The sequence below is a fragment of the Pleurodeles waltl genome, chromosome 6 (assembly GCF_031143425.1).
Source record: "Pleurodeles waltl isolate 20211129_DDA chromosome 6, aPleWal1.hap1.20221129, whole genome shotgun sequence".
Taxonomy (NCBI): Eukaryota; Metazoa; Chordata; class Amphibia; order Caudata; family Salamandridae; genus Pleurodeles; species Pleurodeles waltl.
In genome coordinates, this window is record NC_090445.1 from 405,345,214 (window position 1) to 405,417,302 (window position 72,089).

The window sequence follows — 72,089 nt, forward strand, 5'->3', positions numbered from 1 at the left end:
AAACATTAGCTAGGAGTACCGTATATGGTGTAGTCTCCAATGGTAGAGTTAAAATTTGTGTAACTTTGGCCTTTGTGTATCACCCGTACTCTCGGTGTTGTGTCACATGCCTGACTATCACCCAAATAATTTTTTTTGTTCTTCCTATAGATTTTTTCTTTTGTTACTTCCCCTGACCAATGTCGCATCATGCTTAGTTATTGAGATTTTAGCTATGTCCTAGTCCCATTTCTCTTTTTCGAATTCCTTTCACCAGTCAGCCCTTTTATTATTATTGATGTATTGTTCAGGTTCACATTTCCAGACTGCAGTGATGTACCAGGGACCCCCATGTTATGTATAATTCCCTTTGGTATGACCAGACTGGTTTTCAAGAATTTGCCTTAGGCCTGCTTCAATGTTTTCCAGCCTGACTGTCAGGGTAGCGATAGACTGGTTAACTGACTCAATATTATAGTAAGACAAGTTTTCCATTTCAATAGGAGATATCTTATGTTTACCTTTTTGAACATGACGAATTTTCAATGTCTATTTTAATTTGGTTTTCGGTTCCCTTCTGTTCCTGCTACTTTAATTTTTGGTGGGATCAGATGTGTCCTAATCATGCAAATATCAGGACCCTCTAGTTCTTGTCTTTTTGTTTGCACATTTGACTATTAGCCTGTGTATTGCATAGTGCACCTGATGCACAGTTTTTAAAGGAAGGTTTCTACATGTCCCTGATAATCGGTATCATGTGATTTCTCTATTGAGATGTTCTAAGGTAAGGAGGAACACCTAGACTTAATCATTGAGGAAAATATGTGTTTACCCCATTAGACAATGCCACTGTGTGAGGAAATCCATTCAGATAGAATTCTCATGTAGCTATAGATGGCAGAGAATAATGGAGAAAACCCAATTAAAGATGCTAGAGACCCTGTTTTGCCCTTCTGCCTTTGTCTTTGTATTTTATGCCCATGGTGTATGGCTACTCCTTTGAAGATTGCAGACCACCTGCTTGCAGTCCCCTTGCTAAAAACCATGAACTTTTTTTTACTAAATTGAAGGAAACTAACAACTGTGGCACATTTCCTACGTCACTAGATTCTGCGGGTATCAAGTCATAATAACCTGCAGGACATTGATTTAAGCCTAATTCCCATCAGTGACAGCTACAGATGAAAGACAGACGTCTTGGCCCTACAGTCTCAGCACCCAGAAAGTAGCAAAGCTGGACAGCGATCGCCAGCGCATGGTATCGTACTTGCTCCATCAGACGGCGTTGGACATCACAAAACCAAAGTTTCAGTGTAAAAGAGCTAAAGAGAAGGATTCCTGTTGTTGATAGCAGAGCTGTTTTGAGGTTTCATTTCTCTACCTGTCATGTGCTGGTAACCTCTGACAGTGTGCAATCCCTTGAGCCCCTTGGCCTGAGTATTGGCCACACACCCCCTTTTCTTTGCTCCAACGGAAGAAGGGCAGTGCACCGGAGATTTCAAGTTTGGAAAAAGGCACTATATTGTGGTGCCCATGAAAGAGCAGCTTGAGCGTCCTCTGACACTAAATAATGAGTGTTGGAGTCTGAAAGTGCTGCTGAGCTTGAGCTATTTCCCAATGAATGGTGCTTGGGTCTGCACGAGATGATTTGTGCCCTTGATCAATGAAGAGCACATTGTTTGTAGTGTCTGCCACAGAGGAGAGACACTGGTGCATTGCTTTAAGACATTGAGACTTTCGAGTGAGCTGTGGGTGTTTGCCAGGACGGCACTCCAACTAAGCAGTACTTTTCTCACGAAGAGGCCTGAATTGAGAGACCCATGCGAAAGAAAACAACAAAAGAAAATTTGATGGACAATAGAAGCCTGCCAGAGAGGCTTTTTGAACGGACTCTGGGCATAGGTGGTTTCACAAGAGGTTTCCGTGTGATTGTATAGACTAGGTGTTAGGAGACTGATTGTTTTGCTGGCATTGTTTTAAAGTACTATTCTGTTTAGTAAAAGCAGAATAAAGTCCATTTTCTGTGGAAAGAGTACCCCTTTTTTACCTTAGAGCATTGATGAGAGTCACCACTGTTCCACCTGAACATACAAAAATTACTGAAATGCAGAGGAGCCCTAAAAATGTTACTAGATAATTTTAGGATTTGCTTTTTGGTTAGGGTTGTGGAAAATTATTATTTCATTTGTAATAGTGGTCACTACTTTCTCCCGTTGTCTATATGTTCTTAATAACGTGTTGTCTAGTGTCTTTTAAACATGACGTTGTCATTTATGGGTGGGATTGTTTTTCTCTACTCAATTGACTTCTGCACCCACTGATATTTTAGTATCAAAAGACCAATAATGACTAGTACACTAAGCATGAGCATTTTCGCTCAATTCCAGCAGCGTTTTCACCTCGAAATCGCCATTTTCGTCCTGCACTCGTGGCTCCCATTTTATACACGGCAGCCATTTTTAAAAGTTGCCCTCACATAGGCTTATAGTACAGTCAGATTTGATTCCAAGGACACGTACACCTTGATTGACTTTTCTCTGACCTGGGCAAGCTGGAACCATTGCCTCAGGCCAAACCTGTTTGGTCAGTCCCTCTCCCAGTGGCCGAATCAGATAGCATCAAGGCACACCATGCCATAAAACCCTTATTATCGCTCACACACCCTGCCTAATCTTGGTCACACCTGCACCTGCTCTTTTCTTTTTCTTACTTTACGAGGGGGAGGTGCCCGTTTTTATTGGGGGTCCACACTTATCTGATGTAAAATACTAGGCCTTGCCGGGTAATTTATTATGGGTTGGATGACATGAAATATGAGGTTTCATCATGACACTGTTTTTTCCTTTGTAGTGAAAACATGTGAATGACCAACCAAAATGTCAAGAATGTTTGCCTGAAGCTTAAAAAACTGTATAGAAGGAAACCTGACTTTGCATTGAAACACAGTCTCCTGAGAACATACAAACCGTGCTGTTGTACTTCTAGGACGCTTGTCACTTGGTTGCAGCCAATAAATTCGATCTTTGACTTCACCTAGAAGACTCTGAGTTTCTGTGGTCTGAATCAGGAAAGTACCCGAGGTCTTTGGGTGTACCCTGGCACCGCTGGGTTACCGGATCAGTACCGGTTCTGAAAAACCCAGTACCTCAAACCTAAAGGCCGACGTCGTGCACAACCCTCCAAGATGTCCACCATTCCACCAATAGAGCCTTTCATGGTGGAAGGAGCCCCGTCTGCACAGGCACTCAGCTGGAGAGACTGGGTGGATAGAGTCCTGCTCTTCATCAAAGCCACAAAAATAGAGAACGCCCAGATAAGAGCCATGCTCCTACATCGAGGGAGAGAAGACATCTATAGGATTTCCAAAACACATGCTGAAGCCACCCCTAAGACGCACATTATCCTCATTGCTGCACTCAACATGCATTTCGAACTTATGACGAACATCGACTATGAACGTTTTGTGTTCTGACAAGCCAGGTGTTAGAAATGGGGTCTCTAGTTGTCAGCCGGTTTTAACCCTGTCCAAGTAGGGACCCTCACTCTAGTCAGGATAGGGGAGTTGCCCACTCATGTAACCCCTGGTCACACCCTTGGAAGCTTGCCACTAGCAGTCAGGCTTATCTCAGAAGCAATGTGTAAGGCATTTGCACATAACACACAGTAATGAATGAAAACACTACAAAAGGACACCACATCAGTTTTAGAAAAATAGCCAATATTTATCTATATAAGACGAGACCAAATACGATAGAAATCCACCATACAGTAATAGATATATGAATTCTGCAAGATTTACTCAAAAATACAGTTCCTTGAAATCGATAGCTCCACCTGGTGCTATCACGGCGTCGTGATCAGCAAAACTGACAGTTCAGGCTGACCGCGGCATCGCGGGCAAGCTACAGTGATGGGAAGACCGGCAAACAGTACCTTGGATTTGTCAGGTGTCGTGATCCTCTCGGTGAGCTCCAGAGAGCAAAACTGACAGTTCAGGCTGACCGCAGCATCGTGGGCAAGCTACAGTGATGGGAAGACCGGCAAACAGTACCTTGGATTTGTCAGGCGTCGTGATACTCTCGGTGAGCTCCAGAGAGCGGCATCGCTGGTGTCGCAGTGTCAGTTCCGGAGTCTGTGCCGGAGTGGTAAGGCCCTTGAGGTCACACGCATTGCAGATTGAACTCAGTGCTGATGAAGTCAGGAATGCTGGTATGGATGGTGTCGGGGCTGCGGTGCAAAGCAGGTCGGTGCGACGTGCGGTGTCCACAGGTCATGGTGCAGGCAGCGTCATCGTCGTTTCCGAAGTGCTGTCGCCAGGCTGCTCAAGCCAGCCATGTGGGAAGGGACGGTGCTTTGTGATCCTCACGAGCGGTGTCCACAGGCCACAGTGCAGGCAGGGATGCCTTGTGTCGACACTGGTGTTGATGGTGCTGGCATTGGTGGACCGGGGCTGCGGTGCGGGACGGTGCTTTGTACTCCTCACAAGCGGTGTCCAGGCCACGTTGCTGGCAGCGGCGCTGCTGGCAGCAGGAGTGTCATTGTCGGGGATGCCCAGGCTGCGGTGTGAGCAGGCGATGCCGGAGTGCGGGGTCCACAGGTCACAGTGCGTGAAGTCGTCCGATGATGGCGTCGGTGAGACTAGGGTCGAGGTGCAAAGCGGGGCAGTGTGGCTCCGGTCACAGTGCAGGTCAGCGGCATTGTTGGCAGCGTCGCAGTGGTTTCTTCTCTTGAGCAGCACAAAACACACAGGGGGTCATTCCAACCCTGGCGGTCGGTGTTAAAGCGGCAGCAAAACCGCTAACAGGCTGGCAGTAAAAAAAATGGAATTCCGACCCTGGCGGAAACCGCCAACATGGACCACCACTTCAACACACCGCCCGCCACGGCGGAACAAACAAACCGTGCGGTGGTCACCGCCAACAGACAGGCGGGAGACAATGTACCGCCCACCCTATCACAACCCACCAATCCGCCACCTTTTCCGGGGCGGTAGCCCTGCCGATAAAAACACGGCGGAAACAGCCATTGCAAACGGAAAACGCTCACCTCCATACACCCCACGAGGAATCTGGACAGCATGGAACCCGAACTCCACATCCTCCCAGCGATTGTCTTCCTGCTCCTCTACCAGGAGCACGAACGCCGGCGCAGAAGACAACGGTGAGTACTGCACCTACGACACAGGGGAGGGGGAGGCAAAAAATTACGGGGACACACATATGCGACACACGCACTACAACACACACATCAATGCATAGCAAGACATCACTGTTCCCCCCCAAACCCCTTGGAAGAATGCAAAGACAAAAGGAAATGATTATAAAAATTGGAATATATTGTATGACTGGCTTTAAAATATATCACACATCTAAAACTTTTATATACATAAATTGTCCAGTCCGATATTTGTATCAGGCATTGTTCTTGGACCACTGGGCCCAAATCACATGGGCAAAGCCCACACAGGATACCTGACTCCAACGGAGAGAACACTGCAGGGGCATCAGATAACAAAACTACAGGCACCTCAGGGGGAAGGGAAGGGGGGGCACCTCAGCCAGATGAGTCCACGACGCCAGATCCACGAGGGGCCTCCATGGCCACTGTTCCATCCTGGGGAGTGCAAAGCCACAGTCTCTCAAGTCTCTACAGTGGGTGGCTTGCCCACTGTTCCATCCTGGGGAGTGCAAAGCCACAGTCTCTCAAGTCTCTACAGTGGGTGGCTTGCCCACTGTTCCATCCTGGGGAGTGCAAAGCCACAGTCTCTCAAGTCTCTACAGTGGGTGGCTTGCCCACTGTTCCATCCTGGGGAGTGCAAAGCCACAGTCTCTCAAGTCTCTACAGTTGGTGGCTTGCCCACTGTTCCATCCTGCGGAGTGCAAAGCCACAGTATCTCAAGTCAATATCAGTCTCCACTGGTACTGGAGGGGGACTAGTGCCCAGAGTGCTTCGTGCAGCCCTGCCCGACACAGATGCGGGCCTGCCCCTTCCGCCAATGGGCCAGCGGTGCTTGAGACGGCGGTGCCCAGCGCAGCGGTGCTTGAGACGGCGGTGCCCAGTTCAGCGGTGCTTGAGATGAAGGGCCCAGTTCAGCGGTGCTTGAGACGGCGGTGCCCAGTGCAGCGGTGCTTGAGACGGCGGTGCCCAGTTCAGCGGTGCTTGAGACGGCGGTGCCCAGTTCAGCGGTGCTTGAGACGGCGGTGCCCAGCGCAGCGGTGCTTGAGACGGCGGTGCCCAGTTCAGCGGTGCTTGAGACGGCGGTGCCCAGCGCAGCGGTGCTTGAGACGGCGGTGCCCAGTTCAGCGGTGCTTGAGACGGCGGTGCCGAGTTCAGCGGTGCTTGAGACGGCGGTGCCCAGCGCAGCGGTGCTTGAGATGAAGGGCCCAGTTCAGCGGTGCTTGAGATGAAGGGCCCAGTTCAGCGGTGCTTGAGACGGCGGTGCCCAGCGCAGCGGTGCTTGAGATGAAGGGCCCAGTTCAGCGGTGCTTGAGATGAAGGGCCCAGTTCAGCGGTGCTTGAGATGAAGGGCCCAGTTCAGCGGTGCTTGAGACGGCGGTGCCCAGCGCAGCGGTGCTTGAGACGGCGGTGCCCAGTTCAGCGGTGCTTGAGACGGCGGTGCCCAGCGCAGCGGTGCTTGAGATGAAGGGCCCAGTTCAGCGGTGCTTGAGATGAAGGGCCCAGTTCAGCGGTGCTTGAGACGGCGGTGCCCAGCGCAGCGGTGCTTGAGATGACTGCCCAGTTCATCGGATCCGCCCATGGCGTGGAGGTCATTCGCCACCTGACCTGTGGCTGGCTGCACCTTCCTGCCCACCTGGGATGGGGCTGGTGGGGCCCTCCTGGGCTGCAGTACCGGGCCTGTTGGTGCCCTGCTGCCCACCTGGGATGGGGCATGCGGGGCCCTCCTGTACAGCTGGGCTGCTGGCGGTCTTGTCGGGCGTGCTGCCCTTCCCAGCCTTCCCTGTTCGCCTGTGGCCCTTCCCCACCTTTGGCGGTGTGTCAACTGGCACCACACTCCCTGCCGGAGCCATGGTAGGGATTTTGGTCCCAGGTGTTTTAGGCCTCTCGCGCCGGCCACTGACAATCTTCGCATGTTTTTGCGGGGGTGGGCTGGACGTGCCTTGGCTCCCTACTGAACTGGCTGACCTTGAGGGTGGGGGACTCCACAGTCCATGGCAGACTGTCTTCACAGGGCCCGCTTTTGTGGTGGCTGAGGTGCTGACTGGAGTCCTATTAGATGGACGGGGTGGGGGAGTTGTTGGAAAGAGGTCAAGTTTTGATAGGAAAATAAGTTTAGGAAGAGAGGGACGGGTAGGTGTAGTAGGAATGGGAGTGGAGGAAGAGGTTGTGGTTGTAGGAATTTGAGGTCTGCTGTCTTTGGGTGCAGGTGCTTGGGCTGGAGGCTGTGGTGAGGTGGATGGCTGTTGGGTGGGTGGCTGCCTGCGTTTGTGTAGCTTGGAAGAGGGAGTGACAGACACACTGGGAGAGGACACAGGGGACGTGGGAATGGTAGTGGGGGTGGTGACTGCACGTGTGCGGGGGGTTCTGGTGCGTGTGCTGGTGATGGACGTAGTGGCTGAAGATGTTGTGCATGCAGGTGTGAGTGGAGACGTGACAGGGAGGGAGGAGGGAGACGAGGAGGAGGGGGACACAGTGGAGGCAGTGGGTGTTGGTATGTCTGCATGTGGATGTTGCTTGTGTGAATGCTTGTGTGATGTGTGGTGCTTATGTCTGTCTGAGCTTCCCTTGGGTGTTGAGGTGTGTGCAGGCTGGTCTGATGGTGTGTCTGGGATAGGCAGAGGTACAGGGGATTGGGTATGGGTGGAGGAAGTTGGAGGGGGGAGGCTAGAGACAGGGACAATTGCTGCCATCAGTGCTGAGGCCAGAGTGTTGAACGATCGCTGATGGGCAGCCTGACCAGAATGAATGCCCTCCAGGTATGCATTACTCTGGTGCACCTCCCTTTCTACACCCTGGGTGGCATTCAAAAGGGTAGACTGCCCAACAATGAGCGTCCTCAGGAGGTCAATGACCTCCTCACTGAGGGCAGCAGGGGTGACTGGGGCAGGGCCTGAGGTGCCTGGGGCGAAGGAGATGCCCACCTTCCTCGGTGAGCGGGCACGGGGCAAACGCTGAGGGGCTGCTGGGAGGGCGGTGCTGGTGCGCTGGGTGTCGGCTGTACCTGTTGGTTCGGGGGGCACGGATGTTGCCGCCACCACAAGGGAGCTCCCTTCAGAGGACGAGTCGCTGTCACTGACATCCGCACGAGTCCCCGCTGTGGAGCTCCCCTCGCCCTCCGTCTCACTGGTGAATTCCGATTCTGTTGCTTGGCCCGTCATGGCCATGTGAGATGCAGCTCCCTCGTGCTCCGATGCCACTTCTCCTCACACCGTTGGCGGACAGGACAGACACAGAAGCCCCCTGCACTACGCTGCGCACTTGGGGTTGACTACGCAATCCGTGGGACATGGCCTACAAGCCTATGGGCGACCTCTGCTCACATACATGACACAGGGCAATGAATAGCTGTACTTGGCACCCTACAGATGTGGGGGGCGGGGCACAGGGCCATGCCTTATGGAGGGGCCTAGCCTACAGATATCGCCCTGGCCTAGGGATACCCACAGCCCTCCTCCCCCACCCAGACACCTCCACTGCGCACCAAGTCACCAGGATTTGAGTGTACTCACCCCCTTGTGTCTGCTGTGATGTCCTCACGCGCCCATCCAAATCGGGGTAGGCCACCGCCAGGATCTGGGACAGGGGGGTCAAAGAACGACTGGCACCCCTCCCACGTTGGGAGGCCATCCCCAGCTGAGCCTCCGCCGTCTTCCTGCTCCAGCGTCGGATGTCCTCCCATCTCTTCCGGCAGTGGGTGCCCCGTCTCTGGTGGACCCCCAGGGTCCGAACGTCCTTGGCGATGGCACGCCAAATATCGATTTTCTGGTGGGCGCTGACCTATGTGACATGTACAGGGAGAGAAGAATAATCATCACCTTCTGCATGCTCGATGTGAGTGGCCCCCCCATCCCCACCCTTGCCATGTGGCACATGCTGTCATCTGTCGTTTGATGCATGCCTCAATCGCTCCCCTCACCACCATCTTTCATCCACCCCACTCAACACAGGCAGTGGCCACAAAGCATGGTCCCAGTGTACTTACCTGTTGGTCTGGAGGACCGTAGAGTAGCGCATACTGGGGGAGGACCCCATCCACGAGTTTCTCCAACTCCTGAGCAGTGAAGGCAGGGGCCCTTTCCCCAGTCGCATGAGCCATTGTCTCTTCCAGACCGGGGTCACAGCAGCACTTGCAGTGTAGGTCCTCTCCTGTCGAAGATACGGTATCGAGTGATTAAGCAGATAGAAAATGGTGGTCACGCCCGCGGCGGTGCGTACCGCAGCCGTGCGTACCGTGACCGCCGGCGCACATCGTCATTGGCTCCTGAGACCCATAGGGTTCAATGTTAACCAATGCTGCTTTGCGCCGCGGTCTTCGACCGCCTACCGCCACAGTGTGCCACACCAACGCATTGACCTCACATCCCATTGTCGCACTTCACAGGTCAGGCAGCCGCCATTTCAAGGGCCCACATGCCTTATTTTCTACTGCGTCACACATACCTAGGCCTTGCATCGACACTCATACAAGCCATTCAATGAATTGGGAATCGTGTTATGTGCAAGCTGTGGTTACATACCTGTGGGTTGATTGACTCTGTGCTCGCTGTTGTCCTTCATAGGCACCGTCCGCTGGGACATGCGAGGAGATGGAGAAATCTTCCTGTGTACAGACCGCTGGTGGACCTGTCGACAATGGAGGAAAGACATGTCCTACTGACATACAGGCTTGACCGAGACACTATACAGGAACTGTGTGCCCAGCTGGAGCCAGACCTGATGTCACCAATCCGCCAACCCACAGGGATCCCCCCTCTAGTGCAGGTGCTGTCAGTACTCCATTTCCTAGCAAGTGGGTCATTTCAAACAACAGTGGCCATATCATCAGGGATGTCCCAGCCCATGTTTTCCAAGGTGTTGTCCAGAGTGTTGTCTGCCCTGCTCAAACACATGCGGAGCTACATCGTCTTCCTGAGGTGTGGTATTTGGCTACAGTGAAGGCTGATTTCTATGCCCTTGGACATATACCCAACATCATTGGTGCCATTGATGGGACACATGTTGCTTTGGTCCCCCCCAGCAGGAGTGAACAGGTGTACAGGAACAGGAAGAGTTATCATTCGATGAATGTACAGATGGTGTGTTTGGCTGACCAGTACATCTCCCATGTTAATGCCAAGTTCCCTGGGTCAGTGCATGACGCCTACATCATGCGGAATAGCAGCATCCCTTACGTGATGGGTCAACTCCAGAGGCACTGTGTGTGGCTATTAGGAGACTCTGGTTACCCCAACCTGTCATGGCTACTGACCCCAGTGAGGAATCCCAGGACAAGGGCAGAGGAACGGTACAATGAGGCCCATGGGAGAACTAGGAGGGTGATCGAGCGGACCTTCGGCCTCCTGAAGGCCAGGTTTAGGTGCCCCCATATGACTGGTGGATCCCTAATGTACTCACCAAAGAAGGTGTGCCAGATCATCGTGGCCTGCTGTATGCTTCACAACCTGGCTTTGCGACGCCAGGTGCCTTTTCTGCAGGAGGATGGTCCAGATGGTGGTGTTGTAGCAGCTGTGGAGCCTGTGGAGAGTGAAGAGGAGGAAGGCGAAGAGGACGACATAGAGAACAGGAACACAGTAATACAGCAGTATTTTCAATGACACACAGGTAAGAATCCACACCAGCATATTACATATACTTAACCTCTACTACCTCTCTACTGTCTGACCTTTTCCCCCAGTGTATGGTAACTGAGTTGTGACTTTCCCTTCCGATTTCAGAGATGTGGGCCCCACTGCGTGACATCTGCTTTAATTCCCCATGGACTACAGCTGTGTGACATTGGTATGTTGGCATCACAATGTGAATATGCCATTTGGCACGGTTATGTCTAATACATTTGTACAAAATCACAGCCAGACTCCAGATTGTTTTATGCAATAAGTGTGTTTATTACAGTGCTCAAAATTGGTGGGTGGTTGCAAATCGTTGAGGTGTGATGGTGGAGGATTGTCCATGGCAGAGTCCAGACTATCAGTATCACAGGTGCATTGTCCAGATGCCTGTGGAAAGTGGAGCAGGGGCAGTGTAAGGTTGGACAGGGTGTCAATGTGGGACAGTGGGATGACAATCAGGGAGGTATCCTTTCCTGGCTGGGGTCTTGGCATCTTACTCTGTCTTCTTCCTGGATCTCAGGGCCCGCTTGCTGGGTGGTTCTCCTTCTGCAGGGGGTGGGGTTCTGGTGGCCTGTTGGTCTTGTGTCGGGGCCTCCTGTCCACTAGCGCCGGCGGAGGTGGTAGGCAGTTCTTGGTCCATGCTAGTGTCAGGGGCCCTTTGTGGTGCAACAGTGTCCCGCAATGTGGTGACTACCTGATTCAGAGCCACTACGATGGTGCCCATAGTGGAACTGATGTTTCTTAGTTCTTCCCTGAACCCCATATACTGTTGCTCCTGCAGAAGCTGGATCTCCTGAAACCTGGCCAGGATCGTGGCCATCGTCTCCTGGGAGTGGTGGTATGCTCCCATGATGGAGGAGAGGGCCTCGTGGAGAGTGGGTTCCCTGGGCCTGTCCCCCCCCCGTCGCACAGCAGCCCTCCCAGTTCCCCTGTTTCCCTGGGCCTCTGTCCCCTGGACCGTGTGCCCACTACCACTGCCCCCAGGTCCCTGTTGTTGTTGGGGTGGTGGGTTATCCTGGGTTCCCTGTAGTGGTGGACACACCGCTGATTGACGTGTCCTGGGGACAGAGATATGGGCCCGCTGTGTGGGTGCTGTGCTGGTGTTCCCAGAGGGGGGAAGGTCTGCTGTGGCCTGTGGCTGTCTGAGGGGAACCGACTGTCGAGAGGTCCCCGATGGGCCGGGCTGGTCATCTAGATCCAGGGAGACAGAGCTGCTGTCATCACTGTGGGCCTCTTCTGGGGGTGAAGTGGACATTTGTGGACCCTCTTGCGCGGTGACGTGGCGTTCGGGTCCTGCAGGGGTATAAAAGTATGATTATTGCTTCTGTGTGTGCCATAGCGTGCAATGGGTGGGTGCCTGTGTACCCCTGTGCTTGCATTCCTGTGTGGGGGCTTTTGTGACGGTGGTTTGGCGGGGGATGGGTATGTGCAGTGGGCATGCTTAGGTGATGGGTGTCCATGCTTTGTGGTCGCATGCAGGGCTTGGGGTTGGGATGGGTGGGTTGTGAGGGTGAGACATTTGCAAGGAGTTGGTGTGATGGGGGTGGGGGTGAGGGTGGGGGTATGAGTTGGCATGCTGGTGGGGTGGGGGGGATGAAGTAGTTAAGATTTGACTTACCAGAGTCCATTCCTCCGCCTACTCCTGCGAGGCCCTCAGGATGCAGGATCGCCAAGACCTGCTCCTCCCATGTTGTAAATTCTGGGGGAGGAGGTGGGGGTCCGCCGCCAGTCCGCTGCACCGCGATGTTGTGCCTGGATACCATGGAATGCACCTTCCCCCGTAGGTCGTTCCACCGCTTCCTGATGTCGTCCCCATTTCTTGGGTGCTGTCCCACAGCCTTGACCCTGTCCACTATTCTGCTCCATAGCTCCATCTTCCTGGCAATGGTGGTGTGCTGCACCTGTGTCCCGAAGAGCTGTGGCTCTACCCGTACAATTTCCTCCACCATGACCCTGAGTTCAGCCTCAGAAAACCTGGGGTGTCTTTGCGGTGCCATGGGGTGGTTTGGGTGATGTGTGGGGTGGATTGTGTGGTGCTAAGTGTGGTGATGTGTATTGGTGTGTAGTTTGAAGTGCGTGGTAATATTGCTGGGTGACAGTGAATTGCGCGTCAGGGTGCTCCGGTCTCTTATCTCTGTGCGTGTTCACGATTCTCTAGGAGTGGGGGTTTGTGGGTGTGTGTTTTATATTGTGTTGGGTGTGTGGGAGTGTTGTTTGTATGTGAATCAGGTGTGTGTATTTCGAATTATCCAATGTGGCTGTGTTTTGGAGATGTGTGTGTATTTTGAGCGCGGCAGTGTGTACCGCCAATGGAATACCGCGGTTGAAAGACCGCTGCGTGGATTCGTGTGTCGTGATAGTGTGGGCGTATTTCTGTTGGCGTGACGGTGGAGGTCTGGTCATCGCCAGTTTCTCGCTGGCCTTTGGTGTAGAGGACTTTTGTGGATGTCTGTATTTTGGCGGTTTGCCTGTTGTGGGTCAGAATAACCGTGGCGGTTTATCGCGGCGGTGTTATGGCGGTCTTCTGCACGGCGGTAAGCGCCTTTTACCGCTGAGGTTGGAATGACCCCCACAGTTTCCAGTGCTGCGGGTCGAGGAAACAGAAGTCTTTGTTGTCCCTGAGATTTCCAACATGAGGTAAGCTCTACTGCAAGCCCTTGGAGAACTTTCTCAAGCAGAACACACAGCAAAGTTCACCCTTTGCACTCCTTTCAGGCAGAAGCAGCAACTGCAGGCCAGTCCAGCAAAACAACACAGCAAAGGGACAATACTCCTCCTCCAGCTCTTCTCCATGGCAGAGGTTCCTCTTGATTCCCGAAAGATTCTAAAAGTCTGTGGTTTTGGGTCTTCTTCTTATACCCCGTTCTGCCTTTGAAGTTGGCAAACTTCAACGCAAAGTCTCAAGTACTTGCAACATCCTAGCTTGTCCAGGCCGTGCCCCAGACACACACCAGGGGGTTGGAGACTGCACTGTGTGAGGGCAGACACAGTCCTTTCAGGTGCAAGTGACCGTTCCTCCCTCCACTCTAGCTCAGATGGATCATCAAGATATGCAGGCTACACCCCAGTTCCCTTTGTGTCACTGTCTAGAGGAGAGACGTGAACAGCCCAACTGTCAAACTGACCCAGACGGGGAATACACAAACAGGCAAAGTCACAGAATGGTTTAAGCAAGAAAATGCCTACTTTCTAAAAGTGGCATTTTCAAAATCGCAATCTAAAAACCTACTTCACTAAAAGATGTATTTTTAAATTGAGAGTTCAGAGACCCCAAACTCCATATTTCTATATGCCCTCAAAAGGAATCTGCGCTTTAAACTTATTTAAAGGCAGCCCCCATGTTAACCTATGAGTGAGATAGGCCTTGCAACAGTGAAACCCAATGTTGGCAGTATTTCACTGTTAGGACATGTAAAACACACCAGTACATGTCCTACCTTTTAAATACACTGCACCCTGCCCATGGGGCTACCTAGGACCTATGTTAGGGGTGCCTTACATGTACCAAAAGGGAAGGTTTGGGCCTGGCAAGTGGGTACACTTGCCAGGTTGAATTGGCAGTATAAAACTGCACACACAGACACTGCAGTGCCAGGGTTGAGCCATGTTTACAGGGCTTCTTATGTGGGTGGCACAATCAGTGCTGCAGGCCCACTAGTAGCATTTGATTTACAGGTCCTGGGCACCTCTGGTGCACTTTACTAGGGACTTAGCAGTAAATCAAATATGCGAATCATGGATAAACCAACCCACAGCACAATTTATGTAGGGAGCAAATGCACTTTAGCACTGATTAGCAATGGTAGAGTGCACAGAGACAACAAACCAGCAAAAACAGACCTGAAAATATAGGAGGAAGAAGGTAAACATTTTGGGGATAACCCTGCAAAAAGAGCCATTTCCAACACCAGCAACAAGCAGAATAATCGATTGACTGATTTCACATGAGGCTTAAAGAACTGGCTAGCATGTGTAGGTTCACAGACGAAGCAGAGGAGATTAGAGGTCAAATAATACGATAGTGCGAGAGGATCCTGGAAAAGTCTGGGAAGTCCCTAGCTGACATCCTCATGATTGAGCGCACAAAAGAAATTTACCAAAATAGGGCATCACACATGGAAGCAGCACTACAAGGACCCGTGAAAAAGGAGCATACAATTCATTCACTATTTGCAGTAGGAGTGGCAGTTCAGTCATCAAGACACATACAGGTGGAGGGTCACCCAACCCTTGCAGTTGTGGACACCAGAGTGTCTATTAATATCTTGGCATCTGAAATATACCACCAGATAACTCTCAACCAAGATCTCAGAGCGGCCAAGGTGAAAATCTATGCCTATGGGCAAAACACACCACTCTGCCTAAAGGGCTGGCTCAAGACCTCATCACATATGGACCACGATCCATGGAAACTCAAGTGTATGTGTAGGAACAAGCCTACGGGATGCTGTTGGATGCAGGACAGCTGAAGCTCTTGGGATCATCACGTTTGCATTTGGAGTGCACCAAGAGTCGATAGCCGCCATCCTCGATCATTTTCATGAAGTGTTCCATGGCATCGGTTGTTTAAATCACAAGGAGATATGACTACACATAGACACGTCCGTACAACCTATAGCGCTCCGACACCAACGTATTGCATTCCAACTCAGTCCACAAGTAGAAAAGGAGCTAGAGAAACTGGAGTTAGCAGACATCATTAAGAACGTTTCTGGACCCACGCCATGGGTCTCTACAATTGTAGGCTGGTCATCCCCTCATCCCTCACGGACCGCATAGTCCAGTTGGTGTACAACGGACACCAGGGAATGGTGAAGACAAAGAATAGGCTGTGGACAAAGGTGTGGTTCCCTCTTATGGATGAGAAGGTCGAAGGACTAGTACGCTCTTGTGAGTGGTGACAGTCTCCGGAGAGCCCAGGAGACCTGCTCCCATCAAGACTGAAACTGGCCCCTGCCAACCCTGGGTTTTGGCCAGTTTGGGTTTTGGCAGCCTCCCTGAAGGAAGACATACCATGGTAGTAATTGATGATTACTCCCAGTATCCAGAAGTGGGAATCATCTCTACCTTAACGGCAGATGCAGTAATTCCTAAGGTTGAAAAAATACTAGCAGCCCATGGTTTAGAGTCAGAGTTGAAGACCGACAATGGTTCTCTGTTTCAAAGTCATGAACTTGCATCATATTTCGAGTCAGCCGAAATTCGGCAACGGAAGATCACCCCCTGATGGCCCCAGGCAAATGGAGAGGAGGAGCGGTTCATGCAAACTTTAAACAAGGTCATGAGGATTGCCTCATCCTGTGGGCAGGCTCCTCAGTATGCTATCTACTCCTTTCTGCAAAGCTACCACCAGATTCCCCACTCTATCACTGGACATGTTCCCGGTCATGTCTCCATGGTAGGCAGGTGGTGGAAGACTTTATTCCTCATCACCGACATTGGAAGTCTGACACCATAGATGGTGGCCAATAGGAGGACCAGTTACCGGAGAAGAGCCAGGACCTCGAACTTGCAAGTTGGGTACCATGTGCTGCTCAAGGATCATTCCCCAGGGAACGAGTACCGCCTACTGTTTGAGAGGAGCCCGTGGACAATTGTACATCGACAGTGGACTATGATCGTGGCCAAAAGAGGAACGTCGACCATTAATCAAAACATTCCCATATTCAAAAGGTTCTATCCCAGCTCTCCCATGGGAGCCATCGAGCAGAGTTATCAATTCTGTGACAATAATCAAGCCTTGCTACCTGATACTAGTAACGTTCCACCTGTGCCTGTGTCACACCCTATTGAAAGGGATGCTGGAAGTCTAGTATCACTGAGTAACCAACCAGCAGATGGTGCCACATAGTGGTCCACTCGTATGAAGTATATACTGAGAGGAAACCCAGCTCCGTCTAAGACACTCCAAGATCATCTTGTGTAAAGACAATGGGGGTCATTCTGACCCCGGCGGGCGGCGGGCGCCGCCCGCTTGGAGGGAACCGCCATTCAGCCGCCCTGCGGTCAAAAGACCGCTGGGGCCATTCCAACTTTTCCGTTGGGCCGGCGGGCGCTCCCTAAGGTAGCGCCCGCCGGCCCAGCGGGAAAGGGGCCTGCAACACAGAAGCCGGCTCCGAATGGAGCCGGCGGTGTTGCAGGTGTGCGACGGGTGCAGTTGCACCCGTCGCGCTTTTCACTGTCTGCTAGGCAGACAGTGAAAACCAGGCTGGGGCCCTGTTAGGGGGCCTCTGCACTGCCCATGCCATTGGCCATTGGCATGGGCAGTGCAGGGGCCCCCAGGGGCCCCAGGACACCCGTTCCCGCCATCCTGTTCCTGGCGGTAAAAACCGCCAGAAACAGGCTGGCGGGAAGGGGGTCGGAATCCCCATGGCGGTGCTGCTTGCAGCGCCGCCATGGAGGATTAGCCCAGCCGGGGGTAAACCTGCGGGAAACCGACGGCCCCGGTTTTCTGACCGCGGTTTTACCGCCGCGGTCAGAATGGGCAAGGAAGCACCGCCAGCCTGTTGGCGGTGCTTCCGTCACCCGCGGCCCTGGCGGTCTATGACCGCCAGGGTCGGAATGAGGGCCAATGTGTTCATAATTGTCGTGGTCCCTACTATCTCTTGCATATTTTGTTTTTGCACGTTATTAAATTTTAGGAGGAATGTAGTGTCAGGCCAGTGGCCCAACTGGTCGCAGACACTACCAGTGTAATAGAATTGCAATGGAGTGAAGTTAGTTTGTGTTCCACCCCTGTACAAGGTGTTAACTGAGGTTTACCTCGAGGTCACATGGAGCGAGTGTATATAATAAACAGGGGTTAGCAGGAGTGGTCAGTGATAAAGATCAGCGAGAGTGAGAGGTGTGCCTGCTGCCGAACCCGAGCATAATACCACTTGATGGCGTCAGCGTGATTTATTGGCCGAACGCATACTGCCAATGTCAGCCGTGCCTCTCGGGAAACGGACGACACAACAGACCCCCCACTGATGAACAGATGGGGGGATAACCTTATTGAATGGGATGGGCTGGAGCTGAGGAATCCCACATGCGCCGCAGTAGGTGTAACCATAAATTGCTGGGCATCCTACTCGCCTGGGGAGGGATGACCCACACCCTAACAACAGTATTCGGCGACGTAGTGAGCCCTCTGCACAGTGACCCGCCTACTGGGACCTACTTGGACTGTCATCCAGATTGATCATTTTGATGCCACACACTGTTAGATGTGTCTTGATCTACGCAGTTCAGTCATTTTTCCTTATGGTCCTCATACTGTGCTCTTTTCTGTGAAGCACTGGGAGGGAGAGAGGGGCGGGGGGAGTTGCACTATGTTGGGGAACTACAAAGCACTAACCTCAGGAGCCTCTATTTTTTGGACGTTTGGCTCTCCTTGTGCACGACTAACATTGTGAGTGGAGAGGCCTGCTGTTCCGTCGGCTGAACCAGCGATTGATGGAAGAGTGCTATGATACTTGCGACTTTCTTTCTTCATTGTTGATTATGTACTTAGCTCATGCTCGTTTTTGTGAGATCCTGATTGTTATTGCTAAAATGTTAAAAAAATGTTTTAAACAAATTGTGTAAATAGGATAAATAATGGACAACTGTGGATTATGTTTCTATATAATGATGTGCAGCGTAGCAACCCTCAGCACTTTGCATATTTTTGCAATCGCCTTTAATCTTCAGGATGCAAACGTTAACAGAATTAACAGGAGTTTAAAGTGGCCCTCTGTAGTAGTGGTGACGTTTCTGCCACCGTGCATGTCCAGAAGCATGCTCTGTGACAGCCATTTCTTATCATTTTCAACCAGCAATGTACCTCCTCTTCTTCATATGCTTTTATTCACAGGGCAGGACCTTTGGTTATTGGGAAGGCGAACTCTACATCGTGTTGGGCGGTGCCTGTTGTGTATACTCTGCTCAGCCCTCAGTGCCAGCAGGGTATACAGTTTCCCGCAGCCAGATTTGTAGTGGAATAGTAAAGTTTGCAATTTGAGCACCACTATTTTTATTATGCCAGTGAGGGGTGTTCTGTGATAATCAACCATGAGGCACAGTGGTTTGAAAATGTCAGCCGAAATTTATTAATATGTTATCGGCTAACTATTTTTATATTCCTATATTTAAAATAGCACATACTACTAATGTATGCTGTAGCATGCTTTAATACCGTATAGTCTTATTAAAATCTGTAATTCAAATTATGGAAAATAAGTAACTCATGGGTTTGGCTTAATTTCTGTCAACTATGTGTTTTGAAACTGCCACCAAAAGGGCAAGGTAATTGTGATTCAAAACTTCTAAAACATTGATTTTCATAATTTATGGTTAGGTGTGGTGCAATAGCACCTTATAATTCACAGGTCTCACACTGCATTAACAGTGGGACATGGCTATTCCTCGTGGACGCAAATAATTGCTAGATTTTAGATCTTTTGCTCAGTACTCTGCATCCAGTATCCTCTGGACATGGCCTGCAACTGCATCCATGCTTTGTTGAAAACACTCCTCTTGGCTAACCGTCATATACTTGAGACCCAACATTACAAAGACACCTATCTTTCCAGGGGCTTAGCTTAAGAGAGGGTGTTTTGGGTGTTACACACCCATAAAAGGTTTGTTATGTAGTTTATGTAGTAAATAATTGGGTACAAGTGTTTTTAGTCGATATGGTGAAGTCTGTCAGATTTCATCTGGAAGTTTTACATGTCCAAACTGACAAGAACACACACACTTTCGTATAAGTTCTGAAGTCCTTAAAAATGTTGATTAGTTTTAAAAATCTTGTGTTTAGATGCCCCTAACAACCTTTCCTCCTCTAACTTTTCACTGTCTCTTAACCCCACCTAATGTTGTGCTTCTCATATAATGTGTTTTTACAAGATATCCTAGCGTGTTTGTTGGGAAATCGCAAGTTCACCCCCCATAATCTTATTGACCAAGCTACGCCCCTGTAACTTTCTAGACTTGCCAAATTTAGACATATGCTAGTCCCTAAAACCCCTTTTTTATTTTTGCCTGTTCCCCCATGCACCTGCATGGCTTTTGCAAGTCAAAAATTCTTGAGCCAGGACTGTCTATGTTTATTTGTTTTATAGAGTTCATCTATCGCCCCACTGAGGTATTATAGTGCTAAAACAAGTCATAAACCAGCTCACAGTGCTGCAAATATTTACCCAGATTACACACAGAGAAAGAGCCTAAACCTTAAAAGATCTGGTTAATTTTAAAGTATATCTGTAAGCATATTCCATTATTTTGGCTGCAATCTCCAAAAGGCCCTACCACCAGTTGTCTTATGTATAACTTTAGGGACTATACAGTTCAGCTGAGATGCTGATCTCGAGGTGCATGTTGGGCAAAGCGAAGGTTGAGCGGAGAAAGGCGTGGTTGAGGAATCACTTTATGTACCAAGCATAGGGATTTAAACAATATTCTCTCCTTCACTGGCTGGCAGTGCAATCTTGTTAACACTGGAGATATTTAGAAAGTGTATTGCACACCTATAGCTATCCATGCAGTAACATTCTGTACCAGCTGTAGTTTCTTAGTGAGAGAGGCTAGTAATACCAAATACATGGAATTACAATAATCCAGGCAAATGGATACAAAGGCATTTAAGATTGGGATCTTTTGGGATGGAGTGAATAAATACGGCCCTCATGTTTGGGAGTGTAATGGGAACAAGTTGGCCTTTTCCAAAGCCAGCATGCCATCTGTTAGAATTAGTGCGGCATCAATTTCAGTTTTAATGCCTGTATTTTGTTTTACTATTGGGAATAATGAGGGGGAAGCCCTAAACTAGGTGGGCATAAGTTGGTGGAAGTGGTGCTGCCATAGGTTTAGAAAGATCCAAACTGTCAGTTTTGGAATTATTAAATTTCAGATCGTCGGAATTCATCCAAAACAGCATCTTCTCCCAATAATCCAGTTAGTTAGATGTTGCTTTGAGTCGCCCTCTTTAAAAATGGCAATATTTGGGTGCGCCTGCATTTACAAAGAATTTTAAGTCAAAAAACTCAATCAAACGGGCCAGAGGAGTTAAATAAAGTTTTAAGAGCAGGGGCAACAACACAGAGCGTTGGGGAACGCATATGAGCACTACCTTAATGAGGATTCAGTGGATGCTACTCTGACTGGAACAATTCTGTGTAGGAGTATCTGCATATGCCAAGTACCTCAGCTCGTTCAGGACTGAGACAACGGCCAACTCAGTACTGTATTCAGGAAAGCCCATTAGTGCCGAGCGGAAAAGATTCTTTTCATATACAAATCTGTGCAGTTGCCAAAAAGTTGCTCTTGTCAAGATTTTACTTGTAATGATTGAAAGACCGGTCTGTAGTTTGAGAATCTCATGCGATCCAAGACTGTTTTTTCAGTAAAATGGAGAACGAGACCAATGCTATTTTAAGCAATTTAGGAACACGACCGTCACCCAATGAACAATTCACAATTGCTGCGGCCCAACTTGGATCAGCTAAGAAATATTTTGTATACCGCTTAGCTGGAAGTAAATCATGCCTGGGAACTCGAGGCCGTGCATTGTCTCATTGATAGCAAAAGGCCCTCCTTTATAACGTAATCAAACTCAGAGATCGTAGCATTGCCTGCCCTATTCATACAAGCAACTATGGCTTGAGTAGTACTAGGTACTAAGGAGGCCTAGATGACTTCTATCATCTGGCAGAAGTAATTGGCAATCTGATTACATGTTTAATTGGAATACGAATCTAGTTCTTGTACAAGGATTTCGTAGTTCCTTGATGGCTAAGGACAGTGCCTTCGAAAGCCAGTGAGCCTTTAAAATGTTATCTAAATAAAAACGTTTTTGGGCTAACTAACTACTAACTTGACTACTAACAATTGGTAAATTGTGGCTTAAATCTTTGGAAGAAATGTTACTCCACGTTCGAATCATGATGTCTAATACTGAGGAAGGAATCTTCATTTTATGACAACCCCTTCACAAATGAAGGGGACTCCATAGTGATCTGTCCAAGGGAGTGGAAGAGGATCACAAGGATGATAGTCGGGAGAGGTGGAACCAACTATATCAAGACAAAAGCCATTGATATGGGTGCCCAATGGAAGGCCTATTTTAAGATAATATATATTTAATAGGTCAAGGTATTTTAGCTACCCCAGGTGTTGCTGACTTATTAAGATGTATGTTCAGACACCCAGTAACATCAACTGAGTATTTGTGCCTGTTTGTTAATTTAGGTGAAAGGCACAAAGACTAGCAACTCCATAGAGGCGGTAAACAACTACCCAGTCCGGACAGTCCCTGATGGGTCTGTGAATCTTACAATTAGAAGTGCCAATTGTGGGTCACAGCAGGACAACATTTCCTTTGCTTTCCTATCATTCCTAAGAATTACAGCCAACCTCCTCCTCTTTTAGCAATGCTGTTGCCTTCAAAGATGGAGTTAACTATTGGTGTTATGTCTCTTAACATATTAGACAAAGTATCAAACAGCTAGGTTCTGTTACTACTAATAGGTTTAAATCCCAGTTTACAGTCAAATATTGCACCAATTATCCCACTGTTACAACCTTTCGGTTAAACTTTACAGTAGGCGGAAATGGAGTAAACCTTGAAAGTTACAATCTTAACTCTTTTGTACTCCCCTAATATATATGATGGGAATAGACATTTACATTTTCTGAATAAAGATGTAGGTAAGCATTTGACTCAACTTGTCTCATGGTTGCGATCCAGGATAACACGTGGTAAATAACACCCTATTACAAATACAAGTACATTAAAATACCTCCAGCCAAAAGCAGATGGTAAGAATTTTGGAAAGTGTAGGGAATATAATCAAAGCTGTAAAACTATACAAAATACGAAGACCAACAAAATGCAAAAAATAGTACATGCACTGCTTGAACTAAAAATAAATACATTCACACACACATACCTGCACAAAGAGTCAGAACCACATAAACACCAATGGATAGGTGAAGCTCTCACTGGTTGATTACTTCAGTTTGCATTTCCATTCCGCAGTACACCACCATGGATGCAGCACTGCTAGGCCACTATATCATGCTATTCCAAATCCATGTTCTGCTACAATAAGCCAAGTAGCACAAGGATGAAAACCAGGCCACCAATCAATCACCTCAGGAGGCACAGCAACACAGGAGAGCCAGAATTGACACAATAAGGCTGTAAACGATACACAGCAGTCAGCTTGCGGAAATACAGGCTTGATATGGACAACATAAAAAACATATTTTAAAAAATATGGATTCACTGAAGCCCTACATAGGGATCCACTGCCACCCACCTTTATCGAAAATGCTAGCAATGGTAGAATTCTTTGCAACAGGCACCTCTCAGAAAACAGTAGAATTGATGCACTGAATTTTTCAGTCAGCCTAGAGCAAGATACTCTGCTAAGTGATGAATGCTTTGCATATAGTGATTGGGCAACAAATCCTGTTCCCCTTTGACACCCACACAGCCAATGCCAGCAAAGCAAACATCTATGCTACAGGAGGAGTTCCAGACATTCTAGTTTCAATTAACCCTATGACCATCTGGTGGCCTCACATAGACAAGAACAAGTGTGTTTCAGCTGTAAAATGAAGCACACTATTAATGTGCAAATGCTGTGCTATGTGGACCCTCTGTATAGTGAACGGATGCATTTGGTGCCCTGGATCAAACCCCAATGCATTGATCGTGTTGTGAACCTGTGTAATCATACTGTGATTACACATCTTTCGCAAACTACTAGGCAGATAAATCAATACTTCATCATCAAGATTAAAGTGCCTTACCATTGCTGTAGTCCAACAATTCTCAACAATTCTTTACGATTAAAGAGCTGTTAGCTCTTATGGCAGTACGTAAATGGATCAATGAATGTATGTAACTGATTACATTGGTCACTCTTCACAATGATGATTATTGGCAACAAGCACATGTATTTCCATTACAACTCTTATGCCACTTACCTTGGAATCTTCTGACCTCGAGACCTTCTTTCACCTCTTGCACTCCAGACCTTCTGAGGATATTCAGTATTTATTCATGTTCATCACATATGATAGCTTAAAAAAGGCCACAAGGTCTTTCCAATACTGTCAAGGGGAAGTTAGGGAAATATAAAATATGTCTTCCCACCATTAATAATCACTACCATCAGTAACGTATTGATATTCAAGACAAACCTAATCACAAAGCCACACTTTTTTATTTTTTTAAGAAGACCCTCACATACCATATTTGTGTCAGGCTTCATCACTGAGTCTCATCCTGGTCCCTAAAAATCAGGATGGACTCACTCTACCATATTCTAGGAAGCACTTAGGAATATTTTCCTGCTGGGGACTTCATAATAAGCATACCTCAAAACATCTAATGTCAAATTGGTTAGGACAATACTTGATACAACATAAAAAGCATACACAGGGCTGACTTGCCATATCTCACAAAGATCTTGTATTAGGTCCTGTAAAAGCAAAACACATATATGGTGTGCTTGTGTTGAGTTAGGGAGTCCAGTGCTATATCAATCAATCACTCGATCAATGTAATTTGTACAGAGTTTGGCTGCTTCAGAAGAAACTTCCCAGCGTGCAAAGCAAAGACTGAGAACAAGACCAAACAGTGTAATCTAATTTAGATAAAAAAGGCAGGTTTTTTTTTTTCTTTCCGGAAGAAGTGTTCAGACTTGGCTATGCATAAGGAGGGTTTCCAAAGCTTCACAGTCAATACTGACCTTCCACCCTGATGGACTTTGATAAATCTGGGAAAGTGCATAAGTCGCATGTGGCTTGATCTCAGCAATCTCTTCTGTTGGTACCGGCCAAGTCTATTTGTCAGGTATAAAGGACCCTTGTCAAGGGTCATCACCCCAATCGGTGAGCCAGTGACAATAAAAAACTCAGACATATATGATCTAAACCGATGAACTCCATTGTAGGTTTGATATAAATGAGGAATGTTAGCTTATGACTTCTCTTTATCTTCAAGTATCTTATAAAAGGGTTGTAAAGTTGTTGGATATCATTACAGATAAACAGACAAGACAATAAACAAACACAAAATATATATTATCTTCTCATCTGTATGCTTTAACCTGTGGATAAACACATATGATCAGCAGTATGTACTCATCTTTCATGAATTCACCTAGCCAGAACTTTCAGGATTTCATGCTACATAGGAGGAGATGGAGACATGCACCTGTGATCACACTGCTGGGTAAAATTAAGATACATGGAGCAGGAAGGCACAATAAAAAGAAAACAAAATCAAGTTACCCAAAGTCTCTACCTTCCGTCGTTCTGATAAGTTATGGCTTTTCGCATTACTTACTTCATCAAGGGTGTCATACCAACCTGTGGCACCTATTGTTTGCCCATTCTCCTCCCCAACAATAACAAGGTGAGGAGACTGTCTTTTTATTGTGTTCTGCTGTAGGCATACACACTTCACTTTACCTCATCCAGGCATGTACCTGAATGAGTCAATGAGTATTCCTGAGGTACTGTAGCTCATTCCCATTAAACCTAGAGCATGTACCCAGAGACATTTCTCCATACCGTGTTATCTTCCATGGTAGTTCTGCTCTTAGTATATAGACTCTTGAAGTGGTTTAGACTCAAATCTCGTACAATATTTCCTAACTGAGTGTTTCTGGAATATTTGCCGGTAATATTAACCGACTACAGGAAAAATATGTCTTTGCGTTAACCTCAATAACAGATACAATGGGTGATCTATTTACACTAGTGTTATGCCAAAACACACCATCGAAATATGTCTCTAAGTAATCCTAACAGAATGCGGCACTATTATAAGTCAGGTTTACATTTTTAAACCATATCTTCCAAGATTAGTTCAATATTTTAAAAGAGAGCATCTCACTGGATGGAATTCAAGTGAAAAAGATAGCAAATTGAGGAGTAGATAGACCACAAATATAGCAAATGGAGGAGTAGAGAGACCACTAATTCAAATAATGATTGCAGAGTTGCATCTCTGATTCTCATGTAATGAATACCTGGTTTAAATGAGATAATTTTGACATTTATAGAGAATTAAGCTGCACCCATGGTAAATCATTCTTAGCTTCCATCAGATGAGTGCCTAGTCTATAGACACAACATTGTTTTCTTTCTAAAAGGGATTTACTCATGTTAAATCTACTTTCCACTTTTTCAATGACTGTCCACTTCAGATAATTTTCAAAATTGTTCATATCAATGAAATGTGATGTAAGACATGTGGCAGTACACTGGCAACGGATATTACTGAAGTGTTCACATATACAAGTTCTTAAGTTCTTACTTTTCTGGATGTCAGCCCAAAATACATTTTGTTGCATGGACATTTAATTAAAAATACTATATTAGCTGTACTGCAGTTGGTATGGTTCCTTTGTTCCCTACATCAATTTCTTTAGTAGTTGTGATAAATCTGCAAACAAAGCAATTTCCACAAGTATAGTGCACCGTTATCCTTGGGTAGCCCCAAAGGGTAAGTTTCTTTTAGCTGCTCCCCTTTGGTCTGGTATGGACCAATATGTCCGTAAGGCTTGTGCTTCTTTTGAAAGAAAAGACTGTTTTTTTCAAGTTGATTTTATGGCTATTAAGAACGCGCGAATGTTTGGGTATGATTTTTTTAACCTCATTAGAATTATTACTGTATGTGCTCACAAAGGTCACATGTATATTTGCACGTTTCACCTTGTCCTCCAAAAGAGCTTTCCAATGGTTATTTTGTGCTCTTCGCTTGCCTTGTCAACAATCCTTCTTGGATAGTGTCTATCAATGAGTTTATGACTTAAGCTCTGGGCCTCAATCTTGTATTCATGTAATTCAGAACAGTTCTGTCTAATACGAAGGAACTGACCTATAGGTAGATTCCTTCTTAGAGGCCGGGCTTGAGCACTTCCAAAGTCCAACAAGCTATTTTTATGTGCAGGTTTTATGTACAAGCTTGTTTTTAATTTCCCTTCTGAATAAGAAGCGGTTACATCTAGGAAGGGCATTTGTAGATATTCAATATTCATTGTGAAATTTAGAAAAAGATATAAAGAGTTCAACTATCCCCAAAATTCTTAGGCACTATCTGCATTTCCCCAGAAAAAAAACACAAACATGCCATCAATTTTATTAGCTCTCAGTACAGTATTTGATATGGTTAATCACTGCATGCTCCTACAAAGAATTGAGGGCATGGGAATACAGGACACTACCTTAGCCTGGCTTCGATCTTTTTTGCCAGACTGTACTTTCCAGGTCACTAATCAACACTGATCAAAACCCGCACCCTTTAGTCTTAGGTGTTCCCCAGGGCTCTACTTTAAGTCCTTTGCTTTTTTAATCTGTATGTTAGGCCACTGGCAGATATACTGGAGAGCTGTGGACTTACTCTTTTTCCGTAGACTGATGATACTCAAATTGTCATATCTCTGCCAACTAACGACAATCACAACATGAAGCCTCTTACTTCTTGCCTCACCCAAGTTTCACTATGGAAGTGCACCAACTCCCTGAAACTAACTGGTGATACGTCCAAGGTTTTGCTGGTGGGTAATCTCTTGATTCCTTGGGGCTCGCACTTGTGACCTTCAACCATGGGCAGTTGTGAAGAATTTAGGAATGTGGCTTGATGACAAACTTACTATGAGTCATCAAATTAATATAGTGGCTGCCACTTGCTTCGGCATCTTGAAGTGTCTAAGGAAGATTCTTTACTGCCTCCTTACCTCTGCCTATAGAACCATGATCCAGGCCTTAGTCATCTCCAGACTGGATTATGGGAATTTGCCATATCTGGGTGCCAGATAAACAATACTTAAACACCTCCAGATTGTTCAAAATGCTGCTTCTCGGCTTCTGCGCCTCTGTGCATTTTAAGGCGTTGTGCTAAATACACAAATGCCTTTCAAAGTCTGGACCAGCTTATCATAGAGCCTTGATGTCTCTGTATGTCCCTGCACGCTCGTTGCACTCAACTTATAAGAGAATTAGGAAATCCCACCAAGGAGGTTGTGCTTTCCATTTCCTTAAACCAAGACTTTGGAATGATCTCCCTCCCAGAATGGAGTGTCAGTCACTTTCATTGTTTCGTAAATCTTTAAAGACATGGCTATTTCTTCTCTCGGAATCTCACTAATCCTGGTCTCTCATGGATGGCTCCTGGTCTTGGCCATTCTTCCATATTTGAGCTTAGGTTTGGAAACTTTTGTTAGGTAATCATGCATAATAATAATCAATGGGCCTACAACAAGAAGGAACTTCAAAGAGCAGTACCTTTGCTCCCAGCCTGGCCTGTTTATATGTTCACCAATTTGAAATTGAAAACATATGGAACAACAACCCCTTCTCAACACACATGGCATTTTGGCATTGTTACATTGATGACATGCTTTTATACCCATTCTGGGGTGCAGACACATCTGGATGTCTTTGGGGTCCGTTTTTTTCTTGTAGTTTAAAGAGCCCTCACTGAACAATCCCCAATGTCTAGTGGGCTTTTTTCCTCTGTTTCCACAGGTGGACGATTGTGGGAACAACTCCCTATTTTTCCGGGGGGGGGGGTTCATTCAGGGATAGGGGGACTCATCCTAATACTTGGGCGGCTCACCTCTACCCCTTGCCATAATGGTATCTATCATTCCACGGAGTCTAGTGGTCTTTCTGCCCCTCCACGGGATGACCGGTTGGGGTTAAAAAAAAAAACCTATCTGCCCTCATGGAAGCAGAAAGACTGTTGTGCCTAAGGGAAACACTAGCCTATTGCCAGGAGGGCTCCACCCCGCCCACCCCCTAAGGAATTGCTGGTGCCTATGGAGTGACGATCTCCAAGCAGGGATCTACTATGGTTAGTTACCATTAGAAAGGGGAGATCATCCCCTTCCCCGCAATGGTTCTCCTATTGAAAGCAGTGCTCTAGGGGGCCTCAGATATGCCAACAAGCACCTAGCAAGTGAAAGTACAGTGAGGTGATCGGTTCATTTTGCTTGCACTTGCTCAGCACCGGAAACAACAAGCACAAAATAAGTACTGGATCAAACACTTTCCCAAGCAGCCCTGGGAATGTGCAGCAGTGGATTTGTTAGGTCCTGTGGGTGAATCACAGGAGTATGTGATTGTGTTAATGGATCTGTATTCCAAGTGGCCGGTGGTTGAAATAGTGGAGAAGGCCAACACCGCTACAGTTTTGGAATTCCTTGACAAAACGTTTTGGTTGGAAGGATTTCCAGCAAATCTGTTGAGTGACAATGGTGTCCAATTTGTCTCCAATTCAGCTAAAACATATTTTGAGAGGGTAGGTGTTAGACACAAAACCACATCTCTGTATAATCCCAGTGGGAATGGCACAGTGGAAAGATTTAATAGAGTAATCAAGGGAGTTATTCCAGGTGCTGTGGGGGAACGTACTGATTGGCATACTGCTGTGCTTAAGGTGGTTTGGGCACACAGAATTACGGAGAATGATGCAACAGGGTTGATTCCTTTTGTGATAATGAGAGGGAGGAAACCAAGGAGTAAATTTAGTCCTGCGTGGTTAGGGAACACTGAAATTAGACATTAGTCTCTGACTTGGTGAAGAATAGTTCGGAGAGAACACAAGAAAAAACAAAAACTTATTATGATAAAACTCATAATGTTAAACCTATCAAGATTGTAGTGGGTGATTGGGTTTGAGTGAAAAAACCTTATAGAGTCAAGAAAGGTGAGAGTCAGTATTTTGAGCCAGAGCAAGTAGTGGAGGTGCTACATAATGCTGTGGAATCTCAAACGTGTTGCTGTATATTGTAATGGACAGGAGAAAAATGGTAGTGTGGGGGGAAATGAGAGAGGCAGTGAATGAGAAGAAGACCTTTGATTGGTTAGAGGATGAAGTGGGTAGACATTAAGGCCCTCATTACAACCCTGGCGGTTAGTGTAAAAGTGGGGGTAATACTGCCAACAGGCTGGCGGTAAATACTGCCAAATTATTACCATGGCAGATAGATCTGCGATAGACAGCCACTTCACCACACTGACCGCTAGGGCAGAAAAAAACAGGCACCACAGTGGTAGCCGCCTACAGCCAGGCGGAAGTCAATGTACGGTCCACCATATTTCAAGAACAAAATCTGCCACCTTTTCCGGGGCGGTACCAAAGACATCAAAAGCCTGGCGGAAACTGAGCTCAGGAGGGAAAGGACTCACCATTGGAGACACAGGGAACAACCACACAGCCATGGAGCCCGAGCTGCATGTCTTCCCATGGTCTTCTATGTGCTGCTCCACCACAAACACCAACGACAGCGAAGACGATGACAGTGAGTACAGCCACCTAGCACACAAGGGAGGTGGGGATAAAAAAGAGAGTGACACACACACACGCACAAAGCACACACACCCCCAACACTGTACATACAATCAGCTGCAGTATTAAAACATTTGACCCCATACCTTGGATGCTGCTGGTGGGGGGAGGCTCCTGCCCATCCCCTGCAACCTCGGACGGCTGCACAACCATGGTAGTGGTAGGGGCTCTGTCACAGTTCCTGTCACAGGCCCCTTGCCCATCCTGCCTGCTGGTGCAACAAGATAGGGTTTCTGGCACAAAGTGGTTTCACAGAAACATACTTATTTTTACATGGGGACACTTTTCTCGGAACACTAGCTGTTTTATTATAAAACATCTCTCTGCCCCATGTATGTTAGAGGGACGTTCCAGCCAGGTGACTGTCACTGCATGCTATATCACTTTGCTACAGATGCTTGCTGAAACTGCCAGTTCCCTGGCCTATATGGGCAAGGTGTCTCAATTGACATCAGGCTTCTTCACTACTGACACACTCGGGTATGGGGGATGATGTCTTCCCAGGGGGGTCCTGAATGGCAGATTAGGGGTTATCCTGCTGCGCTCTAACATTGAACATTAGTGGTGGTGGTAGGAATCATATATCTCGCATAGTGACAGCATGGTGGGACTTTTCCTGAGTTTCCCTTTTCTTGTCACCATTCGGTTTGTAGTATGTTTTATGATTACCCATGGACATTATTGCAGTCCAGGCCTTTTTATCTAGAACACAACTGATTCAATAAAAGATATTGAACCATTTTCTGCTTCTGTTTGTTTTTGCATGTGTGAAATGAATGTAACTGGGAGAAAGGGATAAGATCTGATCCACCACAATGTCCCTGAGAGGTTACAATGTCATGTGCCCAGCTGTCACAAATCACCCCGGCTCTTGAGTATAGGTGACGCTGCAAGCTGGCCAGAAATGGATTGGGCCAACAGTTGTCACGTAGTGCAGGATTAAACTAAGATCCACACAAATCACACATCCACAGCTAGATACATAGCACCTATTTGATGCTGTAGGTTGTTCAAGCTTGAACCTTAAAAGGATCAATCCCCATTTGATGTCCTTATTTCTGAACAAAATACACTCAATATGGTCATCCCAAACCGGGTGGTAATTGCAGTAAACATGAGCCCACCACTTAATAATCATTTACTACAACATTGCTTCACTGCTCAGTGGGGCAATGTTACCTTTGTAGTTGAGTCTCATCCAACCTATAGAACAGAATTTTTTAATTCTCGGGTCAATTTTTCAGCAGTAGATGGGAACAGCAACACATTTCACAATTACACTTTAACTAATGTTCCTGCACAATACAGAGCATATGCTTATTTAGAGATAACTCTATCTTCTCAAGACCACCATAACTGGTTTTGTGGCACTCTACCCCATACACCAGTACACATTAGGCTTGGTCCTTAAATAATGAAGATCCTACCTGGCCACAGTTAGCCACATACACACCACATCCTGATATAGGCACCTTGGCGGTAGCCGAGGTTGGCCGCATAAATAATGAGCTGGTTAGAATATATAGAATATTAGTACAGTTTGTAATGCAAACATTAAATACCAACCCAACACGTGCTACACTAGTGTAACCGCATGCAGTCACACTAGACATTAACCCTGTGACTCTCCATTCAATTATTGGTGAACTATCCTCCAAACAGGAAGAAAATCTGTTTTGGTTAGCTAAAAAAATAAATGCGCTAGAGGCAGTGTATCATCAAATGGGACCTCAAGATAAACATTGATTTCTCACAATGTGCTTTGGCTGTACACCAGCGGCTCCGGAACGTTCCGGAACGTTCCTCAAAAGGATCAAGAAAGTGAGCTGCCAAAGATTATCGTATTCGTCAGGATAGTCTGGGAGCCAAACCTAGTAAACCACAATTACAGGGTAAATCCAGTAAGGATTCTACCAAGCACACACCTGAAGGTTGTAGAAAATGTTGGGATAAACACAAACACCTAAAAAAGAAAGGTTAGAATCTCTGTGTTTGGAGACACCTCAAAACCGCTATAAACTTCGAAATAGAGATAATATAAAAACTCCTGATCGATATCAATATACTGATACCCATCAATCTCGTTCCTTTCAGGACTCACTGGATAAACACAGTGAGAGAGGTGGGTGATCAGAGCAGCGAAATGAGTATGTGAAACAGAGAAAGGAGTCACAACACTCATCAGAAAATTCTGTTAAAAAAGAAGAAAGACTTCCTCAACAAAAACCTCAATTTAAAAAGAAGAAGGTGGCAGCAAATTCTGTACGAAATGCCATTAAGGATGAGAGCTTTGCTGATGGACAGGAAGTGGGCACTTGCCCTGCTTGACAGTTTGGTAGAGGTCACAAAAGTTTGCTGGAATCTTCAAGAGCTTCTGGAGGTGAAAGCAACTAACAGATTTTAAGAAGTCGAGATTGCATACATGCATGTCTCCCCACCCAATAGTGTGTATAAACTAAAAATACAATTAGACGGAGACATTGAGCGCACAAGTGATGCTATCTTTTGGGATCGCGTAATACCATTAATGATATTTTGATGGCCTAAAAAGATTAGAAACCAGAGTTTGTCCATAATCTCCCATATGGCGAAGAGGTAACTGAACAGTCTTTCTTACCCCTAGTTCGAGTAAAACTCAGAGAGGCTTGGGCTATTGATTGGACGTTGGCACAGGCACTCATACTGTATCGCAACCATGTAGGGTATGATAAAGATTCTCCCTACCATAAAATACCAATTAGGTCCCAACCACAATCTCAACCCCAATATCCTATTAAACATGAAGCTAAAGCACCCACGAGGGAAATCATTACACAGCTAGAATACCAGGGGTAATTGAACCTTGTGTCTCACCAATGAACAACCCATAGTTCCCTGTAGATTAACCAGACCATTCCTATAGAATAGTCTTAGATTATAGAAATTTAAATAGTCATATCGCACATTTGCCATTCAAAATATGCACAATACAGCACTCATTAATAATGTAGTGTGCAAAAAATACAAAACAACCTTTGATATTTCTAACTTTTTTTTGGCCAAAACATAGCACCTGAAGGTAGGGTTTTAACAAGCTTTAGCACTTTAAGCTTGCAGAAAAGGTTCTGTAGACTCCACATGGGTATGAAAACAGTCAGGATTGTTTTCAGCTCGTGTTACTTCAATTTTACATCACATTGACCCTGAGGCACTGTTCTACGTAAATTATATCTACTTTACAGGTGATGAGCTCGTTCAACATATAAGATGGGTGAACTGCATTGTTGTGGGATTTGCTGAATTAGGCTACAAATTTAATTTCAGAAAAACAAAAATAGCCTTTCTTAGTGTCCTATTTTTGGGCTACAGATTATCAGATGATGGCAAGAGCCTAGCTCCTCACTTTCTAGAAAAGTGTGCACAATTGCAACCACCAAACACCATCAAAAAGCTCCAGTCATTGTTGGGCTTTTTAAACTTTGGAAGAACTTACATTCCAGATTATCCACAACGCATTACACCATTATATGATCGAACACGTCCCAACTTTTCAAGTAAATATTGGAGAGTCAAATGCACACACATTCTTAGAGCATTACAAGACATGCTTGCAGCAAAACACTTACAGACAAGGGACAACAAAACAGATTTGATCATCAGAGTAATTGCTGGTGCCATTGGTTTCGCCTATGTAACGTTCAATTAGGGTGATACCGTCCCTATAGCATACAAATGACATCTGTATTCCACAGCTGAACAATGCTTTGCTGCCACAGAAAAAAATTCTGACTGCTGTTCTGGTCCAGGGGAAATGCTTTAATGTCAGATCTCTGATCCCAGCCCTCGAGGCTGTCACAAAGCAATGGCACTACATCCACGTTAGATTCAATGGGCAACATCTCTGACGACCACTAATGTTGACTATGTTTCCAACCCTAAATTACAAACTCAAGAATTTCTTCAATATGAACTTGTATACCGAGTTCCAGGAAACACCAAGCCTATTGACCAATATCACACAATTATGTACACTGATGGTTCAGCCCAACCATCAATAGGCACTAACCATCAATATTCTGTCACCTGTGTGGTTGTGAGCGGCTACATGAAGGATGGCCAGTTCCAACCACAACCTACTTACACGCAGACCTTAGGGGACTGCACTGCACAACTAGCAGAGCTTAAGGCTTTGTTGATGGGACTGAAACACACAGATCCAGGACAACATTAATCATCTGTGATTCGTACTATTGTGTCCTGTCCTTCGATGAGTATGTGCATTACTGGCGCCACAATGGGTTCAGAGATTCAAAAGGACACACACTCAAACACAGATTATTGTGGTGGAAAGATAAAGAAACGCTACCTAGTGTCCATGTAGTTCATACATTGGGACATCAACTTGTTGGAATACACGTTACAGGCAATACCTTGGCTGATGAAGTGGCCAGGTCAGCAGTAGCTATGGCTCTTGTTGCTGCAATAACTTGTTCATGGATGAGGTTGGATGATGACACACTGGCTGCTGTGAAAGCTTCGGCTGAAAGCAAGCCATGCCAGAGGCATATCCTGCCAAATATTCCTACCACATATCTAGCCTAAATACTGCCCTAGTAACAATAGCAGGGGTGGGTGATCGAATGATCCCCAACCAAGGCCAAAGACCTAAATTGATTAAAGCAGCACATGAGGGAGTTACATCTGCTCATGCTGGTGTGGTATCTACTATTTCTCTGCTGCAAGCGCATTATTGGTGGCCAAGACTATACAAACACACCAAAACGTACGTCCTTTGTTGTTACATCTGTCAGCAAACAAAAGGATCCACTTTTAAACACCCACTGCAGACACCCCTCTTAATGTCCAACAAACCACTACAAAGTGTGTACCTGGACCATTGTGGTCCTTTGACACCTGATAGTGCACACAAATATATCTTATTTACAGTTGACACATGCTTCAGATTTCTATGGGTATGACCAAAACACTCAGCTGACGCTTGAAATGTTATCAAAGATTTGCAAGTCTTTTTTGGTACGTATGCAGTTGCGGCTTTCCACTTGGACCAGAGCCCTACCTTCGCCTCAAGGGCATTCAGGGACACCATGGCGTTGTTAGGGGTCCAATTGTACTATTTGCCTCCGTATCATCCAGAGGAAAATAGTGTTGTGGAGCAAAGAAACTGAGACTTAAAGCAATTCTTAACAGCGAGTGTTAGAGATGGGGTCTCTGGTTGGCAGTCAGTTTGCACTCTGTCCAAGCAGGGACCCACTCTTTAGTGAGGGTAAGGGGGATACACAGCTCAGATAACCCCTGCTCACCACCTTGGTAGCTTGCCACAAGCAGTCAGGCTTATCACAGAGGCAATGTGTAACATATTTGTACAAACACACACAGTAACACAGTGAAAACACCACAAAAGGACTCAACACCAGTTTAGAAAAATAAAATAGCCAATAGGTATCTAAATCAAACAAGACCAAAACAACAAAAATCCAGCACACACAAGTAAAGTTATGAATTTTTCAAGATTAAGCTTTAATGTAGTGCTGAGAAGCACAAATTCTTCAGTTCGTTCTCAACAATCTGACGCCAATGCGGCCGATCGTGAAGTCACACAGACCCCCAGGTAAAGTACCTTTGGTAACGAAGAAATTAGCTGGCGCACGGAGTCGGGGAGGAGAGGCGTCGCTGGATTCGGTGTGGCATCGGGTCCTTACTGTGGAGCAGGGGAGGTGATGCAGCGTCTGCGCGAAGTGTCGGTTTCTTACACTCCAGCAGGGTCAATGTCAGGCGGGTCAAGAATCGTGAAGCAACCTCACGGGTTGCGGTCACGCCACGGGGCTGTGGGTGCCACGACAGAGTCAGGTGTCATGGACGTCGGTGACACACACACTCAAGATTCACAGAGACATGGGACGTCAGGGGGTTCCAGCAGTGTCAGGCCTGCGATGTCGGAGGGGTTGTCACACTCCAGCAGAGACCATGGCTTTGGTTGCAGCCTCGTCGGCCCTGCCGTCGTCCGGAGTCAGTGCACTGTTTTTTCTTTAGTTTCAAGCAGCTTTCACTCTCAGGGGCCGAGAGCCTGGAGTAGGCATCACCTTGCAAGTGGTGTTGCACCGTAAAGTCCATTCCCTGTAGAGAGATGAACCACCTCAACAGTTTAGGATTTTCAACCCTCATCTGCAATAGCCATCTGAGGGGCCTGTGGTCTGTCTAAACCCGGTACTGTGTCCCAAACAAGTAGGGTCTTAGCTTCTATAGCACCCAGACCACAACAAAAGCTTCCCTTCCTTTTGCGCTCCACCTCTATTCCCTGGCAAGTAACCTCCTACTGATGAAGGCTACAGGTTGGTCTAGGCCCTCTTTGTTCAGCAGTGAGAGCACAGCTCACACACCATGCTCTAAAGCATCTCTCTGCACGAAAAGTCAGGGGCCTTGAGCACTGGTTCTGTGCACATGGCCTTCTTCAGGGTGTCAAAAGCAGTCTGGCACACCTCTGTCTAGATCACCTGATGGGGCTTCTTCTTGGAAGTCAGCTCCGTCAAGGGAGCAACAGTGGTGCCATACTCATTGACAAATCACCTGTAATATCCGGTGAGTCATAAGAAGGCCCTCACCTCAGTCTGAGTCTTGGGGGGTGCCCAAGCTAGAATGGTGTCAATCTTTGGCTGTAGGGGCGCCACCTGGCCGCTCCCTATCTGTTGTCCCACGTATACCACAGACCCCTGCCCTATTTGGCACCTCCTGGCCTTAGTAGTGGGGCCTGCACTTTGTAGGACCTTTAACACTTCTTGGAGGTGGCACAAGTAGGCCTCCCAGGTGATGCTGAAGACAGCAATGTCGTCTACGTAGGCGGCACTGAAGTTCTCCATATCCGCCAGGACCTTATTGACCAGTCTCTGGAAGGTGGCAGGGGCGTTCTTCAACCCAAAGGGCATGACACAAAACTGGTAGTGCCCCTCTGGTGTTGAGAATGGTGACCTCTCTTTGTCCCCCTTGTTTAAGGCAATCTGCCAGTGCCAAGACATTAGATCAAATGTGCTGAGGAACTGAGCAGATCCCAACCCGTCAATGAGCTCATCAGCTCCGGGGATAGGGTATGCATCAGTCCGGGTGACAGAATTGAGCCCCCTGTAGTCAACACAGAACCTAAGTTCAGGTGTGACACCAGGTGGAGCAGCCTTGGGGTCCAGAACCACAGGACTGGACCAAGGGCTGTTGGAGTGTTCAATCACTTCGAACTCCAGCATCTTAGAGACCTCCTCCTTGATGCTGTCTCTCACTCGGTCAGTCACCCTGCAAGACTTGTACTTGACAGGTAGACTATTCCCAGTGTCAATATTGTGGGTGCACTAATGGGTGACCCCAGGAGTGAGTGAGAACAGGGGGGCAAACTGAACTGATCCAGTAACTGGTGACAGTTTTAGGGTCAGAGAAGAAGAGAGGTTCACACTCTCCACCGACCCATCCTGCTCTTTGGCCGACAGGAGGTCTGGGAGAGGTTCACTCTCCTCTTCCACCCCATCATCCGTGACCAAGAGCCGGTCAACTCAGACCTCTGAAAGTGAGGTTTGAGGCAGTTCATGTGTAACACCCTTAAAGGGTCTGCATGTCCACCAAGTAAGTGACACTACTTTTGTACTCCTTGACCTCAAATGGCCCAGACAAATGGTCTTGGAGAGCACTGGTCTCTACTGAGGCCATCACCCACACCTTCTGGCCAGGCTGAAACTCAACCAGAGTGGTATTCTGGTCATACCAGCATCTCATGTCTTCCTGGCTAGCTTCCAGGTTCCCTTGGGCGAGTTGCCGGAAGTGGGCAGTCTGGCTTGTGAAGGCCAGCAGGTAACTGCATACATCCTTGGAGGGCTCCCAGCCCTCCTTCACCAAACTGAGAGTCCCTCTCACAGAGTGCCCATACAGAGTTTCAAAGGGGCTGAAGCCAATCCCCTTCTGTGGTACCTCCCTGTAAGCAAACAACAGGCATGGTAACAAGAAATCCTGCTTACGTCTCATGGGTTCAGAGAGACCCATAGTCTGGTTGAATCTCTCAACCAACCCACTGCTTTGGGGGTGGTAAGGCGTTGTGAACTTGTATGTTACACCACACGCCTTCCGTATAGCCTTCATGTACAGCAACATGAAATTGGTACCCCGGTCAGATACCACCTCCTTAGGGAAAACCCACATGAGTGAAGATCCCCATCAGTGCCCTGGTCACTGTGGGTGTAGTCACAGTCCTCAGGGGGATAGCTTCTGGGTACCGGGTTGCAGGGTCCACCAAGACCAGGATAAACCTATTGCCCATGGCTGTCTTGGGATCCAGAGGCCCCACAATGTCAATGCCCACCTGCTCAAAAGGGGTGCTCATGACAGGAAAGGGTTGAAGAGCATTGCACCTTTTCCCAGATTTGCCACTTGCCTGGCAGGTCTGACAAGTCCTGGCAGAACGCATCTGTAACAATAGCAGGGGTTGGGTGATCGAATGATCCCCAACAAAGGCCAAAGACCTAAATTGATTAAAGCAGCACATGAGGGAGTTACATCTTCTCATGCTGGTGTGGTATCTACTATTTCTCTGCTGCAAGCGCATTATTGGTGGCCAAGACTATACAAACACACCAAAAAGTACGTCCTTTGTTGTTACATCTGTCAGCAAACAAAAGGATCCACTGTCAAACACCCACTGCAGACACCCCTCTTAATTTCCAACAAACCACTACAAAGTGTGTACCTGGACCATTGTGATCCTTTGACACCTGATAGTGCACACAAATATATCTTATTTACAGTTGACACATGCTTCAGAGTGCTTTCTCATTTGAAGCCAATAAAAGTGGGTGACAAGCCTATCAAAGGTCTTGCCCTGCCCCAAATTATCTGCCAGTGGCACATCATGAGCCAGACCCTGTAGGAAGGCCCTGAAACATTAGGGTAAAATCAGCTCACAGGCTGCCCTAGGCTCAGCAATCTTAGGCTCACTTTCCAGGAGATCGTTCTCCCAGTAAAGTAGGTGAGTTTCAGAGTTGTCACCAGTTGCCTGGGTCTCAGCCTGTTTCCAAAGACCCTTAAGGGTGGGGCATGTTCTCCGCACTGCACAGAACCCTTCCCTGGTGGGGCTTCCTTCCTGCTGCCAGTGGGTTAGCTCAGGCAGGTCCCCCAGTTCAGCCACCTCTCCCCCTGTAGGTTCTGGGACATCCCTTTCAGGTTCAGCCTCCTCTCAGACCGTGGGAATTTCAGGAGCAGGTTTCCCGCACCCTTTCGTTTCTTGGGAGGCAACTGGGCCAATGTTTCAGGCTCCAGGCCTTCTTGACTACCCTCTCTGGTGGCCATGGACCATGTGGTCATGCATGCCCACTCTGGCAATCCCAACATTTTCAAACGGAACCTGAGCTCCACCTCCTTCCAGGCAGTATGCTCTAGGTCATTTTCTACAGATGGTCAACCGGCATTGGATGAACTCACAGCTACCCTCAAGTATCTTGAGACCCCCTCCCATTCAAAGGGAACCTGAGCTACCAAGCATTGGCACTCACTGTTGTCCACTGCTCCAACCCAGTGGACCACATTGGGGACTACCTGCCCTTGAGATACCAGATGACAGCAGACTGTTGTCATACTGGCTCCTGTGTCTCTAAGAGCCTCCACCTGCCTCCCATTGATGGTCACCCACTGTCTGTACTTCTTTGTATCATGAGGCATGAAGGTTCTCTGGACCACCTCACTCTCACGCAGGGAGTCTAGGGTTAACTCAGCTGGCTCCCCACCACTAACTGGGGCTAACTCCTCCCCAAATGCTACACTTGCCATCCCATGTGTCTGCCCACCGGTGGGGGGCTTTGCCAGCTTAGGACACTTGAGACTTCCTCTAATGTGCCCTTCCTGACCACAGGCAAAACACTTGATGGTTCCCTTCCCTGCAGGCTTACCTGAGGGGAACCAACTCTTCTTCTCAACAGCGGTCTGGGAATCCTTACCCTGGGAACTAGTTTGGGGCCCTTTAGAGAACTCCTTACTTTTATCCTTGTCCCTCCTTTTTTTGTTGGGGACCCTGCCCACCCTTGACAGAGTCTCCCCCATCCAACTTTTTGTGGACCCTGGTACTCACCCAATGGCCTGCCTCCTGAGAAAGCTTCCTTGGTTCAGTAAGCCTGCTGTCAATCAAGTGCTGGCGCAGCTCTGGAAAACACAGACTAGACAAGTGCTCCCAAACAAACAAATTGTAAAGGCCCTGGTAATCTGTTACCTCACTGCCTTTCACCCAACCATCCAGTGCTATGCAGAATGAATCCACACAGTCATGCCAGGTCAGGGAATCAAGTTTCCTACTTTCCCTGAACTTCTTTCAGTACATTTTTGGTCTCTGGCCATACCTGGTTATGAGGGTATCCTTCATGTTAGAATAAGTGAGCTCTCTAACTGCCCCTAGTGCTAACAAGGTGTCCCTCTCTTCTGTTGTGAAGTAGGTCCACAGGCCCACCTCTCAATCTCTCTCAGGGACCCCAAGCATGTGGAGAGCTGCCTCAAAGTCCTTAAACCACCTGTGCATGTCATCCTCCTTTGTGTACTCCTTCCCTACACTCTTGGGAAGGTGCACTCTCCTCTTAGATTGCACTGAAGAAATGCTGCCACCATCTGTGCTGGACCTGCTCCTGCAAACCAGCTCCCTCAAGCTCAGCTCTTGAGCTAAGTGCATTTTCTCCTTTTCCATGGCAATTCTCTCTTTTTCCATAGCAACTCTTTCTTTCTCCTCCTCCCTTCTCATCCTAGCTAGCTCCAACTCCCTTTCATGCATGAGCCTTTCGATTTCCAGATGGTACCTCCTGGTTTCCCGCCTATCCTCCAGTTCCTCCTGGGTCAGTCCTTTGGAAGATACAGAGCTGCCTGTCCTGGAGATCCTCCCTTCAGGCAGGCCTTGGTTGTCCAACAAAACATAATGGAAACTTTGCACCCCCCCCTCACCAGTGCCATTCTCCTCCTCTGTTCCCACTACAGCCTTCCTGCCGGCCAGGCCCTCAGCACCTTTGGCAGCTTCTCCTTTTTAGTGAGGCTTTTAATAGGACACTTAAACTCCCTGCAGAACTTTTTAAGCTGAGGCACCAGATAGGTTTTCAGCCTCTCCTGCTCAAACACTACTTCTACAGCTCCAACTGATGGCTCACAAGACTGAGACATGATTGTGAGAAAGTTCAACAAAGGTGCAAAGTTCAGAAGGCAGGATAAATGCCAAAACAGAAAAAAATCACAAAAATTGCCAAGGAAAAACAGTATGTGGTTGTGTAATGGTCTGCATTAGAGCATGAGTGTACACCAATCACTGAATGTCAAACACAAATACAGGTCCTATTCTCACCGCTGATCACAAATGTTAGAAATAGGGTGTCTGGTTGGCAGTAAGTTTGCACTCTGTCTAAGCAGCGATCCTCACTCTAGCCAGGGTAAGAGAGATACACAGCTCAGATAACCCCTGCTCACTGCCTTGGTAGCTTGGCACAAGCAGCCAGGCTTTTCTCAGAGGTAATGTCTAACGTATTTGTACAAACACACACAGTAACACTGTGAAAACACCACAAAAGGACTGAATACCAGTTTAGAAAAATAGCCAATAGTTATCTAAATCAAACAAGACCAAAATGACAATAATCCAGCATGCACAAGCAAAGTTACACATTTTTTTTTTTGATAAACAAATTTTATTGTTTTCTGAAAAAAGGAAACAGTGAACAAAATAATAGAATAAAAAGCACAACGAGCAGTTCGGACAGAGCGATCATAAAACATTATGACATTGCAACGGGTGTTAGGGTCTATGGTAGCAATGTTGATCACACTTGCCTTTATGATTGAAGTTGTGTTCCCCAGGTAGCAACAGCATTGAGGTGAAAGTTCGAGCCAGAGGGTGGACCCTAGTATACGTTTCAATACTACTATATTTATAGTGTAAGGTCCGTCCCCATTACCATCTACTACATCATGTTCATCCATTTCCCCCATATCTTTTCAAATTTTGGGGGGCAACCTCTAGATTCATAAACCACTCTTTCCTGACTTGCACACCAGTTGACTCCCCTTCTCCATTTTCGTATTGATGGGCCTTCAGGAGAGCTCCAGGCCGCGGCTATGTCTCTTTTGGCAATCAATAGGGCTGTGGCCACTAAAGCCTGATGTGCCCGTGGTCCACCCATTCCGTCCATTACTCCCAGCATGATCATTTTTGCAGAGCTCTGTATCGTCTTCCCCAGGACTGCACCTAATTCCCGGAGCACCCCATCCCAGGAGGGTCGTATCACTCGGCAGGACCAGACCATGTGGAAATAATCTGCAGGCCCATCCGGGCATCTTGGGCATTGGGAGGAGGGTCGCAAGCCTGCTCGGTGCAGCCTATTCTGTGTTAGGTAGGCATTGTGTAAATAGTAGAATTGCACTGCGCAGAGTCTGGCCGATATTGCCAGTGACCTGGGTGCCATCATGGCTTCTCTCCATTCCGTCTCATCCAGGGGGCCGATCCAGGATTCCCATTTAGTTCTAGTGGCCCCCAGGTCACCGGGCGTGTTATTTATCAGTGTTTTATAGATTAGGGGAATGCCCTTCCCTCCCCAGGTTCCCCATAGTTAATTTAGCCTCTATTGGGTTGAATTCTGGGATGGGGCCCATGTTGGTAGGTGAACCTTTAGGGCATGTCTAAGTTGGAGGTATTTAAAAAATTGTGTTGGGGTGAGTTGGAACTCCCTTTGCAAGTCTTGGAATGATTTAATTGATTCTCCAGACCAGACATCCCCTACCAGGGAGATACCTATCAGGTCCCAATCAGTGAAACCCTTTAGTGCTGATGTAGCACTTAGCCATTTCCCTCGCCACAGGGGGGTCTGCCGAGTGATAACAGCGTTCCAACGGGTCGTTCTCAAGGCAGGGCGCCATGCCAGGAAGACCGCTTTTGTTACTAGGAGGTGTGGGAATCCCAGGAGTTCCAGTTCCACCCGGTAGGCTGGGTCCCCCCATCCCCCATTAAACCAGTCGTGAATTACTATTAATTGAGTAGCTAAGTAATATAGGTAGGGGTCTGAGGCGCCCAAGCCTCCATCATATGTCCCTCTTTTACAGTGGTGAGCCGCTACTCAGTGTCTGGCTCCTCTCCATAGGAATAGCCCTGTAGCGCTGTCTAGTGCCCTGAACCAGGAGCAGGGGATAGGTTGTGGAAAGTTTTGGAAGCGATATAGGAGTCTTGTCAGGATCATCATTTTGTATAGGGCTACACGGCCCATCACGTTTAGCTGTAGGGTGTGCCACCTCTGCAGGTCCGTCTTGATGTGTGTCAACAGCGGTGATAGGTTTTTGGCCCATGTCATCTCGAGCAGTAGGGATATCCATATACCTAGGTATTTGAAGCTGAATCTGCATAGGGGAATCCTATCTTGCCAGTCTAAGCAGTCTCTAGAGCTTGCCAGTGGGATCAGTATTGACTTGGTGGGGTTCATTTTCAGCCCGAGGCCTGCTCATAACACTGCAATATTTCAAGGCTGCATGGACCCGTTGTGCTGGGTTCCTCCACGTACGGTAGGACGTCGTCAGCATAGAGCGCTATTCTGTCTTCCTGTGTATGACCCCAGTTCCATCCTCGGTATATTGAGTCGGACCTGATCATCTGGGCTAGGGGTTCGATAGCTAGGGTAAATAGAAGGGGGGACAAGGGACATCCCTGCCACATGCCTTGGTGGATCTCTAATGTTGAGGACTGAGTCCCATTAATTTGCACCCAGGCAGTGGGGTTAACGTACAGGGCTTGCACTAGACGGCAGAACCTCGGGCCCAGGCTAGCGCGGCGGAGCACCAGCCGGAGAAATCCCCAATCTACCGAGTCAAATGCTTTTTCAAAGTCGATAAGTAAAAGGGCGAGGGTGGGGCAGTCTATGACGCCTGTCCAAGGCCACATGCAATCGACGGATACAATGTCTAGTGCTGCAAGAGGCCATGAATCCACATTGGTCTGGGTGTATTAGGTGGTGCAGAACCCTCTTAAGACGGGCAGCGAGGATGGCCGCAAAGATCTTAACTTCAGTATTTATCAGTGAGATTGGCCTGTAGTCGGCACAGTGCAGTGAGGGGGGTTGGGTCTTAGGTATTACTACAATGGTGGCGGCATCCAATTCTCGTGGGAAGGTGCCATTATTTTCTATTTCTGTAAAGAGATTTAGTAAATGTGGTGTTAACTCTTCCTTGAAGGTTTTGTAATATTCTGCGGGGAATCCGTCAGGGCCAGGGGTTTTCCTGGTGCCTAGTGTTGAGATAGCTGTTTGTATTTCTTCTACGGTGATGGGTTCATCTAGGACCCGCACCTCTGCCACTGGTAGTCGGGGGAGGGAGGTGCCGTCTAATAGATGGCGGGCCAGGTCTAGGTCCACCTTGTCCGATGCCTCATACAACGCTCGATAATATGTGGCAAAGGCGTTTGCTATTTCTGCATGCCCATTACAAGATTTCCCTCCCTGTCTTGGATCTCGGGGACGATCCTGGAGTCCTGGTGATGTGATACCAGCCAATATAACATTTTCCCCGTTTTGTCTCCCCCTCCATAGATTTTCGCCAAGTTTGCCCTCCACATGTGCTTTGCCGCTTCCAGAGATTGATCCCTAATCTCCTCCCTGGTTAGGACTAATTGTCGTGTTACCCTTTCACTTGGGTGGATTTCATCCTCCCTCTTGAGGTCTCTGGCCCGGAGCTCTAACCGTTCGATATGTTGGGCTTGTGCGTGTTCTCGGTTACGTATCAGGCTCTTTGCTGAGCCTCTCAGCACCGCCTTGCTGGCCGCCCATAGGGTGCCCTTGGAAGTAACTGACCCTACGTTTAGGTCAAAGTAATCTGGTACTGCCCTACGCAGCTGATCGGTGTAATTTGTGTCCTGGAGATACCAAGCATTTAGTCGCCACACCGGGCGGGGCCGGGACTGTGTTGGACCTATTATAAATCTAAGTGGAGCATGATCAGAGATTCCCCGTGTCAAAATCTCGATGGGGGAGAGGGCTGTACAGTCTGAGCTCGGGAGCAGTATCAGGTCTATCCTGGATTGAGAGCCATGGGCTGCTGAGGTGTGGGTAAACTGGCGTCATCTTGGGTGCCACACCCGCCACGCATCGCAGAGCCCCGTTGCAGAGAGCCACCCCGTGAGCCCTGCCGCTGCTGTGTGTGGAGAGTGGACCAGCTACATCCATATCTGGGTTTGGGGTAGCGTTAAAGTCACCGCCCACCATCGTGAGTCCCGTGGTAGCTCAAGAAGTAGCTGGGAGAGGTCTTTGAGGGTATTTTGGGCTAGTAGCGGGGGGCGTAGACACTGACCACATTGATCATGTTTCCTTCAATCTTGCCAGTAATGGCTATGTAACGCCCCTGCTGGTCTCTTCGCACCTGGATGTGTGTCATGGGGAATGACCAATGTAATAATATAGCCACCCCTCTCGAGCCACGAGTGAACCCAGCGTGGTATACCCTGTCAAAGCCTCTACGTGTCAGGAAGGGGCAATTGTCTCCCAAGAGATGGGTCTCTTGCAACAAGAGTATTTCGGGTTTATATCGGTGTATATATGTAAACATTGCTGTGCGTTTAATTTTGTCCAAGAGACCGTTAACATTCCAGGAGATTACTTGTGTCTGATTCATGGGGATATGTGTGTGGAAAGGCTGTATCGTGGCTCCTAGGGCCTCCCCTAGTCGGATCTTGGTTTTTAGGTGTCTGACCTTGAGGGGCACACGGTTTTTTAATGTCAGCAGAATCTCTATTTTCCCTACTCTGAGTGCTTGACATAAAATAAAAATGACATCTTACTTTAAACATCCTAACTTCGGCCTTTAGAATTAGGCCAAGACACCCAATCCCCCCAACTCCCTTCCCTCCCCATACTTCCCCCCAGAAGCATCTGTCGCCCTTATACATCATCCCACTCTGCAACTAGTGGGATGTAACTCCAATTGATAGGGTGGTGGTGGCGGAGGTGGTGGACCCCTCCATATTTCCGGATCTGTTCTAAGTAACACATTGTAAGCATTTGTAAGTTAGTTTTGGTGTAACCCAGGCCTTCCCTGCCTTGCAGTGTATGTCTGCTTAGAAGATGTCTTGCCGGTGAAGTCACAGCACTGGACTACGAGATAGGTCTGTGTCTTCTGGGGGTCCCGAATGGGCGTCCCCTTTCCCCGGTGTGTCCGGGTCTCCTTCAGCACGTCTATCCTCTCGGTCAGAACCCGGGCTCCGCGGCCCTGTCTGGTGGTCCCCGGGCCGCGACCCCACGGGGGAGGGACCCCCTGGTGTTCTGCGCCGTCTGGAGCGCGTGCGACGGCGTCGGTCGGATCGCTGGCTAACCTGTCGTTCCGGGTGCGGCCCCCTCTGGGACCCGGCCTCTTCTGTACCACAGCCCAGGGGGATTTCCTCCATCAGCCAGGTCCAGGCCAGTGTTGGGTGGTCAAAAAAGTGAGTCTTGTTTTTATAAAGAACACGGAGTCTTGCTGGGAACAAAAGGCGATATTGGACATCCATAGCTCTTAGTTTTTGTTTCACCTCGGTGAATGAGCGCCTTTGTTGTTGAACCTCTCTCGTGTAGTCTGGGAAGAGTAGGACCTTCGTTCCATTGCATGTGAGAGCGCCCTTCACACGTGCGTCTTGTAGCACTGCAACCTGGTCTTTAAAATTAAAAAGACGGAGTATCACCGATCTGGGCAGGGAGCCCGGAGCAGGCCTCGACTGCAGTGCCCTATGGGCCCGTTCAATCACGAACCACGGTGTGAGGCGGTCAGTCGGCATCCAGGAGCGGATCCAGTCATCCAAGTATTGGGCCAGCGAGGACTCCGACGTGCCTCAGGAAGGCCCACCACACGGAGGTTATTGCGTCTAGATCTGTTCTCAGCATCCTCGGCTCTCTGGTGTAGGTCAGAGGTGCGGGCCGTCAGAGCTGCGACTTGGGTTTTGAGAGTGGTCACTTCGTCTTCCACCGTGGAGATCCTGGATTCAGCCTCTTTGAGTCGGGCTGTGGCGTTCCGGAGATCCTGTCGGACGAAGGCCACGTCTACCCTGACTTCTCCTATTTTAGATTCAACAGCCGCCTGGGATGTCTGGATCGCTTGCAGTATTGTCACTAGGTCTTCAGATGTTGTTCGTGATTCGCCGTTTCGGCCCGGAGCGTGGTTGTCGGTCTGAGTCCCAGTGGCACCTGTGGTAAATTGGTCCATACGCGTCTGTGCCATTGTCTGCCACGTTGGTTTATCTTTGCCCATAGTGGTGTCAAAGGTATTCTGTTCCCACAAGATCTTCGGGTATTGATGGCATATTGTGGCTTGGGGGGTCAGGAGTACTTTAGTTTGGTGGTCAGTTTCACAGCGTCCATCCGTGCCCAGCAGACCCACGGGGGGGCCCTGGGGGCAACAGCAACTTCCAGGCCTCAGTTCATACCAGTCGGACACTCTGTGGTCTCAGGTGGAAGGAGACCCAGTCGTCCCCTCTCCGTCCTGGGGCACGGCCCCGGTTTGGATGTTTCTCCAGGAGAGGTGGGCATACCGGGGAGCCGTCCTCTATCCCACGGCGCCGTTGAGCTTGGTTCAATGTTTAAGTGATTGTCCCAATCTGCGGGTCGTTCTTGATTGAGGCCTTATAGAGTTCCCATTCATGAGGTGATGTGCTCCTCACATGTTGGGGGTGTTCTCATTGTGCGTTGGTCTCTATCTCACCTCATACTTTTAGCTTTGGAGGAGCCTCCCCCAGGCCTACGTCGGTATGGATTGCGGCTCAATGGTGAACAGATGTCCTGGTTTTTAGTGTCCTCTCCCTGCGGTGTCTCTGGGGAGTCCCGTGGGATCGCTGCCAGAACCCGGCGCCCCCCGGTCCGTGAGGGCTGCCGTGGAGGTGTCCCCGGCCCTCTCCGGGCCTTCACGTTGCCTCGGGCCGTTCAGGGCACCGCTGCCGGCCAGGGAATGGCTGTGGGCCGCCGTCGCGCCATGAGGCTGTGAATTCTTCTCCCCCGGGAGGGGGGGGTCGTAAAACAAAGGGGACCACGAGCCCCGGTATGCCACCGGCCCCCACCAGGCCCCCCGGCCCTTCTCAGCACGATGCTCCTCTCACCTTAGTTCAGGGCCGCGCGTTGTTTCAGTTGGAACCGGGCTCCACCGCACGGCATTCCGCTCTCTTCCCCAGTGGTCGCACGCCGTCCCAGGCTGTTCAGGACACCGCGGCCAGCCAGCGTTTGTCTGCGGCCTTTTCCACGCTTTGAAGCACGGGATCTCCGTGCGTCTTTACCCGCGGTCCGCCATGTTGGATGCGGGCAGCTCTCACTTCCCGGCAAGGGCCTTCATCGTCGCAAGTTGGGAGTGATAGTTTCACTTTTCTCCCTTTGTCCCGGGTGGCAGTAAGGTGTCTGGAGTTACTCCATGACTGTGATGGGATCGGATGGGGTGTTTGGTGGAGGCGGATGACGGAGGGGTCCGGAGCACTATGAAAGTGCGACTGCCATCTTGACGCCTTGGCCACGCCCCTAAAGTGATACATTTTTAAAGATTAAACTTGAATATAGTGCTTAGAAACACAAATGCTTCAGTGTAGAGTTATTGCAGTGTTGTGAAGGAGTCATTCCCAACAATCCTCGCCAATTGTGCCGGTCACTGAGTTACATGGATCTCCCAGGTACAGTACCTTTGGTAGCGAAGAAACAAGCCGGTGCACAGAGTCGGGGAGGAGAGATGTTGCTGGATCTGGTGCGGCGTGCGTTCACTACTGCGGAGCAGTGGAGGTGAAGCAGCAGCGGTGTGAAGCGTCGGTTCCTTACACTCTGGCAGGGTCAATGTCTGGTGGGTCTAGATGCGGTGTGAAAACTTCAAGGAGTCGCAGTAACGCGAGGGGCTGCAGGCACCGCAGTGGACTAGGGTGTCACAGACGTCGGTGACACACACTCGGGACTCACAAAGTCACAGGATATTAGTGGGGCTGCAGCGGCGTCAGGCCTGCAATATCGGCGGGGTCGTCACACGCCAGCAGGGACCATGACTTCGGTTGCAGGCCATGTTGTGGTCTCAAGCAGCGGCCTTGGTCTGGGTGCCGTCCGGAGTCAGTGCACTGGTTTTTATTGTGTTTCAACCAGCTTTCAGTCCCAGGGGCCCAAGACTGGAGTAGGCACCATCTTGCGAGCTAGGATTCACAGCAAGTAGACCCAGAGGCTGGAAAGTGAAATCTTTGCTGTTCCTGAGACTTCTTAACAGGAAGCAAGGTCAGTCCAAGCCCTTGTAGATGCTTCACCAGCAGGATTGTAGAAAGCAGAGTACAGTTCTTTCCTCTTAGGCAGAAGCAGCAGCAGGCCAGCACAGCAAAGCAACGGGCAGGGTGGCAGGTCCTCCTTTAGCATCAACCTCTTCTCCTTGGTAGAGGTTCTTCGTGGTCCAGAAGTGATCAGAAAAACTGGGGTTTTGGGTCCACTACTTATACCCAATTCTGCTTTTGAAGTAGGCAAACTTCAATGGAATGGAAAGCCTCTGTTGCTCACAAGATCCTGCCTTGCCCGGGCCTGGCCCCAGATCCACACCAGGGGGTTGGAGACTGTAATGTGTGAGGACAAGCACAGTCCTTTCAGGTGTGTCAGTGTAGGAGGCTGGTCCTCTATGTAGTGTGCAAAACTAGGAACACTGTGCAGGTGGTCAAGGCAACCACACATTGGTTTCCAGAGGTAAGAATCAGATCACCTAATGCTCCAATTTTTGAGGTAGCTAGTTGAGCTGGTAGGCTAATCCAGGACATGTGATAAGCATTTGTTGTACTCACAGTATCAATCATGCACCCACACCCACTCAATGAATAACTAAAGACCATATTTATAAAAATACTTAAGATTTCTATAGAATTTTTAAGACCAAGATGGTTAAGGTACGTTAAGTACTTTTTGAGCTATGATTTTTCAAAGTTATAATAAAGTTAGGGGCATATTTATACTCCGTCTGCGCCGATTGTGCGTCAAAAAGTTTGACGCACAATCAGTGCAAACGTTGCCCCGTATTTAAACTTTGACGCCTGAGCCCACGGACGACAAAATTCCGCCGTGTGCATCATTTTTTGGATGCGGCAACCCGCCTTGCGTTAATTAAATGCAAGGTAGGCGTTCCCGTCCATAAAATGGCTTAAAGGGCCGTGCGTCGTATTTATGCTTTCGTACAAAAACGACGCACGGCCGGGAGGCGGAGCCAGAAAATGACGCACAGCCCGATTTGCGTAAAAAATTAACACCTGGGTCAGGGCAGGCATTAAAATGGGGCAAACACACCTGTATTTAATCAGAACACACAGAACAAGCAGCAACAGGGAGCCATGGAGGTGATACTAATCCAGCGTGCACGCAGACGCAGAGCCCAGCAGCAACAACAGCAGCTACAACAACACCAGCAGTGACCCCAAAGGCAGCGCAGAAGGCAGGAGAGGATATTCCGCCCAAGAACCACCCTTTAGGGCCTCAGGGAACACAACATCATCCAGAGGTACCGGTTTAACTGGCAGGCCATTCAGCAGCTGCTGCGCAACATTCAACAGCAGTTGGCCCCCACTTTGGTGACACCCCGCACCATCCCAACAGAAGCCAAGCTGCTTGCCGTACTTCATATGCTGGCAAGTGGCTCTTTCCAAACAACTGGTGCCCTGGTTGGCGGAATATCACAACCATCATTCTCCGCCTTTTTGCCCAAAGTACTGGATGCCATCATTCGACTGACACCCCGCCACATCTGCTTCCCTAACACACTGCAGAAGCAGCAGGAAACAAAACAGGGGTTCTACCCCATCAGTGGCTTCCCACACGTCCTTGGTGCAATCCACTGCACACATGTACGCCTTGTGCCACCTGCTGCAACTGAACACCTCTACCGCAACAGAAAGCACACACATTCCATCAATGTACAGGCCATAGTCGATCACCAGGGATTGATCACCAACATTGTGGCTAAATATCCTGGGAGTGTACATGACTCCTTCATCTTCCGTCACTGCACCATCAATGAACACTTCCAGGATGGACGGTATGGCAATGGACTACTTGTTGGTAAGTACAAAAACCCACTTATATACACACTGCACAGCAACACTCTAGGACACACAACACATACACCACAACAGCAACATGTGAACAGGAACACACTAAGGTTGTGACATCGCTAGCCATGTTTCTTAGGTCACCATTGTACCTGTCACACATCTGAAATTAGTGTACAGCCTAATGTTAAGACGTCAAAGATCACAAAGTGTGGAGTGGGTTGCCTAAATGTCACCTTGCAAATTGTAAGTGTCCCAATGACCTTTACATTAATCCATTGCATAAGTTTCAAGGTATGGGATGTCCAGGGTACATTGATATGAACGTGTTAACAACACTTTCAATTTTAACTGTGCACGGAACTATCATCTCACCCCCAGTGAAGACACACGGACACCTGTATCACAAGTCACAATGCTAGGGATGGCACACTGTACTGCAAATCCCAAAACATACTGCTGACAAACGGCTAGCAGACAAACACTCGTTCAGCCAAGGAAACAACACATTGCAGATGGTACAGCCTACAAGCATAGGATTCCACATTAGTACACAAAAGAGTCACACAAGACAACTACTGCCATGAAAGGTCTTTTCAATAGTGCCAGCTACATCAACATGATCCCATTCATTTTCTCTTGCAGATGATCAGGGGTATGGCATCCAGCCATTGATTATGACACCATTTGGCAACCCAAGTACTGCTGCAGAGCGTGCATACAACAATGCCCATAGGAGGACACGTAGCATTGTTGAGCGGACCTTCGGCGTCCTCAAGTCAAGGTTCCGCTGCCTCGACATCACTGGTGGTAGCCTCCTATATTCCCCCGAGATAGTCTGTAGGATCATCCTCACATGTGCAATATTGCACAACATTTGTATCAAAATAAACATTCCCCTCCTGGAACCAGAGCAACACATGCCTGAAGAGGAGGAAGAGGAGGATGCGGGCCTGCAACAGGAGGGGGAATTACAGAACACAGCCGCTGGTATACGCAGGCGGCAACAGATTGTAAATAATTTCTTCTGAATATGATCACCTTCACCACTTTACTTAACAAATTGAAATAAACACCTATTCTAATCACCATATCATGGTCTGGCTATTCCTTTTTGCACACCTTCATCTCTACTTATCAGAATAAGAGTGTTGCCTCATGGAGCATTGCTGAGATACTGAGTAGGACACGGAACATCCCAGAGCTAATGTGATGCCTAACATACAATGGTCACATACACACACACTCTTAATGACATATATCATGTACATATCTCCTTTGAAGGCCAATAGCAGAGGACCACAACTATTTCACATACATGTTGAAAGCAAGGTCCAACGCAGCATATGGCACACAACTAAGACACCATCACTCAATAAGGGGAAAACAAGCCTCTTACATGAGGCAGTCAATGTGCTTTGGCATCAGTAACAGGAATGCCTGACCAGACCCTTGACAGCAGTAAGTCCAACTGCATCCAATATTTACAAGGACTATCTGTGACTAGAGTTCCCTAGAAGCAGAACATAGACAGCACAAGTGCCACACATATGACATGCATTGCGCACATGACATTCCATGTACATGTCAGCCCATTTCCTAACTCCTGACACACCCATGCACCTGGTCACAACCCACCTGTCGGAAGAGGTCCCTGGAATACTAAGATGTGTACCCTGATATTACCTCCTCTACACACACACACCAACATTAGCAAACCAGTGTGCTACACCCTTTCCTATGGTATGCCATTGTCATAGAACATCTGACTGCAAGGACGTCAGTTCAATTTATACACTGGGGGTCATTCTGACCCCGGCGGGCGGCGGTTGCCGCCCGCCTGGCGGGAACCGCCATTTGGCCGCACCGCGGTCGAAAGACCGCTGGTGCCATTTCAACTTTCCCGCTGGCCCAGCGGGAAAGAGGCCTGCAACACTGAAGCTAGTGTTAGTGGCATGGGCAGTGCAGGGGCCCCCAGGTGCCCCTAGACACCCGTTACTGCCAGCCTCTTCCTGGCGGTGATAACCGCCAGAAACAGGCTGGCGGTAAGGGGGTCAGAATCCCGCCATGGCGGATTCGCCCAGCCGGGGGTAAACCGCCGGGAAACAGCCGGCCCCGGTTTTCTGACCGCGGCTTTACCGCTGCGGTCAGAATGGGCAAGGAAGCACCGCCAGCCTGTTGGCGGTGCTTCCGTCATTCGCGGCCCTGGCGGTCTTTGACCGCCAGGGTCGGAATGACCCCCACTGTCTTCTAGTTTCAAAGCCCTGTTAGCACATGTAGATTACTTCCCCTTGTGAAAATGTCTGTTGGCCCTTAGAATGCAAGTCTCACCTACAGGACTGTTGAAAAACAGATGCAGCCCACACCTGTGATCACCTCCATGCACAACACCCATTTCAAAAAGCACTGCCCCTAATGAGGCCTGGAACAGCATAGGAGTTGCCATTATGTCAAATACACCGTCAAGCATTGATACTAATTAAGCCGTGTAACACAGCCCTTGGGTTCATTTGTCAACTTCAAAAACACAGGACGTACACAGTTTGACATGTCAACTGTCTAGTTTGTCCTCAAAACAGTCTCAGTCAGACCACTGATTACGTAACTTGTCAAGTAACTGGATCCTGAATCACCTTGCATTCTGTCAGCCTGACTGGCAACTGTCTGTGCGTCACACTAAAGTATCCCTGTGTCTACATATGTACCACACTTGCGTTAGCAAACCTCTGATTCATCAGGGGGCATTGGGCATGGGCTTCTTCCATGCATACCCAAATACATTGTATATCATCATCTGCCTTAAACTGTACCATTTGAGTTACATCCTCTTGGAAAAGCAAAATTCATGGCCCATCCCTTGTCTGGATTGCATTTATGCATGAATGACAAAGTGTGACAGTGTCCCAGGGCCGTAGGCAGGGATTGGGTACGGGGCTTTCAGCACAACCAGCAACCTCTGATAATGTCCATGAATAATACACAAATGTCAGGACCCTGACAGTTCACACACAGCATCACAGTGCGCACAACATAGTGATGGGCAGTGTGTGGTGAATAGCTGTGAGAATAAATAGCACAGAGGCTATGATGTTCCCAGATGCAGTGGGAAGTGCAGCGGCCAACCTGTGTACAAATGTTGTAATGACACCTGCCGGAACATGACACCTGAGACATTATCTCACTCAGCACACTAAGGTTGTCCTGTTGACTGTCTCATTACACGTCTTTAGTGACAGGGTGGGACCATCCACATGTTGGTTCACATGTCCACATCTACTTTACTCACATTGATCAACCAAGGATACTCAGTAGATACAGGAATAGCTGCCACTGACTCACGATGAGTCCTGGACCGACCTGTGACAAATTACACCCCAAACAATCTACAGGATCATCATTGGACCACACACATGAACAAGACACCTATGTGCAATTGATCACTGGAAATAAGTGGACACGTGCTGTCTTATATGCTGGTCCACCACAGCCACTTGATAGTTGGGGCTCACTTCTATGGCCTCAACTGTGGTGTCATCATACATATGAGATTCACCCTTGTCTGTCTGTGCAAACAACATGGTACCCACTTCCTCAATGCATGTGTAAGACTCACTGTGGGATTCTCCAAGTAGTGCCAAGGAAGCTGTTACCAATACTCTAGGACATAGGATGTAGAAAATGTGGACCATTGACATGAACAAGCCTCTGCCATCCATCTGGTGCATGCTATGTCACATGTGGTGTCTATGTGACCCTAAAACTTGGAAGTACACTTTACGGGCATTGTTACATGTATGACTAACACATGCCCTCGCTCATTTCCAATATGACTTTCATCTAAGGATTGGACACATGGACGTCACATTCATACAACCATATGTACAATTATGCTTCATGTGATACACACACACTTGGTCAACCAACACATTAGTTGTCAAAGCACACAATTTGAGCCAAAGGCATTTAGGTATTGTACATATGTGCGTCACATTGCTATCCTCTCCTTATGCCAAACATGCACAATTTGCCACACTTATGACCATCTGTTGCGTCAGCCAACTGTAAAAATACTGTGAAGGTTGTAGTGGATCATGTTCCGCTGCAGTATGATGTCACACATGTGAACATACACCATCAACACCATACTGTCTTCAATTAGCCAATCTCTGATTTGTTCCAAATGTAAAATAACCAAAAAACAAGTAAAAATGCCCCAAACCAGTTAATGCACTGTACTTTTGACGTCCCTAGCGGTGTGCGTCATTTTTTGACAACCAAAACTGTATTTGCGTCATTTTTTTTGACGCACAAGAGTGAAATTTAGCCCGCATCCAGATATTTGTACAGTCCATGTATCATTATGTGGATGCGGGTTAATATTCACTTCTGTGCGTCAAAAAAAATGACGCAAATACAGTTTTGGTAAACAAAAAATGACGCATAACTCGAAAAAGGTGGGACTTTTCATACAGAAAGTGATGCAATAGGATATCCTGTTTACAGATCATGTACAGTGGGTGTACTTTCACTTTCACTTTGCAGTCTATGATCCTTTAGACTGTGTGGCTGTGTAGAGAGTGTTGTCCTGAGATTTTGTGCTGTTTTTGTCCTGTGTGCTATCTGTAAAGTCCATTTGTGAAATAAATATTGTTTGCGTATACTGTACCACTGTGTTTTGTCTACATTTGTCCATTTATCTTGTGTTTTTCTTGTTTGTGGGAGTCTATTGTGGGTAGTGTTAGTTTGGGGATAGTTGGGCTCTTTTAGTGTTTAGGTTTACTTTTTTTCTGTCTTTGTACCCCTATTTTCCACCTTTCTATTTCTTTTACCCCTATTCCATATCATCACTTATAAGTATGTCTGGTAGGCCACGTCTTGGCAGGATGGGGGAAGAGGAGTTGGGGGGCTTCATCTGGCTGCTGACGCATTTCTTGCCGCTCATGATACAGGCAGTGGGCAGGGTGATACAGGGGTATCCGACAGTGGCGCGCAGAATCCGGTGGGGAAAGGTGCTGCATCACCTGCAGCGTGTGTATGCCAGCCAGAGGAGTGACCACCAGCTGAAGCACCAGTGGGCTGACCTCATCACCAGGGAGCAGGATCTCTTGGACCACCTGGGAATCATGATTGGTGGTACTGTTGGTGAGTACCAATTATGTTAATGTGCACGATTAAATGCTCTGTAGTGACATCAGGTGATTAGTGCAATGTCTGCCAGCTAACTTGCTGACTGTGTGTAATGCTGGGGAAATATAAGGGGATCATTGATGCACTATGGCAAGGATCACAATTGCTAGCTGTCAGGTAGCACGTGCTCAGCAAACTTTCAGGTTACTTTTCCATGAAGGAAATTGGTGCGGCCTTTTTGTCAGAACAGCTAACAAAATATGAGCCAATCATGTCTATATAGGGTACCATTGACAGAGAAGTACAGATGTACCAACATTTAGACCAACTATGTTGACGCAATTGCTAGACCGACTTTAGAATCACTACATGATGCTGAAAATGAGAGCTGCCTCCACGTCAATTGATAATATCAAAGTGGCTCAGACATATGTCTCATGTGAGTCTGGTGAGTGTGGAAGGAAAGTGTTCACAGAAGTACCACGAATGTGTGGGATTATTTTGTTCCTTGATCTTTTTGGATACATGCCAGTTCTTGATTTGAAAACATCGTGAAAAGGTGTAAGGTGCCCTCAGCTAACATCTTAAGATGTTTGTTGGAATTAGTTGAGCCACAATCCAAATATGGATGGCAGTCCAAGTGTATGCACATGGCCTCACATCTCCATGGTTGGTGCAAATCACCATAGCTGGGCCACATCAATTGACTATACTGTAACAACAGGATGGCTTACAAAAGTCCCTGCCCCTCCCTCTGTACATTGGGCCTATGTGCAATAAATGTGTCATGGCCACAAGGCATGTTTGACTGGTAATGCAGTCTTCAAGTAACCAGGCTTTGGATGTCTCTGTTGGATGCACACGATGAGACGATTACACTCCATATTTTTTAGTGCTCACCAGTTATGGGGCATGTTTGCAACTACATGATAGTTAGGGCCAATGTATGTGTGCAGATATGTGTGTAACTGTCACAGGAGACCCATGCTATGTACAAGTTGGCTGTGATATATCAGATCCAGTACCATCATGTCTGAATGGCTGCCATTTCCTTATTCAGCCTACACATTGTAAATGTTTATGAAATTGTTGCACTGTGCACAGATTTTGGGCACATTTCTTCCTTCTTTACCTTACAGGTGGACCGGCACCCTACACTGTGGGAGAGGTGGCGACATTTGAGGACCCGACCACTCCAGTAAGTGTTGATATGTCTGTTATGTGTTGTATTTGCTGGTTATGGACTCATGTGAGTTGGACGCATAGCAAGGTGTGATGCGTTGGGCAAGCTTTTCTCTTGTTCCATGAGTGGGAATGCAGTTCTCACATGTTTTGAGTTTGCCAATGCGTATCCAATGGTATCATGTAGGGATTATAGGACATCCCTGTAGGCCCCACTGTGAGTACAGGGGATAGTCATGTGCATGACCCTTGTATCACCAAGAGTCGCAATGGAAGTCAGCCCCAATTTAGTCAGCCTGTCAGACCCACATTCTCTAAGATTGGTAGAGCTAATAGCTTTCCAACAGACATCTGCTTCCCTATTTACCTACGTTATTTTGAAACAGTAGGTAGAACCTCCTAGCAGCATGTACTTCCACATGTAGTGCAACAAGTCTGTGAAACCTGAGTGCAATGGCCTAGGTGTGCATGCAATTCATGATCATGGGTGTTCTAGCAACTCTGGAAGTATATGTTGTGTACTAAGTTCTGCATTTCCTGACATGTCTGACCCTATGAGTGCTCTAGGGTTTGCTGACTCCTAATTGTAGATAGACCTTACCTGTGGTGTGTCTGTAGAGACAAACATGTGAGGAGTTTCCTATACACTCCTCTGTGTACATGTTGTTGGCAAATCATAGTTGTGTATCCACCGCCCCCCCCTCAAACACGGCCATGGGTTTGTGAATGGGGTAGCTAGTACTGATGCTACCAGAATGTTACACATACATGTGAATAAGTGACGGTTTGGTTGCATACTAGTATACACACTCAAGTTTGGCACTTGGTACTATACTGGCAAGTCCAGTTACAACTTGCAGACCATGTGGCTTTAGTTTTGCTTTCCGTACACTGACATTTGTAGCCCAGCTCTTGGCGGAGGATATGCAGCATGATTTTTAGATGATAAGTGTCAGAACTCAGATTGCAAGTCAAAGCCAGTTATTACCCACTTGTAGGTTATGGATGTGCTTTGTGTGATGTGACCTTTGTAGTCTGGACTGCCATATACTTCCTCAGGGACATTCAATGCTCTGTATTGTGATATGAGCTGTTACAAGTACAGTAGATGTAATGTCTGATTAACTTGCTATGCCATTTCACACAATACAGTTACTACTGTAGAATATCTGCATTTGTCTTCACATCTGCTAACATGACTCCAGACCAGGTCTGTGAATTTCAGCACCCGGCCATGCGACATCAGCACATCCTGCTGGTGGAGTCGGGGTTCCGGAGGATGGCCCGGCGATATCGCCATGAACGGGCCTCCGGGGCATGGCGAGCCTTCCCACAGGGTGGGCCTACTTTGCCCACCACAGCCACCACCAGCACAACCACCAATCAGAGCCAGGTGGCCCCACCCACAGCTGCCACTGTTGGTCCAACATCTGCTGGATTTCCTGGCCCCAGCATTGCCACCGGTGCAGGATAGCCCACTAGGCCTGGCACCACACCCACACAGACCTCCTCCACCGGTACCCAGACTGCCACTGCTCCATCTGTTGACCCTGCAGCCTTCAACAGAATGGAACATAAGATGGACAAAGTGCTGCGCAAGTTGAGCCACCTGTGCCAGGACGTGCAGCACATTAACCGGCGGGTCAAGGACATTAAGAGGACCCTCCAGAGGGCCAACCTCTAGACACTTTTTTTGATGGACATGATTCCCTCCCCTCCCTCCTTTTTCCTTGTTCTTATAGTTAGTGGGCTTAGGGGGCTTAGTGTTAGGTTAGTATAGGCTGTTAGTTTAGTTAGTGTTGGTGTGTGGGGGGTCCTCATTCTTTGTATTTTTACTTATTAAGTGTGTGGGTGGGTGGTTAGGGGCTATGTTGGGGTTCTTGTGTGTTAAAAAAAAAAAAAAAATTACAAAGAAAAATACCCCCCAAAAATACATTTGTTTAGGATAGTATAGTATGTGTTAGGTTAGTATGTGTTGTCCTCCATGTGTCCCGTCTCATAAGGGGGTTGGGGGATAGATGTTTAGAACGTTTCGTTACACGTGATAAGTAAGTGTAGCTTAGGTTAGTTAGGGACAGTTGTGGTTAATGAGTAGTCAGGGTAGATTAGGGTAGGTAAGATTTTTCCCTCAGTTTCCTCATCTGTGGTTAGCATTTAATAAATATTTGGTTACCCCTTAATAGTATGTGTTGAATGGTACTTGATCGTGGGTTTGGATTCAGTGTACATCTATTTGGTACTATAACATCTGTGTCCTATGCTACAAACAAATCCCAACTGAGCTGTACGATTGGCAGCTAGCCCAGAGCTACCTTGCAAAGTGTCGACCCTTTGTTGCAACCACCAATCACAGTTAATATGGATCCCAATGTGTTTCTGTTGATAAGTGTGTTTTCAAAGCCCCTAACAGTGCTTCCAGACTTGATATTGGGGAAACAGTTTTAGGTCTGACTGCAGTGTGATGATCATGCACACCCTTATAAGATGAGTTCTCATTGGCAATCTTGTATTCTTGTCTTCATGACCCTCATACATCATTTGTGACACAGTTCGGCATGATTACTTATTTGTATGTTAACTCAGACACCTTCATTTGTGCAGTTTTTGTAGTGTTTACTTAGATTAGTGTGGCATGCTTATTGTGTTATTTTTGCGTGTTTACAACATTTTGCTACCACTATTTGATGACTTAGTTATCCCCTGAGGAAGCATTCTTCTGCCCACACAGCATGGTGGTATATGGTTTCTCACTTCATCCGATTTGTCCCTCAGGAAGGGCAGAGTATGATGCAATCATGGGCACTGTGCAGAATTCTCTGACTACATATTATCTGGACAGTTGTATTGACAAGCTACGTAATTTGACAGTAGGCACATTTCAGTTATCTACTTCACAGTTGATATGTCACATTACCCAGAGACAGATTTGTTGTGTAAGTGCTATTTATTGAAACGTGCTGTAGTGCTTTCTGTACATTGTCCATGATTGTGAGTCCATTATAGTGACATTTTAAATTGGGATCCAACACAAGGGGTTACGGAAATGCTTTTGACATGCTGGGGTTGATGTTTCAGACAGTGCAGAGGGACAGGATTTGGCAATGAGTAGGAGAGAGACAATCACTGGGCTGGGTGACAAGATATACAGTGGTTTGCAGAACAGTGCTCGAGTAAAGTTGTTGCAAGACTGTCAAGTTACACTGCGCAGGACCTTGGTAAATGTGGGCCATGTGGCAGGGACTAGTGCTTCCGGGTCATTTTCCTAGTGAATGTGATCTGTTCCATGTCTTCTTCTTCTGATGTGTGTGTTGCCTCCTCTGTTCTTGGTGGTGGTGGTTGTGAAGGGGCAACACACACCTCAGTGTTAGAAGACGTGGAGTCAGACATCCCGGTCGCTGCTCCCTGTGAAGGTCCTAAGGGCAGTACTGCAGCAAGGAGGGTCTGCTGGTTCTTGAGAATAGCAGCCACATCACGATGGTAGGCAGCCAGGTCGTCCCTGAGGGAGTCATGATTGCATTCGTGCATGCAGTGGAAGGTTTGGGGTGCGAGGTGTTGTGGCAACTCCCTTACTGCAGTGGTGAATTCTTTGACAGTTTTTTGTAGTCCTTGCAGTATGGATGTTAGGGCTTGCATAGCTGCTGCCTGATCTGCAGATGACATCATGCACAAACGCACCCCCTCAAGGCTGGCTGCCATAGTTTGCATCCCCACCCGCACCTCCTTGGCCAGCTCCCGCTTTACTCCAACTACAGTTCTCTCAAAGCTGGTGCCAGTGTCGTCAGAGTCCTCAGCTGTATTGGAGCTGGCAGGTCTTACAATTGGGGTGGTGGGTGGATCCTCTGCGATGGCTGCTTGTTCTGTGCTCCTCCTTGTGACTGAAGGTGGGGTCTGGAGGGTTTCAAGGACCTTTTGGATAGTCTCCTGGGGAATGTTTATCGGCTCGTCATCCATGTCATCAGGGAAATCTGGGACAGGCATATCCGCAGGAGATCCATCTTCCTCTGCAATGAAACAGGGTACAATTAGTGTGTCTGTGTTGTGGCAATTTTGATGTGACGTGCCTGCCTTTTGATGAATTCACTTTGTGATCTTGTTTTGAGTTAATTTCTCCAGTCCTTCAGATGGGCATTCTTCCAGGCCTATGGCCCACCTGTGTGTCACATGTATGTAATTGAGTTATCAGACTTGTCAGCCTCATCGCCTCTAGGTGTTGATTTATGCCAAATAGAGAATCGCCACCTTCTTTTCCTACTCGACCCTCCGTGTATATCCATTCTCATGGTGAGACCTTTCACTGGCTGTGGGTGTACTGATGGCCCTGGCAGCACACTTAACAATCTGGACCTGCCCCAATCTCTGATCGTTCACATCCACTTAAATGTAATTGACATGTGGCATATCCTATGCATGGCAATGTTATGATCCGATATGGATGTTGACATTGTTAATGTGTCCTGCTGATGTTGGGGAATGTGTGTTACATTGGATTGCCCTGATAGTCGTATCAGTGTCCTATTTCATCCTCTGACTGTGCAGGTGTATTTCAGCGACCAGTTACATGTGTTCCCTCCTCAATGCTGTTGTCTGAGCAGTATGACATTTGGGATGTTGCCTTGTTACCCAGGCACAGGATGGACCCTGACATATGCAGCATGGGGGTGTCCTTAGTGCTGTGTAGCTCCTATTGTTGTTTACATTGGCTGATGTTTGCGACAACTATGGGCATTGACATTTGAGAGTACTGGGGCCTTTGTCTTGTTTCTGGGGAGTGTTGCAGTTGTCATCCTCAACTCATAATTTAGGTGTGTATGATCCATGGGGAGGTTACTGCCATTAGCTACTTGAGCTGCACACAGAGCAGAGGTGGTAGTGGCAACTGTTGTCGCAGTTACATTCCAGTTGTCGGTATGGCTAGAGGATTGCTAATAGGGCCCTAGTTAATGTAGGGGTTATGTTGGCTGACGTGTGCCAGGATGTCAGTTTGACGTAGTGGCCTTCCCTCCTTGCGTGGCTTTCCCTTTGCTCCATGGTAGGCATGACAGCATGCCCCCATGGGACTGTTGTTGGTGTTGTGTAATGGTGTGCCCCAGGTCTTCTCAGAACAGGCCATGCCCCCCTGCCGTGCCCCTTTACCCATGCCACTCCATGTATTAGATGACTTCCATTCATTTAGTGGTCGGTATCCCCCCCCCCGGTTGTAGATTACATTATTGCATTTTAATTCCCCATGCGACTTACCCTGCATGTGTGTTGTCTCCTGGTAGTCTGCGCTGTCATGTCCTTGAATCCCTGTGACAGTCTACTCAGGGATGACGGCTGCGACCATCTCCTCCATGTGGTCCAGGGCCTCCTGGGTTGCTGGACTCCCACCTCCAGTCTGCAGTGCTGCCTTCCTGTTCCTGGCCATCTTTTCCTTGGTCCTGCGCTTGCAGTCATGCCAGCGTTTCTTGCACTCGATGACTGTTCTGCGTACTTCAGCCACACTGTTAATCATGTTGACAATTTGCTGCCATATGGCCTCTCTCCTACTGATTGGCAACATTGATGTGACAAACAGTTGGTGCTGGTGTTCCGTCACCTCTTTAACCAGAATTTCCTGTTCCTCTGCACTAAAGCAACACTTTCTTTTCTTCTTAAAAGTGTCCTGGTTCTTGTGTGGGTCCTCCTGGCTGGTTCCTGGTCTGCTGTCATCTTCCTGGGGTCTGTAGTGGCATCTGGGATCCATTTTGGCTCTCCTCTGGTGAAATGGCTGTGTTCGCTGGTTTTTTTCACGCTATTGCGTAAAAAAAAAACGCGCATATCCGGTTTGCGGAGTCGTAAATCGACCTACGGTCATTTCCGCCGCGTTAACGTCGTTTTCTTTTACGACTTTACGCCGCGGTGTGCATCAAAAATAATGACTCCCACCTCTTGTTTGCGCCGCCGTGCGTCAAAGTATAAATATGATGCCCGCACGGCGCACCAAAATGGCGTTAGCCGGCGGTAATATTTTTGACGCAAAACTGCGCCGGCGCAGTTTTGCGTCAAAAAGGATAAATATGGGCCTTAGTCTTTCTGTGTGTAATTACGCACCATAAGAATCAATGGAAGGCCACCTATAAAAATGCATATAAAATCACACAGTGGGGTTACCAGTCTCTTTTCTTACAGGATGGTCGATGAGGATGGTGGGCACCCAGTGACGGCTGGAGTGCTCTGGGCGGCTCCCGGTTCCAGTGGGAGCAGTGAGGAAAAATCTCTTGGCACAGGCACAGGGCCGTCTGAAGGGGCCACCTGGAAAAGGAAGTGGTTTGTAGATTTAAAGGTGGTGCCTTAGGGTCCCCTTGGGCTGTCGAGGTTGCAAGGGGTTAGAGATCTGTGGCACACAGCTGGTTCTGTGATGCAGGGCTCAGAGATGCCAGATGCAGGGCGAGTTGGAGGTCTTGGAGTCTGTCTGCACTGGAGCTGGAGGCATGGCTTCTTCCGGGGGTCTTACAGGACGATGAGGGTGCTTAAGTGTGTTCCTTAAGTCCCTCGACTGGGGCTTCCTCCCGGTCCAGTTGCAGCTCTTGGAGAGCTGTTTTTGCTGTAGTCTGATGTGCACTGACCAATACCTGGGGTATTGGCACACCTTGGCCACGGGAAGGCGCAGTGACACCAAAGTTGGCACACTTGTAGGTCTCGTCCCGGCTGTTGTTGGTTCTCTCATCGGGTCTGGCTGCAACATCTAGTTGTGGAGATATCGGCTGGTCGGTGAAGTGACCCTCACCGGTTTGCTGGTTCTTGCTTGTTTCTTTTGGTTCTTGAGTGGTGCCTTCACTCAGGAGGGAGATCTAGGGCTATTAGCAAAGCCTGGAGGTCCTCTGAGTCTTTTGAGGTCAGTCCAATGGTCAGCTCCTCCACAGCGGTGATTGTCGGGACTCTGATGCAGCAAGCAGGGGTCTTGGAGCCTCTTCTGGTGCAGCAGGCCCTCTGTTCTCGTGCTGTTCGGTTCTTTGGTGCTGTCTTCTTTTCCTCTTGATAAATCTGATTTCTTGGTCTAGGGGAGCCAGCTAAACACTGAATTTAGTGGGCATTATAGGGGGAACCTGGTAGTGTCCTATGGGACACTTATCCTTGGGTGGCTACACCCACTATAGTGACCACTTCCTGTGGGAAGGGCCACTACCCTAAACCCCATTGGCTATTTTCCTGCCATCCAACATGGAGGAAAATGAAATGGAGGGTCCACTTCGCCTGCAAGCCTCTAGGGGTGGTGCATGCTCAGTGAGACCCCTCCTCCTACCCTTTTTGTGGTTTCCTGCCTTAGCTCCAGCCAAAAGTGGGGGTTGGCAAAGGGGGAAGCCATCTGCTGCTAGCAGCAGTCCTGGGGGCTCGGGTTTCAAGAGCATTATTCCTTTGAAGCTCACCGCAGGGGGAATGCACATTCCTGAAGGAGGGGGTTGTACTGCCATTTGATGGAGTTTGTTTTGACCAATGACTTTGTGTTTCACCACTGCGCATATTAGTTGCTCAATGTTCACCAGTAGCACATGGTATGTTTTGTTCAGTTTAGCCGCCTATAGGCTTTGACATGGCATTATCCATTACTTTCTGTATTCAGTTTAGCCGCCTATGGGCTTTGACATTGCATTAGTCATTACATTCTGTATTCTGCCTATTGGCTTTGACATGCTGTATCCAGTCTAGCCGCCTATTGGCTTTGACATTGCATTCCTATTGGCTTTGACATGATGTATTCAGTTTAGCTGCCTATTGACTTTGACATGCTATTAGATAATCTGCCTATTGGCTTTGACATGATATTATATATTGCATTTTGTATTCAGCTTAACTGCCTATTGGCTTTGACATGATCAGCTCAGCTGCCTATTGGCTTTGCTGCCTATTGGCTTTGACATGATATTATACATTGCATTTTGTATTCAGCTCAGCTGCCTATGGGCTTTGACATGATATAAGACATTGCATTTTGTATTCAGCTTAGATGCTTATTGGCTTTGACATGACACTAGACATTGCATTTGATACTTAGGTTAGCTGCCCATTGCCTTTAACGTGGAGTTAGACATTGCAGTTGAGAATCCAAGCTGTATTTTTCCAAGCTGTGTTTTTGCACCAGAGAACCAAGATGTTTTTCTCACAGTAGACTAGACATGATAAGAGAGAGTACATGGGTGTTGTTTTATCTTCGCTTGAGCTTGGGAACAGGAGTAGTCTTGGAGACCTGGCCAGTCTCCAAAAGGCTTGCTCAGTTTCCCAGGTCTGAGAGGAGGGGGCACACCTTTGTAACGAAGGTAACAGGCTGCAGAGAGTCAGATTCGAATCTGCCGGACCTCGTGCTGGAGCTTGGCGCTAGCTGCCAGCAATCCCGTGTGGGTAGATGAATCTCTTTCTCGCGGCTGACAGGGGTCATCAGCTTGCAGACCTTAGAAAGATGAAGCTGTAGATAGGTTCCCACACGGTGAAGTATTTGTTTTGCTTTGCATTCAATATCTTATAAATATAACCTGCTGTGTATATTGCAAACTGATATATTTTGTTTGATTAACGCGGACTTGAAAGCTACTAATTCGTCATTCATAAATATTGTGGTTGGGGAAGAATTAACAACAATAAAAGTCTTCTTTGACCTCACAAGTGCATTTCCATTCGTTTTATGTTAGTGCTTTAGAAACTAGATAAGATAAAAGCACTACAATTGGTACCAGGAGTCGTGGGGTGTCGGTCATTAAGAGGTGATTAAGAGGGTGTTGACGAGTTGGTAGATTTCTAAGTGCACACTTTAAAAGTGTAATTGTTTTTGTTGTTTGGAGAATTACAGAAATTGTTTTTTTTTGGAGAATCACAGTAGCACGGCAGACCATGTCTGAGAATGCATGTATTGGTAAACTGCCTGATGGTGCTACGAAAAACTGTGAATTGTTTTCTGTTTGGGGAATTACAGAAGAAAATGCATGTGTAGCTAAAATGCCTGATAGTGTTTTGAGAAATAATTTCTGTTGTACATATGTAGAAAACGTGTGTTTTGGAAGTAATGATGACAGAAAGGTCTGGATACCTTTATCTGCTTACAGAGAAATGCAGGAGAAATGTAGGAAGTTGGAACATGAAAATAGGAATTTACGTGAGCAAATTAGCCAGGATACAATAATTCAAAATAATGCTGAAAGTTATAAAAATGAAGAATCTTTCTTTTCCCCTTCCAGTAATGAGGGGGTTAAGACAGCTCCGAGCTGCACTGAGCTTTCGTGTGAGCCAGGGTTTTTGGCAGCCAAAATGCATTCCTTAGCTGATAACATGGATGAGAGAGACCAGAATGTGATTTACGAGTTACCATTGCAAACTGCACAAGTAAAACGAAAGAGTTGCATTAGCTTGTTTGATTTTTGGAAAAAGAATAGCCCTCATTTGAGTGAAATCCTAACACTTTTGTATATGGTCACTGTGAAAAATTATATGCAGTTGCGCGCTTGTGATTTGGCAAATGAAATAAGGCAGACTTTAGGTTTTTGCGCAGTGCAAGAAGGAAATACTTATGTACATTTAAATCATGAACAAGGAAAGAAAATAGTGCCCCTAGCTAGAATCATACAATGGATCTGGTACTTGCAAGACAGGGCTAGAGTACCACAGGTAAAAGAGTTACCAATGCAATTGTGTGCACCATTTGAATTCGTGTCCACTGAAGATAAAAAGCATGTTTGTTTTACTAATGATTCATTGACTGAAATGTTGTTTTCTGGCACAGTAGAAGGAACAGCGTTGTATAATGTGTGTCAGATTTTAAAGCAAGAGCTACGTGAGATGTGTCATTTTTACGCTGATTTTTGGTTCTTTGATAATGTTTTAGCCACATGGCTTGTACCTAACTGGTTCAATTACCTTGCAGATGTTAATGAGAAAAATTCAGAGAGAGAAGTGTACACCCAGAATTCTGCCTTAGTGGGGATGGCTAAGTGGGTGCCCCAGAAATGTGAACAGCTGAGAGAAAAAGCCACTTACAGGTGGGCAGAGATGAGAGAGATGCACATTCCCCTAGATTTGATAAAAACTGTGCAGCACGCACAAAAGCAATTTGTCATGCAAGCAGTCACAGAGCAGTTGGGGAGAGGAAAGTTACCAGGACAGAAATGGCAAATTGATCAGGTTTTAGGGAGAGTGATTGCTGCAGATTACCAAGGAAAAATCGAAATTATGCTGATACCTAGAAAATAATCTGATTTATTCATACAAATTGGAGACAGAATGGCCCAAATTGACAAAAATGCAGTGAATGGAGGTTTGGTAAAGAAGGAGTCTGCCCCAGCCCTTCTGACAGTGCAAGAAAAGGGAAGCTGTGGTGCAGCAGATAAAAACCTCAGTGCTGATGTGTGGGCTGAAGCCCCAAGTGATCCTCCAGAACCTGCAGTGAATATAACAAAGGGCCCCAAAAACGTCCTGCTGATTATAAAACAGGGAAAGAAAGAGGAAGGGTGCAGTTTAAATGAAAAATGTTATTTGCAAGAAAAGTCATACTTGTTTCTTTTGCAGATCCTACCACGTTTCGCCACTGTCCCTGAGTGTGCTGTGTGGTCCCGCTTCCGGTGTGTGCGTGTGGGGTCGGGGAAGGGACCGAATCCCCAACCTGAACCTGGCTGAGTAAAGTGCCAGCACCATGGATCCATTTTGCGCAAACTGCGCCTTCAGTTCAAGTTCAACTTGTTTGATTGCATTCTTCCACTGGAACTAAGCTGTGTTTTTTTTTTTTTTTCCCTCTCGTATGGAACTCTGACTTTTGCTTATCTTCCAGCAAACCTTTCAGGTGGACCGTGCCCCTTTACATGAGTAGAACTCATGCCACATCAAATTGCTAACACTGTTGAATTAGAGACTCATTCAGAGTATAAAAATTGCCCAGTCTTCTCTATGTAGATGTATCTGATGTGAAAGGTTATGAGATCAATGTGTTAATTCACTTCTATTGCTTTACAGGGATTGTTTTGATCATTCAAATGTGCTGATGTTTTTTTTGTTTTTGTTGGAAACAGGAGATATGTGAAACAAAAATTCATTGGTCAAAGGGCGGAATGTACTGCCATTTGATGGAGTTTGTTTTGACCAATGACTTTGTGTTTCACCACTGCGCATATTAGTTGCTCAATGTTCACCAGTAGCACATGGTATGTTTTGTTCAGTTTAGCCGCCTATAGGCTTTGACATGGTATTATCCATTACTTTCTGTATTCAGTTTAGCCGCCTATGGGCTTTGACATTGCATTAGTCATTACATTCTGTATTCTGCCTATTGGCTTTGACATGCTGTATCCAGTCTAGCCGCCTATTGGCTTTGACATTGCATTCCTATTGGCTTTGACATGATGTATTCAGTTTAGCTGCCTATTGACTTTGACATGCTATTAGATATTCTGCCTATTGGCTTTGACATGATATTATATATTGCATTTTGTATTCAGCTTAACTGCCTATTGGCTTTGACATGATCAGCTCAGCTGCCTATTGGCTTTGCTGCCTATTGGCTTTGACATGATATTATACATTGCATTTTGTATTCAGCTCAGCTGCCTATGGGCTTTGACATGATATAAGACATTGCATTTTGTATTCAGCTTAGATGCTTATTGGCTTTGACATGACACTAGACATTGCATTTGATACTTAGGTTAGCTGCCCATTGCCTTTAACGTGGAGTTAGACATTGCAGTTGAGAATCCAAGCTGTATTTTTCCAAGCTGTGTTTTTGCACCAGAGAACCAAGATGTTTTTCTCACAGTAGACTAGACATGATAAGAGAGAGTACATGGGTGTTGTTTTTTCTTCGCTTGAGCTTGGGAACAGGAGTAGTCTTGGAGACCTGGCCAGTCTCCAAAAGGCTTGCTCAGTTTCCCAGGTCTGAGAGGAGGGGGCACACCTTTGTAACGAAGGTAACAGGCTGCAGAGAGTCAGATTCGAATCTGCCGGACCTCGTGCTGGAGCTTGGCGCCAGCTGCCAGCAATCCCGTGTGGGTAGATGAATCTCTTTCTCGCGGCTGACAGGGGTCATCAGCTTGCAGACCTTAGAAAGATGAAGCTGTAGATAGGTTCCCACACGGTGAAGTATTTGTTTTGCTTTGCATTCAATATCTTATAAATATAACCTGCTGTGTATATTGCAAACTGATATATTTTGTTTGATTAACGCGGACTTGAAAGCTACTAATTCGTCATTCATAAATATTGTGGTTGGGGAAGAATTAACAACAATAAAAGTCTTCTTTGACCTCACAAGTGCATTTCTGTTGTGTTATGTTAGTGCTTTAGAAACTAGATAAGAGGAAAGCACTACAGGGGTATAGTTCCTCCACCCAGGAAAGGCATTGTCTCACAATCCAGAGAAACAAGGCTCTCCCCCAAGGTTTGTGTATTGGCTGTTTGGAGGTGGCATGCTGGATGGAACCAGTCAGCAACCATGCCAGTTAGATTAGCTTTTGCAGGGTGCACCTCTAAGGTGACCCCTGGGTACATTTAGAAATAAATCCAATACTGGTACCAGCATCCTGAGTTGTTTGATACCAAACAAACCAGGGGTCAGAGTGGCCATCATGTAGCTGGGGAACTTGTGTTTGACAAGTGTCTAGTCCATGTAAAATGGCTGCTCTGTTCACTCACCATGTCCCAGGTTTGGCAAGGACACAGTGGGGGCATATTGCTTGTGCAGCTATGCTCTCACATATAGTATGGTGCACCCTGCGTTGGGGCTGGAAGGCCTACTAGAGGGGTGACTTACCCATAACATATGCAGTTCAGGGTGGACTGGGCACACAGATAGTGTGCCATGTTGAGTTTGTCATTTTAGGTTTGCCCCAGAACACTCAGCCTGCAATGGCAGTGCTGGTTGCATCTGGGTGCAGGGCCCTCGAGGGTGGCACAATCAGTGCTACTGCCCTCAGGGGCCTACCCCTAATATCCCATGCCCTGGGTGCAGATGTACCCATTTACTAGGGACTTACAGTGATATTTAAGAGTACATCAAATTGTGCCAAGCATCACAACAGATTTAGAGAAAGAGCTCTGGCCCAGGGAACCTGTTTAGCAGGGGCCCTGGGCACTTCAGCTTCTAGGACACATCAACATCAGGCAAAAAGTGGGGGCTAACCATGCAAAAAGAGGCTTCCTTTCACAGTCAGCTCCTCCCTCCCCACTCTGGCCCAGGAGACTCATCAGGATATGTAGGCTACACCCAGCTCCTTTTGTGTCACTGTCTAGAGGGAATTGACAACAGACCAACTGTGAGTCTGACCCAGATGTGGAATAAACAAGCAGGCAGAGTCAAGGAATGGTTAAGCAAGAAAATGTCCACTTTCTAAAAGTGGCATTTTCAAACAGACAATCTAAAAACATACTCTACCAAAAGATGTATTTTTAAATTGTGAGTTCAGAGACCCCAAACCCCAAATCTCCATCTGCTCCCAATGAGAAACTGCACTTAAAAGATATTTAAAGGCAGTTCCCATGTTAACTTGTGAGAGAGCTAGGCTTTGCAATAGAGAAAAGCAAATTTGGCAGTATTTCACTATCAGGACATGTAGGACACATGAGTACATGCCCTGCCTTTTAAATACAGTGCATCATACCCATGGGGCTACTTAGGGCCACCTTAGGGGTGATTTACATGAAGTAAAAGGAAAGGTTTGGGCCTGGCAAGTGGGAGCACTTGCGGGGTCGACTTGGCAGTTTCAAACTGCACACACAGACACTGCAGTGGCAGGTCTGAGACATTTTTAAAGGGCTACTCATGTGGGTGGCATGATTAGTGCTGCAGGCCCATTAGTAGCATTTGATTTACAGGCCCTGGGCATCTCTAGTGCACTTTACTAGGGACTCACTGGGAAATCAAATATGCCACTCATGGATGATCAATCACCAATACAATTTGGACAGATGACACTTGCACATTAGCACTGGTTAGCAGTGGTAAAGTGCCCAGAGTATTAAAACCAGCCAAAACAAATTGCAGCACAGGGTCCAAAAACAGGAGGTCAGAAGCAAAAAGTACAGGGAAACCACGCCAAGAGCTACCAGGTATAACAGCAAGAGTATTAGGCATGGGTCATAGTTGGCGTAATCACCTGTATGAAGTCCAGTGAGCACTTAATATTCTGCCCAGAAGGTCCCTGGGAGGGTGCACCCCATTTGAAGTCCTGTTTGGAACACAAATGTATGTTCCAGATATTGATGGTCCTGGCATGGAGGTGCCAGATACACCCTTTGACATAAATGAATGTGTCACTGTCTTGGAAGACTTACAACAGTTCTGTGATGACAACACATTTGCCAGTGTCGTTTCTTCGGGAATAAGGGATGCACCAATAGTACCTACTGGCTGCCTTCCATAGTTTGGGGAGCTAGTGCCTGAAAAGATTGCTGTGCAAAAGGAGTTTGGTCCTTCTTATCGTGCACCGGTTCCAGTCCTGGGAATACAGGGTACCAGAAGTGTTATTTTACCTCCGCTGCCTGGTTCTAAAGAAATCCGCTTTGTCTCCATCAACAATGTCAATCTACACCAAATGGCTGATCCTACACAGCAGACCTAGAGGACTCCTGGGTAGTTCCCGAGTCCCTCTCACTACAGACCAGGATGTTCAGTTTGTTTAGACTGTAGTTCAAAGGGAACCTGCTAACCAGGACTCCAGTGATGGTG